The sequence below is a fragment of the Canis lupus genome, chromosome X (assembly GCF_048164855.1).
Source record: "Canis lupus baileyi chromosome X, mCanLup2.hap1, whole genome shotgun sequence".
Lineage (NCBI taxonomy): Eukaryota > Metazoa > Chordata > Mammalia > Carnivora > Canidae > Canis > Canis lupus.
Genome location: NC_132876.1, coordinates 121,446,153 through 121,518,241, shown reverse-complemented (window position 1 = coordinate 121,518,241; position 72,089 = coordinate 121,446,153). Strand labels below are relative to the sequence as shown.

Here is a 72,089-nt window from a genome sequence, read left to right as displayed (position 1 = left end):
AAACTCTTAAGGCTATGGATTGTAGCAGAGAAGTAGTGTTTTCTTTCTAACGCTGGCCACATTATGAAACCCAGTTTTGGTTGGATACATTTCATTCCCGAATTGTCTTCCATTTAAAGGAAGTTGAATCTGCTCTGCACCTCCTTAAGTACATTCCTGTTAAATGGTTCAGTCATCTGCTTTTCTATAAAAGTTCCCTAAATTACCTTCTGTTTTCCCATTATTGCCATCCTGAAACCCTTAGGTAAAGAAAACCCTCCAAGTGAAGGAGAAAAGCCGTCTGCTCCAGTCCTACGGAGTTTACAATGACATTTCTCCAGCTCCAGATTTGGAAACCCACATTGTATCTTTCAAGGCCAGTAGATGTTCTGCGATGAGTTGAGGGATACCAAAAGGCTTTGCTATATTCAGTATCTCCATCAGAGCACTATCTTCATGGGATACCTACATCCGGGCCAAGTTTAGTGGCTACTGAAGGATCTCATGTCATACAATTGCTCATCCCATTTGATTTAAAACAGGTTCCATAATAACCTCATATCAATGTGGAAATAGTACACTCTGTCTTGCCATCATTGTCCATGAGGTTTCCACCTTACAATACATATGTCAGGAAGCCGCGGAAGTCCCTCACGGCCTCACCATCTCCAAAGCCATTCATTCACCCCAAGTGTGTATGTACAGTGCACGTGTGGAAATGTCAGAAATGGGTAGCCTGCCCTACCGCTCAATATTCCTCCTCCAGAACTCAACTTTGAATTTTCTGACTCAAAATTTTGTCAACGTGTAAGTGTTATAAAACCAAGAAAAGTGCCTGGTTGTAAAAATCCTTCAACTTTATCCATGTATTATCTTTGCGGGTTTTCTTTAAAGAATAATAAAGAGAAAACTATCCAAGGGGGTAGTAATTGCATGAAACGGCAGATAGCAAAGTAGATAAAATTTTAATCAAATCTTTTTGGTGCTTAGATAGGAAAAATAAAATGTAAATCACTTAAAGGTTTATTTTAAAAAATTGGATGTAAACTGCTCTCTTCAGAGACCATCCATATTTAATTTTATGTTTTATAAAATAGAGCCATGTTTTAATCAGTCATACAAACACGGATTAAAACAATTTTCTCACATGGCCATTCAAATTCATTTGCCTTGTTTATTTTGCATTGCAGACTCCTAAACCCCTAGTTGTTGGCACTGAGATGAAACACGGACTTTTCTAGAGGAAATTTTCTGGACAAAATGGAAAATTTTATGGACTTTGAGTGAATTCCTACGAGGCAGGCCTTGTAATAGTGAGTATAACGAGATTGTACTCTATTTTCCTTAAGTACCAACATGAAAATGCAGAAGGTTTTACGACTTGGGCAAAATGTCCTTTCCAAAATAAATATACTCAACATACCTAAGCCCCAAATAAATAGTACTATGCAAGTATCCATTTGGGTTATAAAGTGACTAGGTGCTCATCCACCTCACGTTCTCTTCCTGGGAGCACAGTGAGATCACACGCGCCAGAGACCCACTCGGTTGTGTTCATCTCCTTGCTATTCAAAGCCTGGTCCATGGGCTGATATATTTGCACTGTCTGGGAGCTTGCTGAAAAATGCAGAAGTGCAACACGATCCTAAACTTGCTCAATGACAGACGTCATTGTGACAACTCCAACATCTACCCATCGCCACCACCATCATGGTTCATGTGCAGATTTAAAGTATAATTTAAATAAATAAATAAAGTATAAGAAGTCCTTGCAGAGAAAAGTCACCTAGAGCCACTTGACCAGGAATATCTTTGCATAAAGGAGAAGAGTATTCATTGCTCACACTAATACTCAGTGACAGTCGTATTGTCATATGCCTTACCAATCCCATACCTGTAGGTGCACCTATATCCACACCTGTAGACACACATATGCAAAATCCTGTCCCATTCCTCTCAGTATACACACATTTCAGTTTGCCTGGTCTTTTCTCTTGATATGTCATCATTCTTACCCGCCCTTTCTAAAAACACAGAAGAGAAAGGGTTAAACATCCCAAAAGCTCTACAACATGGCATTTGTGTCTCTGAGATTTAAAAATGATGGAGTATTCGAAGCAAAGAAGGGCGGTGGGTCTTCCCCAAGGTCAGGTTAGGGTTCATCATTAGATGGTCAAGTCAACACAAATCAGCTCACTGAGCACGTTTAACCTTTCTGAAATTTTTATTTTAGGGAGCAGGGAGGAGGCAACATGCTCTAACTCAACAGTTTTCAATTTTTAAAAAAAATCTGGGGACCACTGTACCTTTTAAAAAATGATTCAGGACCTCAAAGAACATTTTTAATCTGGGTTACATTTATCATTCTTTAGCAAAGTAGAAATGAAAACCGAGAAACATTTGAAATATTAACTTATTATTATATTAAATTTACATATAATGCAATAAGCCCTTTGCATGCTAATATAAATAACATCTTTCATTAAAAATGACGATATTTAGAAAAAAGATAGTGATTAGGGTCCCATTGTTTTGTATCTGTGCAAATCTCCCTGGTGAGCTTGATAAAAGACAGCTGGATTCTCATATTGGCTTCTGTGTTCAATCTGTTATAATTCCACATGTCACATAGTCTCTGGAAAACTTTACTGCAAACCAGTGAGGGAATGAGAGGGAGAAATAAGGCAACAGTGTCTGAGAATTATTATGAGCAGGATTTTGGCCCAAGGACCTCTTTGAAAGGGTCCTGCCGACCGTGCACGCTTTCCCGAATGGCAGTATGGAAGCCACGCTCTAACTTGTTGAAAGCTGACTCTCACAGACCGAATAATATAGGACAGCATCACCTCCGTCATAACCAGGGATCAGTACAACGTGAAAATGTGGGGCCCTTTGATTAAAAATCACCATGAATTTCACGATGGGGAGAGCAGAGCATAAAACCAACTTGGTTGGGGTGGGCACCATCTTGTAACATGTGGGTTGCTTGCAAAAGAGGCAGGAACTGGTAAAATCTGAAACAAGTTTCATTTCCCCCCTCAGTAATGTTGGCAATGAACGGGGCTGGGTTTGAGCGCTCTTCAGGACAGTACAGGCTTCCCATTTGTCTTGTGCGTGCATGTGGGTGTATGTTGGGAACTAATAGTATGTGCTTAGGGCTGGATCTCAGGGGCTAGAGCATTTTCTCATGGTCTCTGCTTTTGGCTTCCCCTACTCACTTCTCCCCCCCTCAGTGGGCTCCCTCATTTCATTGATGTTGCTTGTTAATCCATGCTAACCTGATGGCAAGGATGGGTGGGCGGGGGTGGGTGGGTGTGTAGAGGGGAAGGGGTGGGTTGTTCTGTCTTCCTGATCTAGTCCCAGAATCGAGGCTCCTCTTGTATTCCCAGGGTTTGGAGGTGAGACTCTCTCAGCATCCTTGGCCTCCCTTCCATGTCAGCCAAATGTGGCTTGGCATCGATGGTTGGTCTTGGGCGGGAGAGAGGGTATGCTCTTTCCTGGAGATAGCAGAGTTCTGCTGGTCATCAGCATAGGATCTTGAGGCCAAAAGGATTTTCTGCTCCTCCCCTTGGATTAGGTTTGTCTGCTACCTTTGACCCAGTTGCAAGGCATCTGTGCCCGGACCCTGGGGGTGATGTCATCTGCTGTACCTTTGGTCAGAGGTTTAGGATTTTGTTTCTTAGTTTTTTTTTTTTTTAATTTTTATTTATTTATGATAGTCACAGAGAGAGAGAGGCGCAGAGACACAAGCAGAGGGAGAAGCAGGCTCCATGCACCGGGAGCCCGACGTGGGATTCGATCCCGGGTCTCCAGGATCGCGCCCTGGGCCAAAGGCAGGCGCCAAACCGCTGCGCCACCCAGGGATCCCGGATTTTGTTTCTTATGAAAGGAGAATTTCGGGGAAGCCTGTGAGTCCCCATGCTTTTCCCCAGGCAGGCAATGGTCATCTCACCAATGAAGTGCCTGCATCTCTGAGGTGGGCTCTGTCTCACGTCCCATTCTGCTTCCAACCTCTCTCATGAGAAACAACAAGACCACCTGAGAGTTTACGAATAAGTGTGGACTCCCCTGTGTCTGGGGTCCTAAGCATAGATGGAAAATAAAACAGTAAATCCATGATGCTCGAAGCTATAAAATAAGCAAGTGCCAAATATTTTATCTAACTTATTAAATAATGAGGGAATCGGTAAGATATATATTTGGTTTGCACATCTGCTATCCAATACGAACTGCTGAAATCAATTTACAAACGGACATAAAATTGTCCAACGCTTGTACTGGTTTCCCATTTTGCTGCCTAGCACAGTTGACACATCAAAAGGACATCACACTGGCAAAACATGACAAGGTGAAAACTGGTCACATTCCACTGGACTGACTTTGCATTGCTTGGGACGGGAATCATTTGCACCTGCTATCAGGCTATTGTAGTTGAGGGAGTTGTAGATAGTCTGGTGAAGGTCAACGAAGGAAGAGATTACCCGAATGGATGAGCTAGCTCGGACATCCATTAAATTTCAAAGTCTTTCAAGAACTTTCCTTAGAGGCCTTGGAGTTATTCCAGATTGGCACAGTAGCCCTCAGTGGAGCTATAAAAGTTGGCTAATATTTTAGCAGATTTTTGTCTTGCTTATTGTAGGGGCCAATGGCAGGCTGCCTCAAGATGGGCCACTTTGGCATGAACATTATTTAGAGTTAAAAGCCATCAAAACTGAGCAGACTCAGGAAAAGCCCTTTACCTCTCCCTTGCCTACGTAAATTTACATTGGAAAGGAGAGCCTGTACCAAGGAGAGAGGTCTTACTGAGAGATGCTTCTTTACCTAAGAAACTTAGGGCAAGCTTTGTTTTCCAAACACCTCCTATCACCTTCCTGCTAACGTCTTGCTCTCCTTTGTATCCCCAGGCCCCCATCCCTCTGCTCAGCTCATATAGGCCTCCAGTTGCCTGTCTTTGGAATTTCCAAATCTGTGTGGATTCCTTGTACATACAAAAGTAAATTTGATTTTCTCCTGTTGACGTGTCTCACGTCAATTTGATTTTTAGTTCTGCTGTAAGGACCTTAAGGGGCAGAGGAAATTGTTCCTCCCCAACATTATGAAGGGGAGCAGAATACGACACTGCAAAACATGCCTCTTTGGCATAAAGATGATTTTGAGTCGATTATTTTTTGAGAAGCTGCAGGCATAGGAAAAAGTCTGAAAACCTAGTAGAATTTACCTTTTTACACGTCTAAGGGAGATTTCCCGTTGTAAGGGTGTCTCTTTCTCTGTACCAGAGAGGGGAGGATGGCTGAAATTATGGAAACTCTTAACACTGGTGAAGACACCGACTCAAATCTGCATAACAACCCTACCTTTGCCCTGTTCCTTCTGCCTTTCACGCAGAGAGTTCTCAGACAAGAACCTTCAAAGGTAGAGGGAAAATGATTTTTCTCCGCCTACACTTGCAAGGGTTGAAGGATGGCTCTCCTCATGCTGAGACAGCTGACAGAGCTGGAGTTATCACTTCGCTCGTTGGAGGGTCTTGCCCATGCTGGAGGGCTCTAGGCAACTTCAGTTTTCTGTAGGTTATCCATCATTTTTCTCCTTCTAAGGGTGGAAGCGACATTCTTCACAGCTTTCAACAACCTCAGTAGATGTGATGCAAAAAAAAAAACGTTGTTCGGTATTTTGATGGGATGCTACAGGTGCCAGCTTTGTTGGGAGGTGTGGGGAGCAAAGGAGAGTGGGCTTTGTTCCCTCAACATTTCAAGCAGTGAGTAAAGAAGATGGGGGATGAGATTTCCCTGGAGGACACAGCCATAGGCAGGGAGACGGAAGCTAGTACTGGAGGGTGAGAAGCGCCTGCAATCCCTATGGTCAGTTTGCAACTTCCTAATTAAATGCATCTCCCTCTGCTTGGTGAATTTTATATTGTTATTAACCTCCTTAGACAGAGCCTTCCCAGGTTTTTGTTTGTTTTTAAGTGATTACCAATGGCTTGGAACAGGCCTTCACTGTGCTTGAGGAGTCTCAGTGAGTACCTTCAGCACAAAAATAATAAAATCTGTTGTTCTTTAAGGAATAAGGTCAATTAAGGGGATCCCTGGGTGGCTCACTGGTTTCGCACCTGCTTTCAGCCCAGGGCGTGATACTGGGGTCCTGGGATCAAGTCCCACATCGGGCTTCCTACATGGAACCTGCTTCTCCCTCTGCCTCTCTATCTCTGTCTCTCATGAATAAATAAATAAAATCTTAAAAAAAGAGGAATAGGGTCAATTAAAATAACCTGCATAAAGTGGAATAAGACCTATCATTGCATGGTGCTCTATACTACCAAAGACTTGCACCGAAAAGATTATTATTGTTATATTTTTTTCTTCTTAAAAGATTTTTTTAATTCATCTGACAGAGAGAGAGAGTGTGAGAGAACACAAGCCAGGGGAGCTGCAGAGGGAGGGGGGGAAGCAGGGAGCCCGACACGGGGCTCCATCGCAGGACTCTGAGATCATGACCCGAGCCAAAGGCAGACACTCAACTAGCTGAACCAGCCAGGTGCCCCAAGAAGATCATTTTACACACTAAATATCTCAGATAGGAACCACAATAATAGTGCAGGCATCGGATATGCAACACAGACACACACCTTTTCTTCTTCTACCATGAAATGGTTGTACTTTGATTTATTACTTATAGCTAGCTTTTATATGGCACTTATTAATTGAAGTCACCTTAAATCTATTATTTAAATATTTTAGGGGCACCTGGGTGGTCAGTGGTTGAGCGTCTGCCTTCGGCTCAGGGCGTGATCCCAGGGTTCCGGGATCGAGTCCCCCATTGGGCTCCCCACGGGGATCCTGCTTCTCCCTCTGCCTGTGTCTCTGCCTCTCTCTCTCTGTCTCATGAATAAATACATAAAATCTTAAAGAAATAAAAGGGAAATAATGAAAGATTTTATTTTTTGGAACGGTATTAGGTTGCTAGTGAGATTGAGAAGGAAGTGCAGAGATTTTCGATATACTCCCCCCCCCACACCCGCCCCCACACAGCTTTCCCTGTTATCCACCCACCAGAGTGGGACATTTGTTATAATTGACGAACCTACGCTGGCACACCGTTATGGCTCAGGGTCCACGGTTTGCATTAGGGTTCACTCTTGGTGGTGCACGTTGTTTGGTTTTGGACAAATGTGTAGCGACGTGTATCCAGCATTGTAAAATCATACAGAGCATCTCACTGCCCCCCAAAACCCTCTGTGCTCTGCCTGCTCATCCCTCCTCCTATCTCATGGCAACCACTGATCTTTTTCTGGTCTCCATAGTTCTGCTTTTTCCAGAATGTCATAGAGTGGGAATCAGAGACCATGCACGTAGCCTTTACAGATGGACTTCTTTTGCTTAGTAATATGCATTTAAGTTCTCTTCAGGTCTCTTCATGACTTGAGAGCTCATTTCTTTTTTTTTTTTATTTTTTTTGTTTTTGTTTTTGTTGTTTGTTTTTTGTTTTGTTTTGTTTTGTTTTTTTGTTTTTTTTGTAGTGTGAATAATATTGTATTATCTGGAGGGGCCACGGTTCATGTGTCCATTCACTTATTGAAGGAGACCTTCATTACGTCCAAGTTTGTGCACTTCTGCAAAGGCTGCTATGCACATCCATGTGCAGAGTTTTCTGTGGATCGAAGTTTTCAGCTCTTAGTGATAAATACCGAGGACTATCATTCCTGGATCCTAGCGGAAGACTAGGTTTGACTTTTGAAGAAACCGCCAAAGTGGCCACACTATCTTGTGTTCCCACCAGCAGGGAAAGAGAGTGTGTGTTGCTCGACGTCCTCCCCAGCATTTGGTGTTGCCAGCGTTTGGGGCCTTTGGCCATTCTGGTGCATGTGTAGTGATACCTCACTGTTGTGTTAATTTGCATCTCTCTGACACTTTTTCTTTAAATTCTTTTTCTGTTTTATTGCAAGCGGGCAGGTTAGCAGTACCAAAGCCAATGTTGTTTTTCAGATGCTGTTACAGAGACGATTGGAGTCAGAGTGCTTATTAAGCTCTCTCAAGCTTGCACTTTTGTAAGCGATAGACAAGGTATTAGAACAGAGATGTTTTCTCAACTTCCTGCTCTTTATCATTGCAGAACCTTGACTTTGCATGAAAGAAAACATTTAACAATGGATCCAAGTCACACGTAGAAGACAACTCCACCACTGTGTGCTTTATTTTCCTTAATGCGAGATAAAACATGTCACAGTCAGAATGTGAAGTTGCTATTACTAGGAAGCGTTCTGGTTTCATCTGAATTACTGGCATAATTTTCTCCGGTTTCCTACAGCATATGTGAGCACTGGGTTTAATTTTCAAGTGATTAGCCTTGTTCTCGTACTTGGAAAACTCAATCCCATTCCATTTACCTATTTTCACCAATTTTTGGTCAGGTTGTTCACTGACATTTTCTCCAGTGGATGATACACACCTAAAGTAGTACTTTGTGTTGCTTGGATTTATTCTTTGTTTTAGTTTTATCATGACCTTATCGGGCATGGCCTTACTTATTGGAAAGGTCAAGATAATATGGTGGTAGGCCAGCCACGTGTGCTTACAGTACACATGACCCTTTTGAGAACACAAAAGGGAGTGGACGGCGAGATGGAGAGGAATTTCTGCCCACGTCAATGGGCCTCGTTAATTAATGCTCCGCCCACAGCTATAATTCACAATTAGGCTCTACGGTGAGTCTCTGTCTCTGCAGTAGACACAAGTCATTCAGATCTAGGAAGGGCACCAGCAAATTCATTGCCTGTTATCAGGAGTGCACAGAAAGTTGAGGAGAGTTGAGTTTGTGCCTGTGTCTGATACTGATGTGTGTGTGGTATGTGCCACGATGCATTATAATGGGGAAGGCACGGCGGGGCCATGCTTTGGAAGTTAACCAAACCTGACTTCCAGCCCTGACTTGGTCATGAATTAATAATAATATGAGTCTCCAAAGATTGTTAGTTATTAAATGAGTGCTAAGCACATGGCACATGACTCAGGAAAGAGTATGATTATAGTTATTTTCAGCAATTCATGAATTTAATAAACATGTGCTTTAAAAAAAGGGGGGGGCCAGGGCTACAAGGAATAAAACAAGGTGGCTGAAAAGAACTGGGTGTGCTTCGAAGCAAGGATTTGCTTTCATCCCCCTCAGCACCGTCTCTTAGACAGTGGCAGGGTGATTCATGCCGAGTACTAGCAATTAACTAAATGTCTATGATTGAAATGGTCAATGGTTTTATCTATTGATTTTCAATTACAGTGACTGCCTTGTTCCGCTGCCCTGGTTATGTCCCCTGCTGAAGGAGTGTTTGTGGAGAGTCTTATTTTCATGCCCTGAATACTGTGGACTGGACCGGTGCAGAGCATGTGACCCAGGAGGAGAGAGTGGACACGTCCGGTGTGGGCTGGGGCACACAGGGATCAAACAGGCTAGTAAGATGCTCCTTCCAGAAATCTCAGCTAGAGGAGTCTTAGATGGTGAAGTCTCAAAGCGAGCACGTGGACTCTGCAGGAATGCAGAAGGACGGTGAGGAGGGGAGGTGAAAGCAGAGCCATCGCAGCACGCGACAGCAGGAGGAAGCCTTGGAGTGGGCAGCAGAAGACAGGCAGGAGAGGGAAGGCGGGGGGAGGAGGGAGGTGGAATAAAGGAGCTGGTACCCTGAGAAGCAAGGCACAGACTCTGCGTAGAAGAGAGCACAGCGCAGTAAAAGTGAGGCAGGAGCAGCCTGACCTGCGTGCACTTAGCCTGCTGACAGCCTGACCTCCAGGTCTAGTTTCCCTTCTGGTCTCTGAGCACCTTGAAAGGAAATCATCTTTACTCCTAAGATAATTTGAGTCAATATCTGTTAACTGCAGATGAATCAAATGTAAAAACAAAACAAAACAAAACAAAACAAAAAACAAAACAAAACAAAATATTAAAATTTGGTGTTTCTGCATTATATGAAACCCAGGACGAATATAGGAAGCTTTATGTTTCAGATAATCAGGAGACAAAATAGAATCATAGCGAAGCCCCCGAAACATAACTGCTATCACTTGTCTACATTTCATCCCACCTTTTTTCCAAGTATATTTTTCATTTTGTGATGTTTATATCCAATTTATTTGATACTTAATATAGTATACGACATTTTCTAATATACGGTTTTCACAACACTTCTTTTTGATCCATAATAATCCATTGACTTGATGTAATGTGATTTATTTAAACATTTGCCAACGGGAGGTATTTACACTGTTGATCCTTTTCCACTATAACTGGCTTTGTCTTATTTTCACAAATGAGCTAAGACTACAAATGTGGTCCCTGGACTGTTTTTGTTAAAGGCGCTGCATTATTTTTAAATCATCTTACGGCATTCGTTGTGGAAAAAAAACCCTGAGGATAAACTATTCTTTCCTTCCATTTTTCAGGTCACTTACATTTGCTGCTCGAATGCCTGGATGCAATTCTTATCTTTTCCACAAAGTTCTTGGCAGGCCCTTGGGGTCACCAAACTCAAAATTACTTCCTCGGCTTGGGAAAATTTTTTTTGTACGATGGTTTCTGTACTGGCCTCCCCTCCAGTGGTCTTTATTTCCCCAAGTTCCAACTTGTATTTGGAGTTCAAAGTAAGTTCTGGAGGTCCCTTAAGCTTGAGAAATCTAATACATTCTCCCATCATCAAAAAAAAAAAAAAATCACTTGTGAAAAAACAATTTGTGTGTCCCCTTCCTTTGCATTCATTCCACCATTTCAAATTGGCTTCCATGCTACTGGGTTGATTTCTCCACGCTTCGCTCTTTGTTTCTTCGGACTACAAAGCAGATCTTCTTCTTGGGGTAGCATTTCGGAACGCCACACAATCTTTCCCAGCTCTGCCTGTTGTTCACTCAGCCTACTCCTTCCTTGCCTGCCACTTTCTTTTTTTTTTCCGCATAAGCAATCTAAACTAGATTTAATAGCTTGGAGCTCTTCTAACGGTGTCTCTTTCTGCCACTCGGCTGCATCGTGCTTCTCAGCATCCCTCTGAGAACTGCAGCCCTTAATATTGCACAATGTTATCATAATGTCAGTGTTATTCTCTGATCCCAACCGTTGACTTATTCACCTGCTTGTCTCCCCTGTAGTCCTTTGTCCCTCATTCCACACTATTATTATTATTTTTTTGTCCTAAGGAATGTTTCTAGCCCCCCGGGGTTAGCTATTCCTCCAATGTATTTCTGAGGACTCTCTAGATCACCTGCCAAAGTGCCTCCACTCTATTTTAAGCTATAAAAAAGGCAGGGCAAATGTGTCTTGCTCACCAGTCTGTTTTCATTGCACAAGACATTATCTCAGAGCATTCTAAACAATAACCATTCAGCAAATCTCTTCCACAATTAATTATTTAAGAACTTCCCCTTTGAGTGGGGGAAGAGCTTGAGTGAGGTAAGATCTATAAAAGCCTGATGTTGGCAGAGAGTGTATAGAGTCAGAGCCTCGTCATTGGAAGGGTTGGTTTCAAAATCCAATTAGTGTTCCAAAATTATGTGATATCACCTCTAAGAATAGCTCTGAAGAAAATCAGCATCTTTTTGAACCAAGATATCAGCAGAGGGAGGCACCCCTACTTCTGGAGCTGTTGGTGTGCAGCGGAAGCTTTTCAAGGGTTGCCACGAGTGCTTTGAAAACTAGACATGAGTGGTCCTGCTTTGAAAGTGAAGAGAGTGACAGGTGGGAGGGCTTGCACCACTACCAGTGATCGGCACCGGGATTCTACTCCAAGGTGCTCTGGATCTGGTTTCATGATATAGGTTTGATAGGCAGACTTCATTACGCTGCCATGTGAAGCTTGGGCTGCAGCCTTGAGGGCATCTGAAAGCTTTCCTTGATTTTGAGAGCTGTGCTCCATCCCTCTCACACCCACCTCACATTGCCCCTCCCAGCTCTGTGTCCCACCACATGTTACAGGTCTGAGGACACGGGCCAAGTGTCGGCTCTAGTGGCACAGCATGCACGGCAAGGCCCATGCAGAGCAGAGGAAATCTGATTCTCTCTTCCCTCACTACTGAGAATCATGCTCCTTCCCAAGCTTGCTCTTCCACATGGATTGCTGCCCGTCTCGCTTCCAACACCACCCCCTCTACGAATCATGCTGTGCAAACTGAGAAGTCGTCTACTTTGCCATGAACATTTTAAATTCGCATGGAGTAAATTACAATCTTTCCAGTAAGTGGTTATTATGCCACAAACAGCAAGAACACTATAGATTTTTTTTTAACATTCCTTAGATTTTTACACTACAGTCCCATGTTTATAATTACTAAATAGACACAGGGAGAACACGTATTGTGAAAATGTTAAGATTGTTTTCTTGTTGAACCCATTGCTCATATGCAGGTCTGGAAACAAAGCTTGTGATGACGTAGGTGAGGGATCAGCAGCCATGTGGGCAAGGAGGCTGGAGCCATGGTCAACCAGGTGAACCCGAGCTGGCCCTGCGGGAGTAATGCATTTGTGGGGGTGACATCCGGGACCCTCTATCGCTCATGGGAGAGATGCTGTCCCACTCATATCAGCTTAGGCGTGACCTCAGTGAACTGTCTTTCTTCTCCCTGTTGTTCATCTTTCTTCATTTTCTCTTGACCTCCGGCCAGACCCTTACTTTTTCCATGTTGACATAGCAAATGGCAAAGTCTGGTTATGCCAGAGTGTCAAATTCAGCTTAAAATGTATGGGAGGTTTTGCCACTCTAGTTTTTTGTTGTTGTTGTTTTTTGTTTTTGTTTTTTTTGCTTTGCTTTTTTTTTTTTAACTTGATCAGCTAGAAAGAGCTACAGATAGAAATTGGTGTGCCAGGTATCATCCCTTTAACGTTAGGAAAAGGAAATATTTACCAAGAGACACCAAAGGACTTAGAATAAAGCAAATTTGAGCACAATGTCCATTAATCCTTTTCTCCAGGATAGTGAAGCTCTCAAGATACTGTAGAGTAGTCGGTAAATATGGTCACTGTCATGATTTACATTTTTTTGCTTTTTAAAATTTACGCATTTGACACCATCTAGATGATGCTGGTTTAGCAGCCCACGCGTTGGAAGCTGCATCGGCAAGAAAATGGACAAGGTCATATGAGTTATCATCCTTATCACTCAACCCTGAGATTCTTTCCAATAAACAAGTGGGCGGAAGCTACCAGAAATGTGGCTTGTGCCAGGAATCTCTGATTCTGATAGTTTTGTTTTTAATGAGTCCTTGGGTTTGTGCAAAATGAATTTGTTTATGCATTTTTGCCATTGGACATTTATTGAAGTTCCTGGCCAAAGATGGTTGCGTGAAGACATGTTTATTACACTGCTCTTTCTTACTGGCCACCACCATAAATCGTGACATAATCAAAATTAGAGGGGGAAAAAAACAACCACTATCTTTAATAATATAAGAAAATTTCCACAGGCCTGATCACATTGAGTCATATCTGCTTGTTGAACATGGCTTAAAAAAAGATAATCTCCCTTTTCTTGAAGGAGGAAACATGGCAAAGCTGAAGTAGTAGTGAAGGTAATTGCATTCACACGCACATGAATAGAATAAGGTTGTTCCCTTGATAGTATCATGCGTGTTCCAAATGTAGTGCCCATATGTTAATCTCCATTTGAACCGTGCTACGTCCTGTCTGGCAGAAACTGGTTAACTGCCACGTCTCTTTTTTCTTTCCTTGGACATGTTGTGAGCACGCGTCCAGAGCTTGCCTTGCAGTGAGATCCTGACTTCTAGGAGGTGAACATAATTCGTGGAGGCTTTCAATCCTGCTGCATAAAAATCCTATGATATGGTTCCTTGTCTTTCATTCCTCAGGATGAAGACAAGCCTGAGAATTTGGCTATGGAAAATTATGGCACCAAACCGAGGACAGGAACTGATGCCTGAACCATTCCTTCGACAAGAGTCATTTGTGACTCAAGATACCCTGTTTTGGACATCAGGCAAGAAAGGTTGCTCTAGTGTTTGGACCATTACACAGTTTTGGGTTTATTTCATCAGTCAGGGTTCCTTTATCTAATGCAATGCGTGATTGTTCCTTTGCTGTGGAAAATAGAATTAACTATTTTCTTCACAGGCAAGCCCAGCCTTAGACAAGCATGGAATTTGACCACAGGCTCTTCTCTCTCCTTTCTTAATTGATTCATCCTAAATCCACAGACTATGGCTGAGAACAATAGATGTTTATGCCAGGGCAGGGAGAGAGCCTCAGCGGTCCAGACCAGGATGTCAGAGCCGACGTGAGAAGTGGCCACATAGGAAAGCTTCCTGGTGTGGGATGTTGGAAATCCAAAGGAGGAGAGGTGGCACTGGTGTTGGGGGTGGAAGTAGGATCAGCTATGGGAGATTGCATCCAAAAAAGGGAAATGAACAAATAAGCATGTACATTAGTCACAATGGGAGCCAAGGTTCCCATGGTCAGATAAGGGAGTTAAAATTAGGAATGGAAAAAGCTTCAGTGAAGACTGTTGTGGGAATAGGATCGGAGGCTATCTGTGTGAATGAATGGTTTTTGATACCATGAGAGACATAAAGAATGAATACAGATATAAATGTGTGCATTTATTCCCTGGTTCTGTTTAGTAAGGGATCTGGGAACAGGGACAGTCCAATGGCAATGAGTACACCAAAGACCTAGATTTTGGCTTCTAGCTACCATTCTCTATTAAGAAATATGAGGGCTCCCTCACATCTGGGACTGGATCAGGAAATGTACAAGCTGAGTTAGGAATATCTTGTGTCAGAAAGTGCCCAAATCATGAGATCACATCAAAAACACTGAAGCTAATTTGGAGGAGCTAGGACTGGTCACACTTGGGATAGTTTGAAAGGATTAGAAGCCATTGAATGAAATGACAAATCATGAGGCCATATTGACCTAAATAAATGAATAGCAAGTTTGATGAGGAATAGAATATCCAGTGATACATAATTACAAAGGGCAAGTGAGTGACTTTACACTGACTTTACAGACTTTAAAATGACTTTACACTTTAATGGAATGATCAAGTGACCATCATTAGGTCATCATTGATTAACGGCACTAAGAAAATGTTGTTCACCACAAGATAGTATCAAAAGGAACGTTATTTCTGGGATATTCCTGCCAAAGACACATAGCTTGAATGGAGTCAGAGAATCAGAGAAACACAACATGAGGAGCATTCTGCAAAATAACTGGCCTGTGAACTTCAAAATCATCAAGGTTATAAAAGTCAAGGAGAAATCTGAGGAACTGCTCCAGATTGAAAGATATGATCAAATGCCTCATGTGATTCTGGAATGTAGTTTTTGACTCTAAAGGACGTGATAATTGGCAAACTTAAATGAGGTCTGATGATTAGGTTGTCTGATGTAATGGATCCAGGATAATTTCTTTATTTTGATGCATGACTTTCCCCATTTGTAGGACACATGTAATGCATTTTTGGGATTAATGATGCATCAAAGTCACCACATTTACTCAGAAATGTTTCCGGAAAATAAAAAATAGTTCTTTACACTACATTTAGAACATTCTACATATTTGAGGGGTTTTTCCTAAGTATTAAGGAGATGGACTATGAGCTTATTCTTTCAAGACTTCAGATAAGGAGGAAGACCTGTTTTTCCCGCCGCAAGTTGATAGCCTTTATGAGGAGTGGGGATCCCATGCAGGTGGGGTAGTTGAGGGAGGAACAGAAAAAAAATTCTTAGTCATAGAAGTTAACTGTGAACCAGCATCTCCTTTCCTGCAGAGGGGAGGCTGATGTCTTCCACTGAGGAATGAGGGGGCTGTGCCCTCCCAAAGCTGCCTCTCTGCAATTCTGATCCAGGGTGAGTTCATGCCACCAGAGAGGCCCTCCAGATGACTGGGTCAATGTGCTACTGTGCTGTGAGTCATCAGATGCAGGCACAGCTCCCTGGGGAGTCATCAAGGGTTTGTTCAAATCAGGTTGATTCACTCCCATGAGATCCCCAGAGAGCAGTGAAGGGTCAAAATTCTCTTTTGTGTAGAACCCCTGGCCCTCCTTCTTCCATTTCTTTCTGGATCTTCACCGATTACCTGATGTTTCCATCTCTGTTACCTTTTCTGCCTTGAACTTTCAAGATTTTCTTTTTTTGCCTTCATGGCGACCCAGAATATCAATGCTTGATGTTATTCTAGAATTACTATCTAATGCAACACATAGGAAAAATAAGTAAAAAATATACTTAGTATATATCTATTATCTTCAGAAAGTTTAGTTTTATAACTAAACCCTACAATTATGATTCCAGAAGAATAAAAATGGAGACATTAAGATGTTAAAGTAAAATGTCTATTTATGGAATTGACTCACAAATTCAATAATTGCCTCACATATGAGTAATAATATGTTAGAGAATAAGATGACATAAAGATAACTCACATTACCAAATAAGCAAGAAATAAAGTGCCTCAAAATTAACTTAAAAAGCCAAGTACAAACATATTTAGAGAAAATGTTGAAACATCATTGACATATATTAAGTAAGAATTAAATAAGTGGAAAAACATGTTATTTTTTTTTCTTGGCGACGGAGACTTAGTATTGTAAAGATGTCAATCTCCCTAAATTAATTGGAAAATTGAAAGCAATCTCAATATAAATGCCAGCAGGATTTCTCTGAGTATGAGAAAAGCTGGTTCTCAGAGCAGTGAGGAAGCACCAGCCCCCTCAGATGCACAGATGTGTTATAAAGCTACATGTATTACAGCCACTTGGTATTGGTAGAGCAATAATCAGAGAGCAATCAACAGGACAAGGAGTCCATAAATAGATTGACATGAAAAGGGGAATCTAGTGTATGACAAAGAGAATATCCTGAATCAGTGAGGAAGAGAGAGCATGTTTCACAAGTAACCATGAGATGGTGATGTGGCCATGGGAGGGAAAAACAGCTACACATGTACACTCACAGATAGGTGTGTAGTCACTATAATTCTAAATAGTATCTACTTGTTTATAGAGATGATAGATGATAGATCAGATAGTACAGATGGACAAATGGATGGATAGATAGGATGGATGGATAGACTGACCAGATGGATGGATAGATAGATTGATAGGATGGATAGAGAGATAGGTAGACAGGATGATTAGATAATAGATTGATCAGATGGATGGATAGATAGATAGATAGATAGATAGATAGATAGATAGATGATAGATAGATAGATAAGATGGATAGATAGTAGATTGACCAGATGGATAAATAGATGATAGGATGTATGGATAGACAGACTGACAGGATGGATAGATGGATGGATAGATATTCCTAGGATGGATAGATATTCCTATTTATGTAGCTATGGCTTATTGTATTCTTTATATATTTTTAAATATGAGGGTAGAGACTCTAGAAGGGAAGAGGAAATATGGTGTTGAACTGGAGATAACTTTTGAAGCAAGATGAAAAACCCCAGGCACTGCACAGATGTAATGATTTGGCCACACACGAATTTGTAATTTCTGCAATCAACTATATACCAGAAATGAAATTAAAACACAAATTTAAAAAGTGTATTTCTTGGCCTAGGCCATCTTGGGCTTGAAGACAGGGATGCTTTGGTTTGTGCATTTAAATATTTGGTATCATCAAAAGTCCTTGGCATAGCACGTGGCATTAACAGTTGCTCCAGATACATTGGATTGATGATCAGTTTATTGTGTTTATTAGAACTCCATACTTTGAAATAGGAAATTTTCCTCTACATCCAGGCAGGAATTAATTCACTTATCCTCAGGAAGTAAAAGAAATCCAAGTTCCCAGAATCCAGCTAAGCATGACCTTTGGGATATAAGAGGAACCATAGATCAACAACGTGAGAACTCACTCCAGTGATAAGAGGTGGTCCAAACTATAGAACTCTTTGATTTCCACAAGTTTTTTTGGTTTCTTGTAACAGCTTTTGTGAGATATAATTCACATGCGATGCAATTCACCCATTTAAAAGCGTACAATTCAATGGTCTCTCTTCTGTTCACAGAATTGTGCAACCATCACCATGAATTTTAGAATATTTTCATCAGCTCAGAAAGACAGCCCATGCATTTTGCATACCTTTGCATACATACATTTGCACCCACTCCTTCTCTCCAGCCTTTGGAACCACTAACGTACTTACTGTCTCTAAAGACTCGCCTACTCTAGACGTTTCATATAAATGGAGTCCCCCCAAAAACGTGGTCCTTTATGACTGGCTTCTTCTCATGGCATACCATTGTCAAAGGCCATCAATGTTGTAGCACATGTCAGCACATCTTTCTTTTTTTTCTGACAGTCCATTCTAGGGATGGACCGCCTGTGTTTATATATCCACCCATGCATGGAAATGTGAGTCCTCCAATTTGTTTTTCAGGAATGCTTCGTATATCACCATCCTTTGCAATAGCGTGTGAATTTTAGAGTCTTTTCCATTTCTGGAATCATGAGCCATGAGGGTTTTGACGAATTTGCAGTGAATCTGTAGACCGCTTTGGTGAATATTAACCTGAGCAAAGATGAAGTGTTCCAAATCATGGACATAGGATGTCTTTGTACTTTGCACAACATGTTCTAGTTTTCAGAGTATAGGTTGTACTTCTTTCATAGGATTTATTCCTAAGCATTTTGTTGTTTTCAAGGCTTTTATAAATGGAATTGTTTTCTTTTTTTTATTTTTGGATTATTTGCTGCAAGCATATAGAAATTCAATTGATTTTTTCTTTAAAGATTTTATTTATTTATTCATGAGAGACAGAGAGAGAGAGAGGCACGGACACAGGCAGAGGGAGAAAGCAGGCTCCATGCAGGGAGCCTGACATGGGACTCGATCCTGGGTCTCCAGGATCACGCCCTAGGCTGAAGGCGGCGGTAAACCGCTGAGCCACCCTGGCTGCCCAATTGATTTTTTTTAATATACTGAGCTTGTATCCTTAGAATTTTCCATATGTGAGATCATGACATCTGCAAATAAAAATTGCCTTCTTTTCCTATCTGCATACCTTTTAAAAAATTGTTGAATTTATAAAATGAACTGACTACTGGGTATCCCTGGGTGGCTCAGCGGTTTGGCGCCTGCCTTTGGCCCAGGGCGTGATCCCGGAGACCCAGGATCGAGTCCCATGTCAGGCTCCCTGCATGGAGCCTGCTTCTCCCTCTCCCTGGATCTCTGCCTCTCTCTCTCTCTCTCTGTGTCTCTCATTAATAAATAAAATCTTAAAATAAAATAAAATGAACTGACTACCAAATTTTTTTTCTATCTGCATGACTTTGTATTTTCTTCCCTATCTTGCCTAGAATTTCTACAACAATATGGAATAGAAGTGGTAAGAGCAGTAATCTTTGTCCTTGTCATGCTCCTGATCTTCGGGGAAGGCATCCAACCTTAACCATTAAGTAAGATGCTAACTCTTGGTGTTTTGCAGATGTCCTCCGGGCATTTTTCTCAGTTTTCTGTCTATGCAGGAAAAGTACCACAACTGATTTAATGATCTGTGTTCAAAGTCTGACCCACATACTTCCACTCACTCTAAAAAATATATAGCCATGTGACATGTGCTACATAATGAGTGGTCTTACACTTGTGTTAATAGTAAAGGATGGATTCCCAAATACTTTTGGTAGAATGTAATATTCACCAAAATTCCAATTCAATTTTAATGCTTCCTCCAAAATACACACACACATATACATACACAAAAACCAGACATAAGACTGGTCCCATGACATTCAAATACAAATTTTAAGTATGACGCAGTGATACGTACTAAAGTATCTTAGAAATGATCGAAAATATATTAAGAGAAATGTGTTTTTAAATTGTGCTGAGAAGCTTAAGGAATCATCAGCTTCAGTTTACAAACAATAATGTTCTCTGGCAACTGTAAAGCGCTTTTTAAGTTTGCAAGAACTTCTACAATCTCTCAATTTTGAGACTTGGTAAAAATGCATATTCTTTTGAGGGATGAGAAATCTGTGTTTCAAAGACATCTATCAGCTTATGTAGATGCATACAGAGGTTAAGGGTGATGCTTGTACTAAACACTGTTTCCTCATCCACGTTCCAGAGCTTTTACCTCCAATTGGCAAGAAGTTTGCAGAACTGATTGTCATTTTTATCACCACCTGTAGTTTCCGGCAGAGGGCAAAAACCAGGAAAGCTTGATTTGGTTAAAAAAAAATAATAATTAAAGCTCAGGAACTGAAGAGCATTCAAATGTCCCATGACATTGAGATGGAAAATAAAAGCTATATTTAAGAATATGATTATGGGCTGTTGGCACTAATTAATGTTAATTTATTTTTGCTATTCAGGTGCTTAACTGAGGTGAGTTAATTGATGTGTGATGCAAATTCAAAACTTTTCTAAATACATATTTCAGGTAAAAACGCTCCAATTTCCAGGATGGCATTCTATTTTCTCAACACTTGGAAATCAGCATTCCGCAATTAAAGCAATTTAAAAATATTTAAAGAGATGGCAATCATCTCTAGTCTGGGTTAGCCGGATTTCAGCATATTGCCCCGTGCGCTCATTTTCAAGATATGTAGATTAAAGGAACGAATTCTAAGGTACTAAAGAGAGAGAGAAGAGTTTTTGAGAATTTTCTTTGTACTGCGGGGGTGGTGGTGGTGGGGATTTCATGAGTTACAGTGAGCTACGAAGCAAAAACTATCTGCCAGGTCAATAAAAAAGGGCTTGAAAATGAATTGCTATTCATGTATGATGGAAGAACTTCCGGACTTTGGTCAAGGAAGCATTTTTCAAAGCTACTTGGCATGTTGGCTGAACATAAGGACATGTGTTTATTAATGGAAAGGTAAATCACGGCCCTGCAAACACCCTGACGGTCCTTTAAATATGAGTTGCAATACCATGCGCCTAAATGCACTTGCTTATGCCTCTGGAATAACAACAGAACATCTTCCTGCCACTCAGCCATGTGCCCAGAGCCAATTCTTACATCGGGCACAGAATGTAGCAGCCCTCTGGGAAACCTGTACTGTAATCGTAAGAAGCATCAGTGGTAGCCAATGGGCTCACGCTTACCTGAAACTGTTCACACAATGTGCATTGTAAACATTTGTCATCACATGTGTGCCAACAAAATAGAACCAAGAGCATGTGAGTATGTGCATAGCATATATATTAACATTCGGTATTGGTTGGCTCCCAAGGGTTTCTGATGCGTTACAAACTTTCCGGGAGGAAATACGTCAATATATAGCAAAGAAAACAAATGAACATCCTTTGACGATCAATTCCATTCCTAGAAATACAGTGTCAGTGAAGAATCATCGGCGTATGCAAAAATTTAATTGTAGGTTCTTCCAAGTTCTGTTTATTAACAGTGAAGAGATGGCAGGAGCTTAAGGCCCCAAGTGGAGAGTGGATCAAATAAAAAGGAGCTGAAGTTCAATGCAGTTATTTAAAGATGGTGTTCCAGGATAGGTAACGACAAGGGCCAAGAGTGCAATATATAAATTAACAAACAAGTTAAAATGATTGGGTAGATATAAATATAGCTATATATAGGCACAGGTGTATAGTTACATAAATAATTAAAAGGATATATACCTCATAGGAAATGATGGTATAATTATAGGTAATTTGCATTTCCTGCTTTGCACGTTTCTGTACGTATAAAATATACCAGTAAACAACAAAAAGGTAACTTTCCAGTGGAAAATCCCAACAAATACCACCCCTGTTGGGCAATCAAGGTCCACACCAGCTATGCCATCACGTTAACAGAATGTACCCTTGCTAGGATGTGACCAAAATGACCCTTTGCCTCTGTCTTTCTTCTAAAACCCTATAACCCAGTCTACGCGTGAAAAAAGCATCACACAAACCCCGACCGAGGGACATTCTACAGAAGACCCGAGCACTCTTTTTCCAAACCCGTCCAGCTCATTGAAAACAAGGGAAGTCTGGGAAGACCATCATAGGCGAGAGGGACCTAGGAAAACATGAGGAGTGGCCGTAACGTGGGACCCCACGTGGGGTCCTGCCTACAACAGAAAAGGGATGTTAGGAGCTGTGTAATATGGAATGAGGACATGAGTGAAGTATGCCTCTGAGTTAATAATGTACCATACATTTCCGTGTGGAGATGGGCTTCGTGAAGGAGAGGAGGAGTCTGTTTCCTGGAGGTGAAGAATGTTTTCCTGTTTCTTCATCCACATCTGTCCATTTCTGCACTGAGAAGGATGCATGAAGGGTGGTCTCATTCGACGTGAAGATCTTTCTTGGAGCTCAATATGGGCATTTTTGATGAGCATCCAGGCTAGACCATCAAATCTTAGACCCCTCCTCCATCCATACACGGAGTTTTCTGTGCCTCCACAAATCTCTTCCACTGGCAATGGGTGGAGGAGTGGAGTATGCTTGTGGGATCCCATAATGATCATTTCTTTAGAACATACCCTAGAGCAGGGAAGCTGGCACCTTCCTGACCTCCCTCTGGGTTAGACAGCACTGTGGCTCACACCCACCTCTCACCAGTCAACTAAGCTAAGTCCCAGCTCTCGATGACATCACAAGAGGCATGTTTGTGACATCACTGGTTTCCAGGAGATGGGCCATGCTGCTCACAAACATGATGACCAGTCCATGCTATGAACACCTAGAGAGAGTTTCTAAAGCAATTAGCTGGAAGGCTTTTCTCCAAAATGGTTCCAATTTCTACCCCAACTGGCGAGAAGTAAGGGTGTTGGTTTTGCCTTAAACTGTGTTTCTTAAAACTGCCTGTTAGCATATATTGATCATTTCTTTCTTGGTTGGAAGGTGTGAGTGCTGCCTTGTTTTTCCCCCTGACAGGGTTTTTCTGGTTTGCCTCATACAGTGGGGCCATGGTGTAGCCAACCCAGCAGCCGTGGACTGCTGGCAGCTCATGTTCAGGGGAGCAGGAATCAATGACAGAGCAAAGGTGTGTAATGGGAAGTGTGAGGCAATCAGATATTGGGAAATGGAGAAAATACTGGGTTTGTTTCAGGGGCATGGACTTCAGGCCTCTGTGTGCACCTTCATGACGTCTTCACACTAGTACCTGCAGGGCTGAGCTTTGCCTCCTTGTGATGTGGGGACTTGGAAGCCTCAAACACGAGTTTGGTTCTGATATTTTATGCCTACCGCTCTGACAAAATTCGCAAAGATTAGCCCTGCCCTGGGGGGGGGGGGAGTTAAATTATTACTGAGGTAAAAAGGCTGTGGAATGGTGTGATCATGAGATTTGGATTATCTACTCATTATCTGTACCTTGAGGGACGAATATGTGAGACATGAGTGGGTCTGAAATTGTGTCAAAAGAGGAAGAAAACCATGAAACGTGATGGCGTGAGGTAGGCAATCATACGCTTTTGATCACTCAGCGAAAATGGATCGTCATCTTCTCTGTGTTAGGCATCGGGGTGACATTGACGGGAGGGAAGGGAAGGGAATGGAAATGATCAGAAAGGAAGAGAAGGAATGAAAGCACAGTGTGGAAAGGTGGGCCGGAAATTTTGTGGTTTTGTGATTTCCAAAGAATCAAATTTGTTTCCTATAGTCTTGATGGTAGGATTCATGCAGAAGGTGGAGGGCTCCAAGGTCAACCAGTAGGACACGTCAGATCGGAAAGGACAGAGGACACGATCCTACAAAATTGAAAGGATGTTTTGCACGTCATGGAGAATTTTAGTGTATGAGCCATGATGATTAGAACGTGGTTAAGGTTTCTGGCAGAAATGTGGAGGATAAGGAGGAGGTGAGGCTGAAGGGAACATTAAACATTAAATATTAATATTAAAATTGCATCACCAGATCAAAAGTCAACAGTGTGAGAAGTTTATCTTCAGCTTAGAGCATGCTGGCCATGTTGGGCTCCAGGGAAATAGCATAGCCTTAAACTAATGCATTGCTAAAAATAAATGAAGACAGGCAACTTAGCCTTCATTTAAGAACTTTAAAGACAGACCGGAACAAATGCAAATGAAGTAATCTAAATAATAGTGGAATTGAATGGATTAGAGGAAAGTGTATTTTTATAAAATCACGCTAGATAGGATTTTCCACAAAACAAAATGTAATGTCAAGTGTATAGCCATGAACAGCATTTAAAAATCTTACAGAGATCCAAAATGAGTGAAAAATTATACATAATCAAATATAGAGAAATTAATACCTTTGAAAGATATATATTTGTATATAGAATATGAAGAAAATCCTATTCTTTATTGTTTCATATCCATGTTTTATGCATATGTAAAATAGATGATATGGATGTAATGTGAATATACCTTGACATATATATAATATATATTATCATATCTATAACTTAGAAATGAGGATGCACTATTCTTGAAAAAACATAAATTGTCAAAACAGGCTCAAAAAGAGGTAAAAATCTTAGACCAACGGTTCCAAAAATTTTTGAGAAAGTTGCCAGAGGATGATGCCATAAGTGCAATGAGTTGTTTTAAGTTCTGACGAAGCACAAGATTCCTGTGCATTTATTATTTTCCAAGAACAAAGAAATTAGGACAATAGCAGAGCAGTATGTCATTAACAAATAAGGTTCCTTTCAGGAACGCAAGGCAGGTCAACATGACATCCAAGGATATAACTCATTGTGTCAGTGGACACCAAAGAAAGAGTAAGCAGTTTTCTCCATAAATTAGAAAACATTAGTGAATTTGATAAAATTCAATATCCACACCTACTAAACATTGTTACTAAAACAGCAAGAGAAAGACATTTCCTCCCACGATTAAAAAAATCATTACTGCAAAAGTCGAGTCATGCTAACGGTGAAGCCCTAGACATTTTCCCTTAACCTCAATCCAGGCGATGATAAGAATTCTCACCCCAGTTTTCTTTATAGTTTTCCATCAAAAAAGATAATGGGACACATTTGATAGGAGGAAGCAAATCGTTGATATCTGAAGATGGCCTGATAGCAGACCACAAGGGCCAGCTTAAAATCCAAATAATATCCAAAATTATGCAACTTCATTATGAAACCCAGGGAGGCAACAGTAAGCGTTTTAAAAAATGGTTACTGTTGACCGGATTGAAACAGAAAGTCAATATGGCTTTCAGGTTTAAACCATAACCAGGTAGGAAGCATAATGCTGCAGTGTTGTTTGCACAATAGTGACAAACATCAAGAAAGAGAGGAATAAAATCAATGAGAAAGTCTATACCTATAGGAAGAAAGATATCTTTTTTTTTTAAGATTTTATTTATTTATTCATGAGAGACACAGAGAGAGAGGCAGAGACACAGGCAGAGGGAGAAGCAGGCTCCCTGCGGGGATCCTGATGTGAGACTTGATCCTGGGACCCCAGGGTCACGACCTGAGCCAAAGGCAGACGCTCAACAGCTGAGCCACCCAGGCGCCCCAAGAAAGATAGATTTCTTAAACTCAGTGGAAGGACATTAAAAACAAAATAGATGTGATTTAATAGAAAGCACTGACTAAATAGACACAGAGCATGCTGGTCCAGAAAGACTTAAATCGTAAAGATAAATTCCACTGCAAACACGTTAATGCAAATTCATTCAGAATATCCAAGTATTAACTTGAAGAAATGCTTGAAAGTTCTTTCGGACAAACCCGGTAGGTTTTGCAAGTGAGTTTTGAGACATAAAGGAGACAACTTTTTTTTTTTTCCTAAAAATATGAAGATATTTTATGGAGTTAAAATAGTATGTCGAGAACTCCTTGAGAGTCATGGAAGAGGGCCTACGTACTCAGTATATACAGGTGCACAGACATATAACAGGATATCCTGAACCCATTCTAATAGCGACAGAGATCTAAACTGACAAGAAGGAAACTTGGAAGGTATTAAGTGAAGAAAACAGTTAAAAAGCACAGTTGGTGATTAATAATGCATATATACCCGAAAGCATGTTTCCCCAGGAGTAATTGGAAGGTTCTACGGGAACGTGTTAACTAACCATGATTATATCTGAGGAACGTCAAATAAGCTAAATCTCAAAGGCTCACTATTTGTGCATCTGTGTCGCATTTTCCCGTTTTCTCGGATTATCATGGTGAGAACTTTTAGAGAAAGATTGAAAATAGGAGTGAAGAGAATTCTGTGCTGTTGTTTCTCAGCAGCATCCCAACCAGAAAGAAATCCAATAAAGTGAAAAGTGAGAAGCGGCCTCTAATTTTGCCAATTTGCTCCTTAATGGATTTATGGAGCACCATTTACGAGGTGGAAAAGCAGGCAAAACGTGAGCGGATGAGATAAAGTGGCACAAACAAATCCACGGGCTATTTTCAAGTCTGTCAAAACCGCCTAGAATCTGCTGGGAAACATAGGGGCTTGAATACCCCAGAATATCTGATCCTACCAATATCTTGGTTTTAGCCCAGGGAGACCCCACGGTGGAATCTTGACCTCCAGAAATGACAACAAACCTCCAGAAAGATGACAAAATTCGTGTTGTTTCCATCCAAGTAGTTTCACGGCAACTGGATACGGGAGCAATAGGAGACTAGGAGAGTTTCCTTCCCTGATGAACTATTCCTGTCCCCATCTGGGAAACGTCCCATTGCTGTAAAAGAGCAAAACTCTAGCAAATCTGTCTTGATAAGGACAAGCCATTTCCACAGCCCCAGATGAATGGCATCGGGCTTTTCCTGAACAATGATGCTCCGGTGGGCAATTTCTTGGATATAAGCCCTGATTAGGATTCTCTGGGGCCAACAGGTGTAGAAATTGTTCTTGCCGAGGCCTGGAGTCACACCAGACGGCTTTATTAAACATGAAACACTTTCATACCAAAAGTGGGAATGTGAGAAGAGGCAACATCGAGTCCCTTTAACACGTAACCAAATCTTCACTATTGTCTTTCTTAAATGGTGACAAGAACCTCTGGGAATTTTTCCACATGCTCTTTCTTTGACAGGTAGGCTCAACTCCATGTATTTCTAAAGCAAATACGACTTTCTGAATGAATTTTCTAAATTCAGGAACACACATTTGTAAAGCAATGCGCACAAGAGCAATGGCACAAGACGAGAAAAACTGAGACCTTCCAACTGGGAATTAATTCCTGCACAGAGGATAGGAAATTGGAAGCAATGAGTCGGGAGAGGTTAGGATCTAAAGCAGCGGTTCTCAGACTGTGGTCTCTAGACCGGCAACGTGACATGTCCCGGAAACTTGCTTAAAAAAAAAAACAAAACAAAAACGTGAAGTCTCAGGTCCCATCCCAGACTTCTTGAGTAGAAACCATTATAGAAGGGACCTGGGGTATTAAGCAGGACATTACAATTGAAGGATACAGCCTCAAACTCACCCGTGGTTTGGGTGAGGTCATCCCAGGAAAGCGACAATTCCCACCACGTCTACAATCCTCAAGTCTTACCCTCACACCCACATCCTAAAAATGGATGTCATCCTGGAGTCTTTTCTCTGTTTGTCCTTAAAAAAGAAAAAAAAAATATATATGTATATACTTATATTTACACATCTCAGATGATTTACTCTTTCTGTTAATGAAGAATAAAGGAGAATCAATTAATAACATCCTCAATTCAATGACTATAGATTTGAATACTGTCTCCCTTTAAAAAAAAAAAAATCATTTTTGTCAGTCTCGTGGCTACTACAAGCTGCTTCCAAAGTATTAGAGAGAACACAGGCCTCCCATCAGCATTATTATATTTTCAAAGGAAAAAAAAAAAGGTGAACGTCCATCTACATAAAACCATTTGGGGAATTCATGAGGGTTTTATTTTTAAATGTAAACCAACAGATTATGGAAGCAGCCTGGACTTGATACATTTTTTTTTATTCTTAATCTGTTATCTTATTTCTAAATGTCAGCCTTGGTTTTGAATTTGTTTTGTCTCCTGTCTTTTGTAAACACATTACTTTTCTTCCCCTTTGCTTTTCTACGGCCAATCTGTTGGGAGCTTTTTAGGCTTCAGCTGTTAATTTGTTCCGTGTCAAAATAGCCTTACTATGTAATTCAGGACGCCACGTGGTCTGGGCTTTGAATTCATAAGATTATTGCTAAATTTCCATTTCACTTCGGAGTGTCAGGGCATAACCAAAGAGTGTCTTGAAATCAAGCACGTTTTGTGACCATTCCTTTTATCACCTCGTCTTGAATATTCCTTATGTGATAGGTAGATAAATTGGCTCCTTCATTGGAGAATACAGGTACACATTTTACCATCAATTACAAATAAAGCCGTGCAATGCACATCTAAGTCAGTAATTGGAAGAAGTAAAAAAAAAAAAAAAAAAGAAAGAAAGAAAGAAAGAAAAGCAACCATCCAGGCGATTCATCATGTATCCTTTATTGCAAAGTCGGTGAGAAAAATTAAAAAACATTCATAAAGGCGGTGACACCTCACATGAGCAGATAAATACATCGTGTAGATGCTAAGGTCTTTATAATTTAGTCACCATGTGCCCCTCGCTTCAAAAGACACGTAGCTGAGGAATTTATGGATCTTTCATTCTTTATGGCCTTTAATGTGTGGTCATCAAGGCCTTGCTCTGGGAGGTGTCATTCTTGGACCAGTCGAGTTCTCATATCCCGGGAGCTTGCAGGAGATGAGGCATTTCAGGACCAAATGCATGCCGGGCACAGAATCTACACCTGGACACGTGTCCGGGGTGACTCGTGCGTCCATTAGGATTCGAGAACCACCGCTTCAAGGGAAACTATTTCCTGAAACCTGGACAGTTTGGGAATCCCATTTGTACACATCCTAGTAGCTGTGCCGCTCGTCAGGCGAGTGTGGTGCATATCAAACCCTCCACCTGTGTTTGGAGGTAAGAGGCATGGCTAGCGAGTCAGGGAGGGGTGAGCAACTTTGGAACAACCAGAAAGCAAGGGATCTGCCTTTCTGAATCCCAGCCGGGTGCGGCTCCCTGTGGGCAATGTGGACTCCCGTGAGGGCAATGTGGTGCCTTCTACTCTCGGCCACTTGATCGAAAAACTGGCACTGCTATTTATTTTTTATCTCTTTTCAGGGGTTCAGAAAGAGAGAAATCTTTAAAGGGATTCGTTCTCACTAATCTCTATCTCTTAAAAAACATGCAAACGCCATGGTTGCATTCGTGTTATGCCTACTTTCAAAAGAAGTGGGAAGAAAAGTCCTATTCTTCACTATCTCGTACCTAAAAAAAATGACCTAGGATGTAAAAACAAAACAACATTCCGCAGATACTGAAAAGCATTTTTCCTTATGTTCATCATTGAGCTAGAGCATCCCAGCTGATACGTCACTGGTGATCATTTGTCTCCACAAATCCTGGAAGGAAAAAGATCCACGCTGATAAAACACCTTTATTTGATTTCTGTGGTTCACAGAAGGCCCAGTTCCCACACATTGCAAGGAAGGTGTTTATCGTCAGTGCTCGGGCCTCACACGTATTCATGGTATTTATGCGTTTGCTGCGCCGCCTGCTTACCTTTTCCCCCAGATCCTGCAAATCACCCTGGGTGCTATCATGGAAGCACAATCCCTGGGGGACGTGTTTGTATTTGTTACAGATATTTGACCTTACACAGCTGTGGAAGTGGTCCAGGCACACTTGCTCAGGCTGCCATCCTCGTGCCTGAAGCCAGAGCTTGAAGACCACAGAGCAGGTGGTCATGGAGGGACAAGCGATGTGAAGGGGAAGAGATCCCGGCAGGCTGCAGGTCACAAGCATGAGGGAAGACGCACAGACACTTGTGTGCATTACTGTTGCTTCTAACCTTGTGGCAAAGCATCCTGCAGAACCCAGGGCTCCTCATCGTGGAGCTGCACATGCATCACAAGCCTGTGCACTGCAGAGGCTGGAGGAGGAGCCTGGGACAGTGAGACACACAGCGTGGCTTCACACCAATGAGGTGAGTCAGTAAGTCAGAGGTGACACGCATGGTCTGCAAAATGATGGCTCCTACCCTCCTAATCCCTCTGCAGACTCATACGGGATGAGGGAAACACATAGGAAAGGGATTTCTGGAATATGTACATCCACAAAGCCAAGGGAAACACTTCCAAAGGCATACCTGCCTTCCTCCCTCCCTGACTTAACTCATGTCGCATTTAATGACCAGGGTCTTGAGACAGGCGAATCAGAACTTAATTCAGCCCAGAATTGGGTTCCTGGCTCCAAGTCAAGCGGCCTTGCAGAAAGCAAACAACATGAAATGTGCAAATACGTGTCCTATCATAGGACTATGCTTTCCTAACTCATGTGCCCAGTTCTGATCATCTGATCTAAGGCAAAAAAACTAATGTTTCCCCTAAATCCATATGCCTTCTGAATTAGGATGATGTTGTATTATAAACATTGAGCGAGGATTATAAAGAAGCAAAGGATGTGGTGAAGCTTCATATGAGAAAGGGTTCAAGACGAAAAATGATTGGGTAATCAAAAGGCAACCCCTACCTCTTCCCACATTTGGATTGTGCCATCACAGTTGGGGAAACTAGTCACTCTGTCTTACCTTCCTGGGGGAAAAAAAAAAAAAAAAACATGTGACGTAGATCCAATTTCAAAGAGAGACTCCTAAGATGCTCTCTTGAATCCACTCAAATTTGAGTTTCTGGGCGCTAACCTAATTCTTCCATCACATCATTTAACATTTCCCTTTTAAACACATGTTTATCCATTTCCTCTAAAAAAGAAAAGAAAAAAACCTTTTTTTTTTTTTGTTAGTAGCTGCAGGGCTGATAATTACTTTATGTATTTAGTAGCAAGTATCATTAGAATTCTGAATTAAAAATAAGATTAATGATTTAATTTCAATCTTGTCAGGATGACCCATTTAAAAAAATACTGATGTGATATAGTGCTATAAAAGATTTAAGCATAATTTATTGATAAAACCATTACAACTGGAATGAGAGAGCTATTTGTCTACATAATGGTTCCTGAAATCACAGATAGTACTTTCCCATTATTTCACTGCAACATTTATAATTCCTTTTTGGAGTTACCATTTACTTTTTGTTGTTGTTGTTTTGTTTTAACAACCACATATGGTGCTTCTGTGCCAACCACCATTCCAAGTGTCTTACAAATATTAGCTCATTTGGTTCTTACCACAGTCCCATAAAGGCAGCATTATTGTCATCCTTACATTATGCATAAGAAAATGGAGGCATGGAAAGTTTTGGTAACTTCCCCAGTGGAACAGAGCAGGTGAATTTTGCAGCCATGATACAAACTGATCGATTCTGGCTCTAAAATGTAGCCTTTTAACCACCGAGCTGCATTGCTTCTCCATTACCGAAAAGTCAGTGTGAACTTGTTTCACTTGGGCTGAAGACGATAGCAGATATATACCTTTGCATTTGGGAAAGTAGCCAGGCAACTAAATTACTGGTATAAAAAAAAAAATGCTCTCAATGTCGCTCATAAGCACGTATTACAGATTTTCTCATAAGAAGAAATCACCTGACTTTGGATGTAGGAAGTTGACCTAAGACTTGTACATCTGATTAAGAAGGAGTAACAAATAGGAAATCACCCTCTTGACAGAAGAAAACAAACCAAAACAAAACAATATGTAAAACAAGGGTTTTCAAGACATTGGATATCAGTGGATGACATTTATTCCAGAAAGATAGGTAAGAAATGAACATCTGCTGCACCGAGAGAGATTCTAGGTAGTGGTGCAAGAAGGGGAACCTAAGAAGAACCAGAAGACTCCTGGTTTGAGGTGATGGATCTCAGAGTGGAAGGAACAAGGCTGTTAGAATTTTCAGGACAGAGTTTGCAGAAAAAACAGCTGCATAGAGAACCCAAAAGAACGGCAGAGTGCCTTCCTTGAGTAATTAGCAAATTACTAATCAATGCATTTATGTAACAAATACAGTGCATACATATTACCTAAGGATGGGACCCAACCATCCAAAGAATTAGAACACTGCTCAGTGTTTACAGAGGAGTGTAAACAGTGCCTGATTCTGCCACCCAGAAGGAAAAAAAAAATCTCATGTATTTAAAACATTACATAAAGTACTGAGGAAGTTTCTACCTTAGTAAGGGGGAAATCATTCTCTGCAGCCTGAGCACTGTTCAGGTCTTGCTACCAAACCTGATAAACAAGACTAGAAGAGATAAATCTCCTTCCAAATAACTAAATCCCAAAAAAGAAACCCTTTGAATTTTTTAAAAAAGGTTTTATTTATTTAATTGAGAGAGAGCAAAAGGGAGAGGAGGAGTGGCAGGAGGAGAGCAAAAAGCAGACCCAATGTGGGTCTTGATACCAGGACCCCAAGGTCACAACCTGAGCCAAAGGCAAAAGGCCCAATTGACTGAGCCAGCCAGGCACCTCAGGAAAGCCTATGAATTTTTATAGGAATAAAAATACCCAACTCCAAAGTGGTAAAATTCACAACTTTCTACATTGAAATATCAGAGTTTTTGGAGCATAGCAACAGAAACTACCCAAAAATGAAATATATAGATAAAAAGGGAATACAAAATGAAAATAAGTGAACTGTAATACAACACCAAGTATCCTAATAAGTGGGTGGTTAGAACACTCAAAGGAGGAAAAAAAGAAGTCAGAAAAAAATTTGATTATTGGCTAGAAATTCCCAAAACTTAAAAAGAACTGTAAGACTATAGATCCAAGAATTTCAACAAACTCCAAGTGCAAGAAGTACAAGAAAAAAATTTACCAAGGCCCATATAATTGGAATCTAATTGCTCAAAACCAGTGATAAAGACAAAATCTAAAGAAATATCTAGATGAAAAAAATGTTTTGTATAGATCAGCAAACAGTAAGTTTAGAATTTTTTTTTGTCAGTACCAATTTAAGAAAGATGGGGAAGAAACACATTTAAGGTACTAAAAAAAGTCACTTAGACTTCTATACCCAGCAAAAATATATTTAAAGTAGATATAGGTGAAGAAAATATATTTTCAGACATATAAAACCCTGAAGAATTCATGACCAGCACACCTGCACCATAATAAATGTCCAGGGGTGCTTGAGTGGCTCAGTCATTTAAGCATCTAACTCTTGATTTCATTTCAGGTCTTGTTCTCAGAGTCATGAGTTCAGGCCCCACACTGGAGAACCCACTTACAAGAAAACGTCCAAAAAATTCCTTTAGCCAGAAGGAAAAGAATATTGGATGGATATCTGGATTAACACAAGAGTGTAGAGAAGTTCCTTCAGAAACCTGTATGATTTTTTAATTAACTATCTTTAAAATGATGGCATAAATAAAAATGACATGAATTTCTGTGGGATTTATTATATCCATAAAACTAAAATGCATGCCATCAACAGTATATGCTGGTGGGGAGGGATGGTGGATATACTGTTGCATAAAAATGGAGAAAGAGCACAAAACCCAAAAACTATGGAAGATTGTTTTTCATTAACAGTCAAACATTCTAAATGCATGTTTATCAAAGTATATAAAAAATTCATTAAAAAAATTCATTAAAAGGGTACTGTGTCATGGCCAAAGGGGGATCATTCCAAATACATAAGGTTGTCTTAACACCCAAACTCAATGTCCTATGAACCAATTAAAAAAAGAAAAAACCCTAATTATCTCCATATTTGCAGAAAACAATTTGTTGAAATTCAATGTGTATTCCTGGTTTCAAAACCATATTCTCAAAAAAAAAAAATAAATAAAAAAACAATATTCTCCAAAATAAGAAATTATCCATTTGATAAAATGCATCTACACAAACCCTACAACTAATAGCATTCTTAATAACAAACTCTTCCACCTAAAATAAGAACAAAACAAACATGTCTATTTGCACAACTTTTTTCAACATTGTACCATAGATTCTGGCCAATGCAATGAAGAGAAAAAAAACCAAAATTCCAGATTTAGAAAAGGAGAATTAGAACTGCATTTGAATATGGCATGATCATCCATGTAGGAAACCCAATGGAATATACAAAACAACTACCAGAACTATTAAGTGTATTTAGCAGGGTTGCAAAATAAAAGATCAATATACAAAAAGAAATAATATTTCTATATACCAGCAATGAACATTCAAAACCTAAAATTGCCAAAGCAACATCAATAACAAGAACATTAAAGTATGAAATATTTGGGGATAACTCTGACATAGAATGTGCAAGACCAATACACTGAAAACTGGAAACCACTGCGGAGAGAATTTGAAGATCAAAATAAGTGGAAAGGGTTGGAAAACTATGTAGGTTTCAACATCTCAGTTCTACCCAATTCAATCCCAGTCAAAATCTCAGCAGGCTTCTTTTGTTAAAATTGGTAAATCTACTCTAAAATTCACATGTAGAATAGACAAAGGGGGAAAAAAGTTTGGAAAAAAGAGAAACAAATTTGGAGGTCTCATACTATCTATATTAGAGATATTTTCATGCTGTAGTAACCAAGACAGTGTAATATTGGCATCAAGACAAATAGATCGGTGGAACAGAGTAGGAACCCGAGGCATAGACCACACGTACAAGGTAAACTTCATTTCTATGCAAAGAGGGATCCCTGGGTGGCGCAGCGGTTTGGCGCCTGCCTTTGGCCCAGGGCGCGATCCTGGAGACCCGGGATCGAATCCCACGTCGGGCTCCCAGTGCATGGAGCCTGCTTCTCCCTCTGCCTTTGTCTCTGCCTCTCTCTCTCTCTCTGTGACTATCATAAATAAATAAAAAAATTAAAAAAAAAAAAAAAAAAAAAGACCATTTCTATGCAAAGAGCTTGACATTTGAGGGACATCCGGAGCAGGTATTTGGGACACATGCCTCTAGATTATTTTGCAGCTTCTGTGCAGACTACATGATCAATATTGTTTCTAGATATGCCTTCATTCCTTCTTATCAAAGACTATCATGTAGCTCTTTTCTAGCTAATGAAAACTCCAGTCTGCTCTTTTGGATGTTGACCAACCCACATCTTTCTTTATAGGTGAGAAAACCAAGCATTGGCAATTCCAGGGTAATTAGAGACTGATTCAGAACCAGAAGCCCATTGCTCAATTCCAATCCAGAACTTTCTGTATGGCAGTCCAAAGGACAGAATAAGGGAGTTGAAAAAGATATGAAATGGGTATAGGATACAATACAACTAAAAATAAGAAGCTAAAAAAATAAAAAAATATAAAAACAATGAAAATAAGGGGATCCCTGGGTGGCGCAGCAGTTTGGCACCTACCTTTGGCCCAGGGCGCGATCCTGGAGACCTGGGATCGAATCCCACATCGGGCTCCCGGTGCATGGAGCCTGCTTCTCCCTCTGCCTGTGTCTCTGCCTCTCTCTCTCTCTCTGTGACTATCATAAATAAATAAAAATTAAAAAAAAATGAAAATAAGAAGCCAAATTGTCTATATTAGACTCGTACCATAAGATACTTGGTTTTGATCTATCTTTAAATCTGTTGACTTATGATAATTTATGATCTAATAGCTTCATTAGCCAGATTTTATCTAAAAAGATACATAATTGAAAATGTGGTCTCTTTTATAGTCTTATTGACTTATGATACCATATAAATGATTTTCCAATTTTATGAGACATAGGCTTAAGAAGATTAACTTGTTTTTATAAATGTATTTTTCCTGATTAGACTACATGTCACAACTACATTTTAAAATGATATGTCTAGATCAAATACACTACCATTTTAAAAAATTAAGGTATATTTATAAAATAAAGATATGTTGTGGCAATTTCATATGCACTGACAATTATTAATTATTTATATTCACTTGATTTTCGTGATATTTTCAGAATAAAATTCAGTTTCAATCTGAGAAGCCTAGGAAATAGGACAAAATGTGTTTGCTTTCTTACAGTGTGATTTTTTTTTGAACCACAAATCATAAAGAAAATATCTTGGGGGGATGATTGAATCATGACAGTCCATGAGTCAGGATTTTACTGCATTTATCCATTCCTAATCATGGTCCACATAAAATTTATCAGAAAGCTTTTTTGAGGCATTGGTTAGTACAATTAACAGTAAAAACTAAAACTTCCTAACTGCAAGGGAATTTTCAAAATGATTTACTGACAATTCGTTGTCAATTATAGCTATGGTAATAACTGATGAGGGCTTTTAAGAGACCATATTTTATAGTGAGAAACATGCTCTAAAAATCCCTTACACATTTAAAAATTCTTATGAAGTATCTGGCCTAGACATATGGGCTACTTGGAGATGCTGTCTGGCTAAAAATGCACTTCATTTTTACAGTTCAGATCAAGTTATTACTTGATACAACAATACATATAAATTGGTAAGAGGATATTATGTGAGGCAGCTTGTCCCTCCTCCTGAGATTAACTGAACATTAAATTACCTTTGTTTGAGACGGAGATACAATATCTGGAAGCCTTATAATTGTCCATTGGGTCTGCATTTGTTTATAAAAGATGATACTGGAGCATTTCAATCTAAAGCCCTAATGTTCATTATGTTCAATTACAGAGGAGATAATTTAACAGCTTGTGTCACCAGTAATGAAAAATCAAGATAGCCCTGTTCATTTTTGCATTGCAAATACAGGACATGTGTGTCTGTAGTGTTCCTATTGGTGCACACACACGCAAAAATGGACTCAAGAGATTATCAGTGGACTCTTTGGATAGCCTGGCATCTCTGACAGATTTTTTTAAAAAGCATTCAAAATCAACAGTAGTATGGGATTGGAGAGGTCCCACCAACTTCTGACTGTTTTCGTAAAAAAAAGCATGTTTTTGTTTGTTTGTTTTTTAAAGATTTTATTTATTTATTCATGAGAGATACAGAGGGAGAGAGAGGCAGAGACACAGGCAGAGGAGAGAAGCAGGCTCCATGCAGGGAGCCTGATGTGGGACTCGATCCCAGGTCTCCAGGATCACACCCTGGGCTGAAGGTGGCACTAAACCACTGAGCCACCTGGGCTGTCCCCTCAAAAAAGCATGTTTTATACTGAAAAGTAAGGTCTATTAGAAGAATTTAATCACACTGTGTGTTTTAAATATAGAGCAAATATATACAAAATATACAGCAAAGTCTTTATAACAAAGACTATGTTGAACTGGCCCAAGAAAGAAAAAGTAATGAAATAGAGACAGGAAAGAAGAGAAACAGACCCAAGGAGCCATAGAAATCTAGTGTAGGATAAAGTTAGATCTCAAATCAGTTGGAGATAATAGGTTTTTTTCTTGAGAGAGCTCAGAGCTGAGCAGGGAGCCCAATGCAGGACTTGATTCCAAGGTCCTGAGATCATGATCCAACCTGAAGGCAGATGCTTAATGCACTGAGCCACCCAGGTGCCCAGGAAATAGCTTTCTAAGAGTCACATCTAGATGTAATAAAACCAAAATTTGTAAAAGAAAAGATGGAAACATTTGGCTACATTAAAAAAAAAAGTGGTATAAAATTTCATAAATAAAACTAAAAAACAAAGACAAATGAAGAGAAAATATTTGGAATATATTACAGGCTACTATCTCTAATTTCATAAATAAAACTAAAAAACAAAGACAAATGAGGAGAAAATATTTGGAATATATTACAGGCTACTATCTCTAATACCCAAAGGCTTAAAAAATGGGAAAAGGCACAGATTTTTAAAAATTAGGCAAAGACGCAAATTGACGACTCACATGGAAAATATTTTTTTTCTTTGAATGACCCTTCTGTGAAAAGATGCTGAATTTCACTTTCAGTGAGAAACACAGGCTAACACAGCATGGGGATACCTTTCCTGTTTCACTGGCAAATGTTAACACCTTGATAATATGACCTATTGGGCAGGCACTGTCGGTCATGGTAAATACCAGAAGGTCTTTAAATGCCCAGATAGGGGCAAGTGGTTGAACTAACCATGGTGCGCACAAGTGGAGTACTATGCAGCTGTGAAAATGAGGATAATCTTTATGGATAATATGAAAATTATCCATAAAATAATATGAAAATACTATGAAAATATTATGAAAATAATATGAAATTATTTTCTGGATATATTATTGTCTTAAAGGATCAACATGCACATTCCCATATATGGTACGTGGCATAACAGCAAAATAAACATCCCAAATACACATATCATTGCTTATCACTAGGAAACAAAGATATCTTGGGACACTAGAGAATGAAAAATCATCAAGAATCCATGAGTCCCCTACCAATAATAAAAAGATAAGTGAATGTGGAAGAAAGGAGGGATGTTGTTTCCAGTGAAATGTGAGACAGTGCTGAAGGCAGGATGACTTAGGAAAACCAACGTTTTGCTGTCATCAATGCCAAGATTAATTTGAGCAGGAATCCCCGATGAATGTCCCATCTGTGGTGGAGGGGATTCCATGAGTAGTATGATAATTGGATGGTCTGAGAGTGTTTCCACATGTATTAATTATTTGTGGTAAAGGTAAAAATACAGAGATTATTGTGGAGAAATTGAACACTACCTGGCCAGGTCATTGCCATTAGCATCGCCAGCCACAGATGGACATACATCATACACTGGGGGGCTTTGGACATACCCTGAAAAAGACACATCGCTTAGGAAATATTCCAGCTCGGCGCGTACAATGAGGGCTGAGAGAGGGCAGAGGAGCAGCAGACTCACAATGACAGTTTATTACAAAGGGTCCTGTAGTCACTGAAATGTCAGTGTTACCAGAGCCCAAGCAGAGTTGAGATACTCTTCCAGATGAAAGGGGTGAAGCTGATGTGACAATGTGACCCGAGATCCTAGGCTGGACCCTCCACTGGAGGGGAAAAAATGTGGAAAAGACATTATATGACTGAATTAAAAACCTGGAATTCAGACGGTTTGATAGATAATATTAATTGTGAAATATACTGAGGTTGAGAAGTGTTCTGTAGTTAGACAGGGATGGTCTTTTTTTTTAGGAAATAGTGAAACACAAAGGGGTAAAAGGCCAGCATACTTACTTTTAAACAGGCCATAAAAATTGTCTATCATCTATTTATATCTATCAATCATCTATCTGTGAATTTATCTATTTCTACTTGCTATCTATCTCTCCACCATATCTATCTTCTATCTATGTATCTATCTATCTATCTTTTCATCTGTCTTGACATCCATCTAGCTACCTATCCATCCGCCATATCTATCCCTACATCTATCCATCCATCTATCCATCCCTCTATCATATCTATCCATGTATTCCTATATCTATCATCTATCGATTTATCTATATCTGCATCTGTCTCTATCATATCGATCCATCTAGTTATCCACCCATCATATCTTTATCCATCCATCTATCTACCCCTCTATCATATCCATCTATTCCTACATCTATCATCTACGTATTTATCTATATCTGTATCTATATATCTATATCTATCATATCTATCCATCCATCTGTCCCTACATCCATCTACCTGTCTCTCTATCCATCCATCATATCTACCCATCATATCTATCTATCTACATCTATCATCTCTCATCTATCTATCATCTATCTATCATCTATCTATCTATCTATCTATCTATCTATCTATCTATCTATCTATCTATCATCTATATCTGTTTATTTATATCTGCTTCTATCTATCAATAAAGCAAAAATAAAACAAATGGAGTAAACAACATTAGATAAATCTGGATGAAATTTATGCTGTCTGGAGTAGTCTTGCAACATTTTGGTAAGTTTGCACTTTCATACAAAAAGTTAGTTTTAAAAAACCTTATGCTACAAAAAAGGAAGCCTTTAAAAAAAAGATTAAAAGAAATATCATGGGATATTTCCCTAGGGATAGCTTGTTCTCAGCACAGAGTAGATGCTCAATAAGTGTTTCTCCAGTAATTTAATATTTTACAACTAATAAAATTTATAGGGAATTTCAACTTACATTTAAATTCATTTGAAATATGCATATCTTAAAATAAACTTGTCTCCAATAGTAAGTTACCGTTTCCCTTTTTTAAACCATGTGTTTCTAGGGGAGCCTCTATTTGCATATTATCATACCCTTAAGAATCAAAGCCATGAATACCCGGCGTGTCCTCTAGTTAACTTCAGGTAAGCGCCTTTGGAATTCCATGAATTGTGACAAGTGGGTACACTGAGTTCTGAATTCCCTCCAGGGAATGGGTCCAGCCATGGTTGGAGTTCCTTTTACCCCATGCTATGCTCCTGAGTTTTGTGTCAGACCTGCCATTTGGGGTACAATCAGGAGCACATGAGCATCACACACAGACTACTCCAGACGACCATCGTCACGAAATGGGAATGTTTGCTGGTGATCATTGGAGGCTTTGCATATCGTGCAGCCAGCCTTGGTCTGGGTTCGCTTTCCCTGTAGCCACCATCACGTGGTAAAATACAGCGTGGAGACACCATGATTAAACATGACCCAGCAAGTAGCTTCTAAATGGTTGGTGGAGCTGGAGATGAACGGTCCAAGCATAGGAGTGTCAGGGGGTGATGCCAGCCTTTCTAAAATGAAAGGGGGAGAAGGAGGGAAGAGACAGACTAGAATGAGCCACCTGGAAAATTTCCGCAACTGTCAGATATCACCCAGTGTCCATTTAGAGATATATGGGGACGGAAACAAGGTAAGTCCTTAAACTCTCTTATCAAACATGATTTTGAAAATGCCTGGCATCTCCTGCCCATGACTCCTACAGCTGCTCATTGCCTTCTGTGCTAAGTATCAGGGGAAGGAGCAAGATTGCTGGTTATCCAGTTTTACACTTTCTAGCCAAAACCACAGGAGACACTGTGAGTTTTACATATTTGGATTTTTGCCCCAAATGCTGGACGTGATTTATGTTTGGAGAAGCGCCATCTTTCAAAACTTTTTTTAAAAAATTGAAGAGGTTAAGAGGTCAACCAATGAAACTGTGAGCACCTGGAATTCTGGTTGCCTGCAGGTGCATCCCCGCTGCTAGATGTTGTTACAAGAAAACCAGAAAACTGGGACTCTGGGGCAGTGTTTGCCAGAGGCTGCTGTAGGTCAGGCATCACATTTGGGTTCTGTACAAGTATTGTCTCCGTGTTTCAGGAGACTAGGATGAGCCAAAGAGTGCTGCTACTTTTGTTTTTCTGCTTGGACTGAGAATTGTCATCAGCTGCATTTATTATTTTCTGCTTTGAGATCTATTCCCTCCATCAGCTTTTGTGAGCCACCAAGATTCATGCAGATTTTTAAATGTCTATGTGCAATCTTTATAAATTACATACTGTGCATATGAAATGTATTTTTCATAATTGATATTTAAATGTTGATAAGTACACAGTGGGGTTGTATGGTGAAGAATCCCTATTATATGGTGAAGAAGTAGAAGCAAAGCACTTTTTGTTTTTTTCACTTGTTTTTTTATTTTTTTTTAAGATTTTTAAAATTTATTTATTCATGAGAGACACAGAGAGAGAGGCAGCGACACAAACAGAGGGAAAAGCAAGCTTCCTGCAGGGAGCCCCATGCAGGACTCTATCCCAGGACCCCAGGGTCACACCCTAAGCCAAAGGCAGACGCCCAACCACTGAGCCACCCAGACATTCCAATCATTTGAAGGTTTTTTTTTTAAGAGATGGGGGGAATCCTAAGCAGGCTCCATATCCAATGTGGAACCCAATGGAGGCCCAATCTAACAACCCCAAGATCTTGACCCAAGCTGAAATCAAGAGTTGGATGCTCAACCAACTGAGTAAACACTTTAAAATACCAAATTCTTTCATCGCAAAGTTGTAAGACTTTTCTTTTTTTCAAGTGTCAACAAGAAGGTCTCAGCTTTTAATGAACATGGTAGATCGCAACATTTGGATCAATGAAATTCATTTTTGATTCAAAATTGAAATAAAAGATCAGTGAATTCGATTGGCACGAAAGAATTAGTATGCTATGCAATGGCTCCGTGAGGAATGGCAAGAAAGGAGTCAAATCAATGATTTGTTATCACCGACTCTTTGGGAAAAGTGTAGAAGACAGAAACTTAATAAAAATAGAGCAAGTGTTGTCATGATACATTGCTCAAATTTTACATGTATTTTTCCACGGATGAGAAATACGTCTTGGTATTTTCTGGACGGACAGCCCAACGTTCACCAACCCTATAGTTGACCACATGTTATGTTAAGGAACCAAATTACAGCGATGCTACAATGAGTATCGATCTTGGAAATAGAAAGTGTAACCAACGCAGCTCTTTGCCTTCAAGTCTCTGGCTCATCAAATGAATAATGCGCAAATCAATGCTTCTGCGTTATCATGTCCACCTCATAAGCTTTCCATACTGATTCTTCCTGCCTTCATCTACCCTCCCCCCTCAAACTGGAATCTGGGATATTTGAATTCCAAAACGTAATCTTAGTTCCCATGTCCAGGGTGTTCTATAATAAAATCGATAACTCCTGAAATGCACATCCATCCGTATTAAATATCATACCCAGCCCAGCCAATCTGTAGCCCCTTGATAAATAACAAGTACCAGCTTAGTATTCAAGGGGGAAAGGTAAGTTCTATCATCACATCTCTTTCTTTATATAAAACCTTTTGACTATAAAATATGATCGAATGGATGCATCTCTAACCTATTAGAAAAAAATTTCTATTTCTATTTTGTTTGCAGCAGGAGGACCAAATTCAGAGGCATCTCCCCGTGGCTGTACCTGTTGATGGACTATTCAGAGTTTTTAGGAAAATAAATATGGCAGATTGAGACGTGGGAGAAATGACCAAGAGTTACCTTGAGTTGCAACTGCTCTCATGTTGCAAGACGTAGCTTATGTGAAAGAGCCTTTGTAATTTTTCAGTGTACCCAGAAATTATTGTTTGCTGACAACTGTCTGAAACAGACGTTGGAGAACTCACTCTTCCGTGATACCTTTCTCCCTGCGCATTCAGCACCTCAACAAAATAATCTGTACAGGGCACATAAAATATTCTCTCAGCTTACGTGAACTAATGCTCATTATATTTTAAGATGATTTAAATAATTTGTAAGGTCTTTGGGGTTATGTGGTCATGGCCAGCTATGTTTTAGAAATGGGGGTTGAAAAGGAGTTTGGAAGGGGTGGGGGAATGGAGTTGTCTCCAACCAGTGTCTTGAAATAATATCAAGTCTAGTGTTCCTGAGGGACAGAAGAAGGTATTTTTCTCCAAGTAGTCATTGGTCCAATCACGCCTGCAGATGGGGAAAAAGACATTTAACTCAGTGATTCTCTTTGCTCACGACAAGAATGAGGAGGGTGACTAGAACCTTGTGTAAGGTGTAAGTGGAAGAAAGCAGATGTCATGAGGATGAGAGGCTCGTGTCAGTATACACGTGACCCTTCTAGTCCTACTTCTGTGTCTCATTCAGGAAAAAATAAATCTTGTTTTCTGAGTAAGCCAACTCATTTTGTCACTGCACACCCTCCTCCTTTTCCATCTCTGTCATTCTAGGGGTGTGTGCATATTAGGAAGATAAATCTATGCAGCAACACTAGGTACAAAGAGGAAACCAGAAAATGATGAACACAGGATTTGGGGTAACAGCTTGGGGGACTCTTTTTCTAGCATGTTATCCCCTGGGGACCGGGTGGGTCTATTCAGATTTCAGCCAGCTGTGACTTTCAGAGCACCTGCCTCAGTGGGGGCTTGGGAACGCAGCGGGGCCCAGTGGAGAAACATGTGAATCCCTGTGTGGAATCCCCTCTTGCCTCTTAGGACCTGTGTTAATGTGGGCTAGCCCTGCATTTCCTCCTTTGTCAAATGGACATAAAAGTAGTATTAATTTCATAGGCATGTTGTAAGGATTACATATGTTTGTACAGGGGAAGGTTCTAGAGAAGAACCTAACACATGGTGGATGCTGAAGAAATGTTAGCTCTTATTAATGTGATTAATAAATGAACTGTTTTTGGTCTCATTTGTAAAAGGAGAGGTGCTTACTTTGGCTCAGTGGTTCAGACAGGTCAAGGCTACAATTGGTTCCATTCTCTTGCACTTGCTTTCCTTGATGGTAACAAGATGAGAGCTGTAGCTCCAGCCAACATGTGTCCCTTCCAGGCAAGAAGGAAAGAGGAGAGAGTAAAAGAGATCAGCCAGCCAATTCTAGTTTATGCCAGAATTGTGGAAGCCAAAGCAATGATTTCCATTTAAATTCTACGGCCTAGACCCATGTCACAGGACATGACCCAGCTTCAAGACAGGACGGACCATGGAGTCTTCTCCTGGTGGGATACATCGCCACTCAGAGCAAAGCATGAGGACCACTCAAGTATGAAAGAAAGTATGATGAACACTGGGCAGGCAATGTCCTAGACCTCCCAGTCGCCCATTCCTACCCAACCATGCCTGTATCCTTTCCAGCCTAGCCATCAGTCCCATGGAAGGGAAGCAGAAGACCAATACATCATCGGCCTGAAAGCAGTGGGCACATCCAAAGTGCCTCCTTCAATGACTCTGAAGGGCTCTTCAAAGACTGTTTGATTTGTACTCACCTTCAAAATGTTACTGTCTCAACTAATTCCATCTCGGTAAGAGTTATGTCCTGAGTAGTGGATTTCTACTAGAAAATCAAGGATTAATAATTTAATCTACATCTTTCCTACCTTTACAAACCACTTAGATTTCACTTAATGTTAAAATGAGTAAGACTCTCTGATAATTCAAAAACTCAAGATAATATAAAATGTATGCATTGTAATACCTCTGCTCCCCTTTCATCTTTTTTTCCAAATTGTTTATTAGATTTTTATGTATCCTTCCAGTGTCTCTTTTATGAAAATAAAATGAGTAGGTAATCTTTTTAAACATGTTCCAATATAAGATTTACCTTTCTATATACATTATTTTGCGAGGTATTTTTTTTTCATGTAACAAAAAGAATCTTCATGTATTTAGCAGAATTCTATTTGATAGCTCTCAAACTCTTTTACCATTCGAGTTCTTCTCTGCTAAAAATCATCTGCCTCCCACTCCAACTTCTATAGCATTTCCTCTCTTGGGAATTTACTCTGCATTTCTCTCACCTAAAACAGATTCCATTACCCTTAACGTTGCCTCTTACTACCTTCAGCAAGTTTTGCAAGAGATAAACGTCCAAAAATCTCCATAAGCCCAGCAACCTTCAACATCACCTGATAGTAGTCTCAAAGATAAAATATATGGCAAACAACCAAAACAATAATAGTAAGTCTCTTTGTATATGAAAGAATGACAAACCAAAATTAATATCTGCAGCTTTCGGGATGTGAAACCAATGACTTCAAGAACGTCCAAGTGCCTTTGTATGAATTTCTGCCTGGGAACAGTGATAGGATACTGAAGACTGATTTTCTTGTACCGATTCAGTATAAAATTTAAAAAGTAAAGGTCATTAGGGAGCTATAGGTCAAGTATTAATTGTTCTAGAAAATATAAGGAAGCAAGTAGTCACAACTGACACTTATGTGTCATGGCATATGTGCCATAAAATCATGGCATATGTAGACACCTATATTTTCTTTCACATAATTCCAGAACACCAGAATCAGGATACATTCCTGGAAGTCAGAACACGATCATTTTATGATACATAGAAGTATTCTTTACCTGCCAGGTAAGAAGGATGTAGCACTCGTTTCTGGAAGGGACTAGAAGAGATGCAGAGTGAAAGTAGGTACAAAAGGACCTCGATAAAGTCTGAGATGATGAATCCACATAGGAAATAGAAAAAAATAGTGACATCTGATTTCTATTTCTCCTTTGAGGAAGATGTGGATGTGACACTACATAGGGCAATTACTTCACTTAGAGAAGTCTTGACACAATTGTCAAAGATGGAGCATCAGATGTCCTGTGGAGTTGGTCTGCACCAGGACCATATAGGCCAGGTTCTCATCCAAGGTATGACCTCCCTCCAAGGCTCTGGATGCCCCTCTGTTCCAATCCTTGAATCATCCAGGGCTGTGGTTTTGTTCGGATTCTTGAGGATTGCCTGATAAATAGGTCATCACTGTATTGGCCAAACTTGGTGTTCCAAGTTAAGAATGGCTAGACCAAGGTAATGCAATGGGGTTGCAGGAGATGCCCCAGTCATGCAGTCATCTCTAGGAGAAATAGTTTACTGGGGATTGGATGATGGAATTTGGTATAAATAGTTTATTGGAAAAAGATAATGGAAGATGTTTTTAGAGATTTTATTTATTTGACAGAAAGAGCACAAGTGGGGGGAAAGGCAGAGGTGGAGGGAGAAGCGGATTCCCTGTTGAGCCAACCCCAGGACCCGGATATCATGACCTGAGCTGAAGACAGACACTTAATCCAGTGAGTCACCTAGGGGCCCTGATAATGGAAGATGTTTGATATAAACAATTTATGGGCAACGGGATGATGAAAGTTGGTGTCAATACTCCATGTGTGAAAGGATAAAGGAAGTTGGTGTAAATAGTCTATTGGGAATAGGATGAAGGCAGTTGATACAGTTTACTGGGGAGAGGATGACGGACATGGGGTAAAGATTTATTCCTTAAAGTTCTAACCTGCTGTTTGTTCCCATAAGTCACTCTAGTTCTCAGTGGTTTGTCATTTGTTGCCTTGTGTATTTTGTCACTTGGGTTCATGTATGGACCTTACCATGTGCTTTTTCTGTGAGAATCCTGATATTTTTGAGGGTGCATTGCTCCAAGGAAGAACACCCTTCGAGGTGCCAGGCACATTTACGTGCTAGTAGCCCTGGTGCATTTTAAGGTGATCATGTATCGTGTGGGCTTAAATCATGCACCAAATATAAGGTCGAATTCCCAAACCTTCACAACAGTAGTGCTGTACAAACTCTCAAAGGAGACATTTTTTCCAATCTGGATTTCAGGTCTAAAGAGTACATATTTTTGTTATTTCCTTGTATTAACAGGTAGGTATTTCTTCTAGTGCAAATTTTGCTGGCGCAAGAGACATTTGAGTTCTTGGCTGCAGGAAGAGGTCTCAATTTCAACTCCATCCTTGGTATCAGACCAAGGTCTTGTGTACTCTCTGTCCTGGAAATGGCTACTCCCCTCAGAGAAATTTTGATCCTTCTGGACACTCTTATTTCTTCTGCTGTTCGATTTCTACCCCTAAAACGTAACTATTACTACTTTCTTATAATGAACTCTGTATTTAAAAGAATGCTCGCTACACTTTATCTGGGATTGCTATGTGTTTTCTGGGGGCAATGTTGGTTTTATGTCACTAGTCTGTCATACTTGTGCCGGCGAGAAAATCCTACACACCTGTTTGAATCCATCCAATCCTCTCCCACTCACCTTCTTGACTGAGGATGCCGGCACCCTCCCAGTGAACTTCATTACTGAGACTCTCCTATTTCTGTCTACTGGTAATGGCTTCTATGAGCTTCGTCTCATTTAAGTATTATTTGTAGCCCATTTCCCTGCTCCAAACCTTGCTATGTTCTTCCTTTGTTCATAGAGGTAAGTGTTTGGATTCCTAGGACTCTCTGGTTTTTCCCTCTTTACCTATACAAACTCATGTTGAGCATCCTCCGATGAGCAAAGTCTACTTACATCAGTTTGATTTACACAAAGTCTCTCAAAACACTCCCTTCTAGCCCCTCAGTGCCTTTGCTCATTTTATCCTTTTCTCCTAGAATCACTTCTCGCCCTCCTTCTTTTGGGGGAAGTCCTAATCATTCTGCAAGTCCCATCTGGTTTATGAGGCTTTTTACTAAGCAAGTTACCTCTGACCCTAGTAAAACCCTGCAGTAGTAACTATAATTGCTTCAAAGTAACAGGTAAATACACTCAGACTTTTATTGTTCATTATTTTACGCATTTGCTTTGTCTTTCTAGCTCTAATTGTAACAAAGATTTTAAAAGATGATCCATTAATCCTAGACAGAGTGGCCACATAAGAAATGCTTCAAGAATGGCCTATTTAAAGCAAATGTCAACTAGTGATCATTTAATTATTTTCTGAGAATGGAGAGCATGGCATCATTCTTTCAATTAATTAGGATATTGTTTCTGCTGAGATTTGGTGGTCATTGGGTTCATAGTAGATCTATTGCTCAACATGCAGCACAGCGAGGGTAGGGCATTCTTCATGGGCCCAGGTCTCTGTCTGTAATTCTCTCCGAGACCATGAGCTCATCCAGCAGATATACACCATGTCCCATTTCTCTCGCGTTCCTTGCTATTTGGCATTGTCTGAAGCTTTAGTCAGAACTTGATAAATATTCATTGAGCATATGATATGTTGGGATCCTTACAGCATGGACCCCTAACATACAATCAGAATCCATCCTCATGTTGCTCTTCTGCCCCTGTGAACATCTTCGATGAGAGTGGGATCTCGCTTTCAACTGGTTTTAATCACCCAATCCACTGTCAATTCAGTAGTTTAAATTATCTAATTATAGACAAAAAAAAGAAAAAAAAGTTTAAATCCTAACTTTAAATTAGAACCTTTCTTTTTACCCAGCTGGAGTCTGCTGTAGACTGGCCAATTAGAGTATACAGGGGTGATGGTACTTCTGTTTTTCTGCCTCACCTTCTCCCCTACACAGGGGCTGACTTTTTTTGCTTCTGTTTTTGTTTTACACTACGGTCCATAGGGAAAGGGAAGTTGGTAAGCATCCCAGGACATTGTTCTTGGCAGCCACTAATCATACTCTGTTTTCTTGCCCTCTGTAATTAGCTGATTTCAAAGCTAATGTCTTGTCTCATGGATGAATTTGTGGTTTCTTTGCTAGTTCCCTTCTCTCATGACAAAGTCAAGTGTGTGTCTCTCTTTAGAATGGAAATGGAAATCTCCTTAGCTCCTGCTCCTGGAGGTAAGGGGGAGGGAGGCTGGCCCTGCAGGCTTCTGTCTCAGGTAGCAATTGCTTTAAAATGATCCCAAGCCAACATGGGGGGTGTGAGGCTCTCACTGGTCCTCACATGGGTATCAGCATGGCTTTGCTCTGATGGTGGAAGGAAGATAAATTTCCAGACATGGCCCTTTTCGTGCACCACAGAGCATTTCAACCACCTCAGGAGAGGATTAAGACATTCCAACTTCAGGGTCATGTGCATAGAATCAAGGAAAATGCTACAGAGGAGACACACAGACACACCCAAAGCAATTTATGGATTCGGTGCAATCCCCTATTTTAACACTAATAGCATTTGTCATAGAACTAGAATAAATAGTCCTAAAATTAGTATGGAGCCACAAAAGACCACAAATAGCCAAAGTAATCTTGAGAAAGAAGAACAAAATTGGAACTATCATAATCTCAGATTTCAAGATATGTTACAAAGCTCTAATCACCAAAACAGTATGACAATGGCACAAAAGTAGACTGGAATAGGGAGCCCAGAAATAAATGCACACTATATGAGCCATTAATCTCTAACAAAGGAGGCAAGTGTATACAATGGGGAGAAGACAGTCTTAACAACAAATGATGTTGGGAAAGTTAGAAGGTACACGCACACGAATGACATTGGACCACTTTCTTACACCATACACAAAACTAAATTTAATGGACTAAAACCTAAATATGAGACCTGAAACCATGAAATTCCAAGAAGAAAACATAGGTAGTTCTCTCTTTGACATCAGTCATAGAAACATTTTTTTTTTTTTAGACATTTTAGACATTTTTTTTTTTTTTTTTGTCTTCTGAGGCCAAGGAAACAAAAGCAAAAATAAATGATTTGGACTACACCAAAAAGAAAGCTTTTTCACAATGAAGGGAACCATCAACAAAACAAAAAGACGACCTACTGTGTGGGAGAAGATATTTGTAAATGATATATCCAATAAGGGTTGAATATCCAGAATATACAAGAACTTACAAAACTCAACACCATAAAAAGCCAAATAACCCAAATAAAAAAAAAAAAAAGAAAAATGGGCAGAGGACCTGAATGGACATTTCCAAAGAAGACATCCAAAGGGCCAATAAGCATAGGAAAAGATGTTCACTGTCACTAATCATGAGGGAAATGCAAATCAAAAATCACAATGAAGTATCACTCTACCCCAATCTGAATGCCTAATATCAAAAACAATTACAAGTGTTGACAAGCATGTGGAGAACAAGTACCCTCATGCATTGTTGGTGGGGATGAAAACTGGTACAGGCACTGTGGGAAACAGTATGGAGGGTCCTTGAAAAATTAAAAATAAGATTGTCATGTGATCCAGTAGTTCCGCTTTTGGGTATTTACCCAAAAAAAATGAAAACACCAATTCAAAAAGATATATGTAGCCCTATGTTTATTGCAGCATTAGTGCCAGGAGCTAACATATGGAAGTAGCCCAACTGTCCATGGAGAGGTGAGTGGATACAGAGATGTGGCATATGTGTGCGTGTGTGATGGAATATTTTGCGGCCTTACAAAATGAGATCTTGCCATTTGCAGTAACTCGGGTGGACCTAGAGGGTATTATGCAAAAAGGAAATAAACCAGACAGAGAAAGACAAATACCATATGATTTCACTTAAACATGGAATCTCAAAAACAAAACAAATGAGCTGAAACAGACTCATAAATACAGAGAATCAACTGATGGTTGCCAGAGGGGAGTGGGTTGGGGATGGGCGACATGGGAAAAGAGATATTTCCTACACATGTTATAATACATACGATAAAATGTAAAAACACATGTCTGCAATTCTAATAAAATGTAGAAGAGAAAAAAAAATAATCTAGGCCGTAAAGTTAATAGAAGTGAACTCAACATTTGACGTTGCATTAAAAACAATGGAGTCAATGGATTCATCAGGAGAAGCAAACATTGTTCAGCAACATGAAGCTGTAATTTTTTTTTTTAGATGGGCTTTAATATGGTGAGGTTAAAAGATGATGAAGTGGTCAACACTGACCACAGCATCTTCACTACCACTGAGATGGTAAGCTGTAAGGACATTTTTGTGCCGCGTCTCAACCCAAGCAGATGCTAGAGCATCTAAACGCTGTTTTAGAGAGTTAGACTGCAAGTGGGCTACTTCTCCTTCAACCAATCCTCATTAATTGAATCCTTCAGATAAGGTTTTTTGATAACTTAGATAGGAGGTACTGCAGAATTTTTTTTTTCTAATAAGTCATAGCAGCTTGTTCTCCCCTGATACGGAAAGACAGTGGATCTATTCGCTTTATGGATCATGAACCAAAAAGCAGTATCCACATCCTACGTTGTAAGACTTTAAGGAGTAATTTTGGGGGTGGGTGGAGGACAAATGGGTATTAGTTAAGCTGGAGAGATGCAGAGAATGAGGGGAAAAAATGTAAGCAATCATATTTTTTCAGGAAGATGAATATGTACAACTAGCAATAGTCCCTGGTTCTGCTCCCTAAAACAGAGCCAAGAAAATCATGCATGATTTGACTTGTATTACAAGAAGTCATGAAACCCATGCCATTTCTCAGAATCTCTTTGGTCTTATGGCTGCCAATGTTTACCAGCAGAAATCAAATATATTTGCACCTCAGCACGACAGCCTCAGCAGCACCAAGACGCACAAGTATCAGCACTGGTGGTGTTGAATGCCCCCCTGGGGCCACGAGGAGGGCACAGAGCGAGAAATTGGTTAATTGTGAGAAGTTTTGACGGGTGAGGTTGCAGTCTCAGTGGGATGGACGTTGAGCAGCCATGGCAACCAAAGACTTCCTAAATAGCCAGACGCAGGAAGGTGGCATGGCCATGGTCTGCACTGGGACTCCATGATGGTGCTTTTGCTGGAGCAAAAATGTAACTCGGTTCTAGAGATGGAAGGCATCTCTGTAAATTGCAAACCTTTCAATCAATACTTGGAAAATGTGCAGCGAATGCACTCTAGTACTGAGTGACAGACTAATGTATTTACAGTTCCAAGCATAATTAGGCTTTCTTCTCTGGGTCGGAGGAACCTTTCAATGATGCCAACGACGGGATAAATTTCAGCAAAGAGTAAAGCATGCCTATTTTTTAAAAGGTAGAACTTAAAATCTTGTCTCTGAAGGCAACTTTCATGCTCTCTCTCACCTGGGTTACCTAAATTCCTGCAGACGTAAATCTCTCACTTATATGGTCATATTTTATAGATTTATATAATTTATTTAAAATTTTATTTAAAATTTAAAATATATTTATATATATTATATATTTTTATATATTTAAATGGTCATATGTTTTATATATTTTAAAATATACCCCTGGTGCTCACACATGTATATTAATAACTAAAAATGACAATGTTAATGATAGCTAACTTTATATGCTGTATACTGTCAGGCACAAGCCCTTTTCGGACAAGGTGGTAACTCACTTAATTCTCAAGCTTTGCGAAGTGAGTCCTTTTTATCACCAATCTAGGTAGAGAGAAGTGGACAATTTGATGGAGTCTGCAAAGCTGATAAAGGGTGAGGTCTTACCCATTATGCTATAACTTACCTACACTAATAATTTAATGATATTAATGACTATGAGGATGAATCCTGTAACTGCCATTCACGTAAGAAATAAATGGGAAAGAAAACGCAATAATATAATGTGTATCTTCCCTAATGACATAATGAAGTAGCCCAAAGCTCTGGTGGGTGAGCTGCTCGTGTCAGTGACTCAAACACCATGAGCAGTGTTGGAATTTTTCTGAAATTGTTAACAACTCTTGGTACGTTTCCAAACAAATAAATGACAATTTTCCCTCTAATTACTTGGCAGCTGTGTTCCTGGAAAATTCGGTGCCTATTAAAACTATGTAAAAAAAAAAAAAAAAAAAGGACTCCTTGAGTTTAGATATAAAATGGAGTTAGGTTCTAGATTTAGATAGGTATTGAGAGATTTAAAAAAAAAAAGAATTGTAAATGAATATGTGGTGGGGTATTTCAAAGTTGTGCGGGAAACAGTATGATTTTTGTTGTTCTTTTTTTGTTTCTTTCCAACATACACTACTGACGTTTTTATCATTCCTGGCTCCTGTCCACTAAATGACAATAGTGATGGTAAATTATTATAATAATGGTCACTATAACTAAATCCATAACCACCATTGAAGGGTTGGTTTCGGGAATCTATGGATACAATCAGGATCTCCTTGGACTCTGATGAAATTCTAGGCAAAATGTTAAGTATAGATGGATTCTCCTGGGGAGGCAGTTGATAAGTTACAGCAAATTCTCAAATCATGAGGATCATCTCTTCCTCCAGAAGTTAAAGACCACTGATGCTGGGTATTCCATGACCTTCAAGATTTTTTTTTTCCCCAATTCTTTCTACATCTGGTAACCACACTTTCTGGTTTGCCTGGGGCATTTCTTGCAAGTCAAAAATGTGCATGATTTTATCTGCATCCTCAGCATCCTTTTAAATCCAGTATTCGTGGTGGGTTTTCAATTTGTGGTGACTTGTGTCATTGCTCATCATTGCATTAAAATAAGCTATGATAGGTAGGGTATCATTCTCCGGGGGGTATGTGCAATGAACAGATGGTTTTGAGAGTCACCACTGAAACATGTGGTTCTATCTGAAGCTCAAGCACCCTTTCTAGGTGCTAAGTCATTAACACTAAATATGCAGGTGCTCACAGGTAGTGCACATGGTGTTGGAACAGAAGAAGCTGAGTACTCTGATGACAGTGGCCATTGCTATTGGTGTACCAGTCTGCTGAGTCATAGCTGTTTCCACCCAAAATGTATGTGAAGCCATCAGGGCAAGGTTCAGTGTGGCAACAGGACATCATTGGTTAGGCATATAGCAAATATGTGCTGGAGAAGAAGGCTCAGTAGTCCTGCCTTAGGGTGTATATATAGTCATCTGAATATTTTGTCATAGTAGCTGCATTGTTAACATCACGGTATAAAGCTACAGTTATTTATGTTTTGGATCAAACATGAAAACATTTTGTGATAAACCCTCTTGACAAGAATGAACTCTAAAACAGACCACGATTAAGGACAAATTAAGAGTTCATTTTCCATTTCTCAAGAAACTTGATGCTGAAGCAACCTGCACGAAGAATCTGTAAACATTTTTAATTCACAAATGCTGTTGGGATCGCACAATTTACAAGAAAGCAGAGGACACAAATCTGTAGAAGTAACAGCATTTAAAAAAATATCTAGTAGTATTTTGTGAGTTCTTTTGTATTTGTTATATTGTGATATGACACAACACACGGAGCTGCAGAAAGTGAATCTACATGCCATTTTGGGAAGCATGACCTTTCATTTAGATCAAGCGACTGACTATTCAAAATTATCCGTCTCTTCTACAACTTTTCCTGTACATGTACTAAAAGTAATATAAAGATCATAAGCAGGTTGGCTCTAGTGGCAGAGCTTCATCTTCCTGAGCAGATGAACGACATCAGTTGTATATTCACAACTTGAGAATATTGAAATATCCATGCAACTAATTCTAACGGTGGTTCCACTTTTCAACCAAGGACTAAAAGTAGAGATTTTCCAAGTTCATTGTGTCTTCGTTGAAACACCTGGTGTATTATGAACACTTGTTCAATGTCGAAGGTGAACTTACTGTTTTGCAGCCATAAAACGAAGACCATTTTTAGCGAAGTACATGCACATCTTTATAAACTGACGTTCTTAGTAAATTGAGGAAGCAATGGAGCAGACATGTTCTTGGCAGTGGGGGAAAGACAGCTTCATTTAAGAGTCACCCTTAGGAAACAATAAGTGAACAAAGTGAGCTTTTGGCTTCAAAGGAAAAAAATCTAATTTTTATCTGCTACGGAGAGCTTCCTATACCTAACATCATTTCAGATTGGATTGATGATATTAGCAAATGTGGTTTTGACAATTACGAATCAATCTGCTGTCAGCATCCATGCGGACATCAGTTTTCAGTATCTTTGGATGAATACCAAGGAGCAGGATTACTGGATTGCATGGTGAGAGGATGTTTCGTTTTGTAAGAAACTAACCAACTGTCTTCCAGTGTGGCTGCCGCTCATACAGGAATGCATGAGAGTCTCTTTTCTCCACACCCTTGCCAGCATTCGATGTTGGATTTGGGCCATTCTAATGGGCATGTAGTGGCCATGTAGTTTTTAGTCTCCAAATAGCTATTCTGTGCATCCTGTCCAAGGAGAGTCCGCATACCATGCACTGTCCCCATTTTACACATGGAGTTGTAGCTCCTCAAACTTCATGTGTTGAAACCCAACCCCCAGTATATCTATACTTGGGGGTACTGTATAAAGAGGTAATTCAGGTCCAATGAGGTCATAAAGGTGGGGCCCTAATGGGACTGGTATCCACATAAGAGGAAGAGATACCAGGGATGAGCACGTGCAGAGAAAGGGCCACGCGAGGACATGGGAAGGCAGCCACCAACAAGGTGAGGAGAGAAGCCTCAGAAGGTACCAATCCCACTAATACCTTGATCTTGCACTTCCAGCCTCCAGAACCATTAGAAAATAAATCTTTGTTATTTAAGCCAACCATTCAGTGGTATCATGTTAAGGTAGCCCAAGCAGACTAATATACCATCTTATCCAGAACAAGGATGCAAGAAATATGTATTTTTTAAACACTTTATTTATTTATTTGAGAGAGGGAGACAGAGAATCCAAAGCAGACTTTGCAAGGAGCACAGAGCCCCGTGGGGGGCTCGATCCCCCAATTGCGAGATCATGACCTGAGCTGAAACCAAGAGTCAGATACTTAACTGACTGAGCCACTTATATGCCCCAAGAGATAATTGTGTATATATGTAAACAAACAAACAAAAAAATTTTATTTTAATTTTTAAAAATTTATTCATCCCAAAGCAGGGCTTGAACTCATGACCCTCAGATCAAGACCTGAGCTGAGATCAAGAATCAAATGCTTACCAACTGAGTCACCGAGGTGCCCCTAAAGAAATACTTTTAAATAGGACTGCTCCATAGCTCCAACAATTTGATAAAACTTTTTTTTTCAGTTAATATTTTTACAATTAATTATAAAAGTTATAAAACTGTAAAATTTCCCTGTCCCTATTTCTCTCTAGTCCTGCGTGAATTAAAAAATTATATATTCACCTTGTTCCACATCCTCCTGAGCTAGTCACTCCCAAATTCCAATTCCTCCCATATTTCATCTTTTTAAATTGGTCAGTCATTTATCTAGAATCCTGAACACATTTTCTGTGACAGTCCCCTTGCAAACAGCTTTCCCGTAATGACATTAATCATTGATTAAAATTTTAAAACATTACCTTCATGTTTAATAATATTAACAAAGTATTTAATCCCTTATTGAAAATTAAATCCATATTTCTTTCTTTTGTGACAGTAGGACAGCTACCGGAGCAGCTCCCCAGCTGCAAGGCTAATGGAATTTCTCTATGGGCATAACAGTTAGTCTGTGTCAACCATAGTGGATGAGCCCTGGCCAGTGTCCTCTGGCAACTGGCAATGCATGTAAGGCTGAGGCGGTAAGTTGTAATAACAATTATAAAGGCGATTTGTGTGGACGGTGAGTTGCCCCCATGTTGTCCTCTCCCATGATGGTGGAGGAAGGTGTAAAGCAATGAGCTTTCCAAGTTCCAACCTTTTGCAAGATCCTTGGAGTATAGAGACTTTGAGGAAAAGAGAGGAGAGTCCCAATAGAGAGTGCTTCCCTCTTGGGATTAGCATTTGTGTCCATGATAAAGCACATGGGGGTGAGTCTGAGGGCAGCTGGACGCCAAGACCCAGAGTGAGGAGCCATGATGTCCAGACTATGTCACTGATGTTCAGAAATGCACGGAATGTCTGAGGCTCGGTTTCATCCACTGGTGCCAGCAGACATTTCCTATTTCCTCGTGTCAGAAGAAAACAAAGACGGAGGCATAAAAGTGTTAAGTCAATCATAAAGCATCCTCCACTTACAAAGTTGCATTAATAGCACATAATCATCACTGAATGGTGCCGTTTTGAGAATGGAAATGGAGATATTTCAAATTCTGCTTTATCCTTTACTTATGGGACTCAATATTATTGTTGTACATTTTTCACTCATTCTCTCGGTGACGGCATTTCTTATCCCCGGTAACTGTTAATATGCAGGCAGGCTTCCAAACTCCTCCAAATGCATGCATTTAGGATCACCATAAATCGACAGATATTTACTGAAATAATGAGTTCTAATTATGAATATGAATTGGATTAAAAGGCATGAGGTATTTACCCAGCAATTGACCGGATTAACACAAAAACAGTGGGACTCTGTGGATACTTAGTCTCATGATTTATTGCAAGGAAACATAAATCTGTGCTTCTAGAAGTTTAAACTATATATTTTGCACTTGATTTATAAAACCTGCTAATAAATCCAGTTCAGCTTCTCATTGAGAAACCATTATTGTAAGCATCAGCTCTAGCTAAGTATATGGATTTATAAGCCAAGAAAACCCGTGTGCAAAACGAACCACAGATTTTGAAATCATGCCAATACATCTTATAAAACAACAAAACAACATCCTGTTATTTACAAATCCTTACCTTATACTGAGATGTAAGTAAAGATTTAGAAACCACGGACTTAAATTATGTACAGTTTTGGCCAGCTTAAGAATCATGATCTAATCTGAATTCAGGGCATTGGAATTTCTGAGGGCAGGAAGAGACATATTATGGTAAATGAATGCTTACGGAGATTTGCACTTGCAGGTAGTGGAAATGGTGGGTGTGATAGACGCTGTTTTGGCACCTTGCCCAAGCCCCCCTCACAGGGCCAACGCACTTGTCCTTCAGCTGTCCGATTTAGGCCCTAATGGCTCACAGGTGGTCTCCCTCCCTCTAGAGCATGGCCTTTGGTTGACAACGAGGTCCCCTGCCTGCCAAGTGACCCCCTACCTCTCCACCCTGGGGGACCATGACATCGAGCCCGCCATGATGTCAGACCGAGGCTGCCTCGTGCAGTGGCTGCCCCTTTGTCATGTCTTTCCTCTTCCCGGCATATCCCCCTGTCACCTTCTTTGTTGGTTTTTCCTTCCATGAATCAAATGCACCCATATTCTTGTCTCGGATTCTGTTTCTAGAGAACCCAACCCATTTCTAACATGGCTTCACACAGAGCTTGCCATTCCAATTCATCTGGATTACCAACTCTAATTTATGGTAAGCGTAAAGTAAGATCTGCTCTAAAGCTGCAGCGGATTATTTTATGGTGAAGCTCCTTGGTCATAGTCTCAACGCCTGAATGCATTAGGAGTATCTTCTCATCTTTCCATTTTGTGCTTGTTTGTACAAAAACCAGAGGTGACTTTATATGTGCAATGATTACCTTAAAAAGGATATTGATATTTCATTTGGTTTCAGTAAGTGAAGTCTTGGCAATCTGAGCTCTGTGTACTGGTGTCTGTTGTGAGATGGGCAGGGTTGTCTCCACCTGAAGAAGAGGCTGCAACGAGATACTGGCTTTTTGACTTCCAAAACCCCTGCTCCCCATCACAATTTGGAACCATCATTAAGAAATGCATTAAGAGCAAAGGACGTTCTGAAATGAGCACACAGCGCTTTGGGAGTTAGCAAAACATTTTCCATTACTCGCGGATGATGATGAAGTAGCTGTAGATGATAATGATGATAATGGGGTTTAAAATATTCAGTACATAGAGAACGTTCCATGCACGAGCTACTTAGATCCAAGGCTATTCGTGATTCTCTTTGGTGATTAACGTAGATGCGTCTACAACTTTCCCTTTGCAACATCTGTATCCCCAGCAAGAGAAACGTGATTCACAAAGGATCTTTCATCTCCCTCTTTTGGTGTGGAGGTGGAAATGCACTTGTTACATGGAGATGCGGTCCAGTACTTCTAATAGGGACAATGATGGTGAATTCATACAGTGAGGGTTAATCCTGAGGCTGTTAATGTTAAATTCAGTATGGTAGATTTCTGGTTATTGCTCATTCATATCCTCGGAGGCGCCTTCATGCACTTGGGCAAAAGCGTAAACCAATGGCGACTTCCAACAATTGGGAAATTCTAGTTGGAAAGGGGTCTCTCTGGACCCCACAGCATGGAATCAAATCACTGCTCATATTCAGTGCTTCTTGTCATGGGATTCCATGTAACTTGCCTCTTGGGGTATCGGTATTCTGTGTAAAATGGGTATGATAATACCTTCTAGCTCATGGCTGTTGTGAAGATTAGATTGTAAAAGCAAAGGGGGCATATTTAGAACTGAACCTGACATAAAACACTCTAAATTATTGTGCACATAGTATGTATATGTTATAAATACTATATTATATAAATACTATATTAATATAAATATGATATCAATAAACTATTAATATCATAAGTGATAATGGATTCTATAAATACTATATTAATATAAATATAATATCAGTAAAGTATTAATATCATAAGTGATAATGGATTCTATAAATACTATATTAATATAAATATAATATCAATAAAGTATTAATATCATAAGTGATAATGGATAATGTGAATATCATAGTTTATACATTATACTATCTATTATAAATGGTTATATTAATATATGATGATATATAATGTAACATATTATTACATAATGCACATGCTGTTAATTAACATAAAACTCATTTGCATGGTTACAAATATTAATGTATTAGTGTTAATACATACATTCATTAATATTTACACTAATATAGTAGCATATAGCATAACATAAGGTATAATTACTTAATGTAACAACTAATTGTGTGTATACAAAGGGACACGGCGGGAGATATAGGTAGGGCGTATATAGAGACTTATTTGTTCATGTGAGTGTGTCACATATCATTTTATGGAAATGATGTATTTGGTTAAGAACATTGGCCACAAGTCTAACATTCTTCCCTTTCAAGCAATGGTGACCTGACCGGGGTCCATACCAGTTGGCAGCAGTACTCGGTTCCTCCTCGCCAGAGGTATGGTGCTGTCCTCCCAGACTTGCTTCCCTCAACGTCGACTTGCGTACTACTGGATGCTGTATGACACATTGTAGATTTCAGGGACAGCACGGTCAGGATTGCCCCACTCACGGAAAGGAATACAAAGTCCAGACCAGAAAGTCCGATCATGGAAACGAAAGAGACAACAAGGACAGGAAGACACCAGGGACAGGGCTTAGGTTTGCTTCATTTGGGGGAGATTGGTACTTGCACTCCTGCCACTGAGGCTAGCGATAAAACACATGCGAGCTAATTGCCATGACTGACTCTCTTTATGAGGCGAGCATATGCCCATGAGTTTTAACATATGCCCAAGACTCCCAGAGGCCTTATTCCTTAAAAAAAAAAAAAAAATCATATTTTTAAACTGGAAGATCTCAACTATTTGTTGCTTGATAATGTTCACTGATATATAAAAACAATCACATTTAAACAGGGGAAAAATACGAAATGAATGAGTGAGGAAAATAAACATATCAATTATTAATTGCTTATTTCATTTGAAAATTACTTATGACACTTGAGACTTATGAGCCAGCATTTCTCTCTAAGAAAATAATGTAATTTTCCTCTTATCCTAGAAATATGTTTTTGAAGAGATAATGCTAGTGGGCTTGATATTATGGGATGCAAACATGCAGCTGGAGGGAGGGCATTGAAAAGAGGCTGGGGTGAGGGACGAAGTAGAGGACAGAGTGGTGGTAAGAGGTTTGCCATTTTTCCTTTATGCCTTCTCTATGATGAGTTTTAAAACATGTGAGAGAAATAGTTTTAAATCCCCTATGCACCTGTCCTCAATTTCATTTTCCTCGCTGTCTTCCCAGCAGACCTTAATCAGTTTGGTTTGAACAGTCTCTCGGGTCTCTGGGTTTTCTTATCATTCTAATACATATGCATCTGTCCATCTATCTATATCTATCCACCATATGTATCTACCTGTATCTACAACCATCTATCTATCATCTATCTATCATCTATCTATCTATCTATCTATCTATCTATCTATCTATCTATCTATCTATCTATCGGCCTATCTATCCATCTATCCATCCATCCATAATCATCTAGATCTATCTATCTATCTATCTATCTATCTATCTATCTATCTATCATCTATCGACCTATCTATCCATCTATCCATCCATCCATCCATCCATCCATCCATCATCATCTAGATCTATCTATCTATCTATCTATCTATCTATCTATCTATCTATCCATCCATCCGTCATATCTATTCATCCAACCATCCATCCATCCATCTATAATCATCTAGATCTATCTATCTAATCTATCTATATCTGTATATATATTAACATGTATATATTATTTCATTCATAATTAATTTTCACTCATGGATTGGACTGATACCTGTAACCACAGTTTACATAAATTTGATTATTATAGTGTGACTGATTTCTAATTTTTCATTATTGCAAGCAGTTACCAGGAACATTCTTGTCCATAATTCTGTGCACATAAGCTTCTTGGGAGTAGACAGCTGGCTGGAAGGCTGAGTGCATGTTCAGCTCTCTAGAAGCTTCCAGAAGGCTTCCCAAAGTGGTGTACCAATCCATGCTCCTTCTAATAGTAAAAGGATCCTTTTTAGCTTCATGTTTTCCTTAGCACTTTATACAGTTTGACTCAATTCTTTCCCTAACTTAAGGGAGTTTTATTCATGTTTTAACTTGAATTTCTCTGTCCATGAGTAAAAGATGGCTACTCATGTGTTATTGGCCATTTACCATCTGCCTTCGGCTCAGATCGTGATTCCAGGGTCCTGGGATCAAGCCTCACATTGGGCTCCCTGCTCTGAGGAGAGTCGGCTTCTCCCTTTCCCCTCGCCTGCAGCTCCCCCTGCTTGTGCTTTCTTTCTGTCAAATAAAATCCTTAAAAAAATAAAAAATAAAAAGATTTAAGTAATCTCAACTCCAACATGGAGCTTGAACTCACAACCCCAAGATCAAGAGACACACACTCCACTGACTGAGCCAGCCAGGTGCCTTTTTCCCCACTTTTCTTACTGATTTATCAGAATCTGTGTATGTGTGCACTTTATATATTCTTATATACACAGATATTCATTTATTCTTATGTATATATTAAAGTATTATGATACCTTATATTCTTGATATTCTTATATTCTTGATATTCTTATATTCTTGATATTAATCATAAACATTTGGGGTAAAAAAATAAAAAATAAACATTTGGGGTAAAATATGTTTTAAATAGTCTTTATGCATTCGTGGCTTTTCTCTTTCTTGGTGATACAATAATATACATATATTTTTATGCATAATACATCACGTCATCATATTCTTGATATTCATTATAAACAGTTGGGATAAAATGTGTTCCAAAAAAGTCTTTATACATTCTTGACTTTTCTCTTTGTTGATGGTATCTTTCATTTTTAGAAATAGTCATCATCTGTGTTCAAATTAATTTACATTGTTTTCATATAATGGTCTTTTATTTTGTGTGTGTGTTTTACAGCTGAGCAGGGTGGCCCTTTACAGTCTAACTGGCCCAGTAATTTTCAAGGTATGTTTGGACGTCCAGAGGGTAGTACTGAGCCTCCCCCACCCCCAGGAGTGAGGAGGGGAAGTTATGAGGAGGGGCAGACAGACTTTCTGGTTGTTTTATGGATTGCTCACTTTCTGGCTTCTGTTGTCTCATTTTTTTGTTTGTTTTTTAAAGGGTTGCAGTCTCAGCTACCATTCCCTTTGAAGACTCACGATCTACCCAAGTGCTTCATTTCACGTTACGGGTGAAAGCCACACATGTCGCCTGAGATAACAGAATCGTTGAAGAAACTCTAAGTGAAATTCAGGTGTCATATGGTGTGTCACACATCAGCGGCCTTTACACTTATGTGCAAGTTTACCCTACTGCATAAAGGCAAAACCAACACATGACTCTTCCTAATGCCCTATGTGTGGGATGCATTATTGCTTTTTAAAATCAATAATCAGATAAGAAGCCAGGAAGCAAGAAGATGTAAAAACACGTGAGAAAGAATATTCCCGCACGATGCCGCTAAACCATAGCCGTTTCATCTTTCTTAAGCAGAGTGCCAAATAACGCTTTTCTTATTACATAACCACAAAATGAGATGACCATTTAAGACAATCGCAATATTAGAAGCAGGTTACGTTGTTTCTCAGAATTGAGCACATTTGGCTATTATTGGAAACGATTGCCCATAAACACCGAAATCATCATTATCACTTTGCACGGATACATCAGGGTCTCTTTCCAACTGACTTTTAAATCATTTTTACTCATTATTACCCCGTGTCCTGGTTTTTTAGGTGGAAGATATTCCCTCTCAGTACAAAGTTTCTAATTAAATCCTAGACTAAAGTATGAACCTGCCCCCATGTTTTTATAGGAAGTGGACACCATGGGAAGGAGGAATACATGCATTTTCATGATGTTGTTCATCTTTGCACACGTAGAAACCAATCGGTGTATTCTGGAAACATTAATTCTACCCAAGCTTGTTGTAAAGGATCCTAAATTGGGGTTATTGTGTCCCACAATTTTGTGCCTTGTGAAACAAGCTTTTAAAAACTCCCTTTGCTAAGCTTGAGGACATTACACTGGAGTGTAATAAGACAGTCACAAAAGGACACATTTGTATGATTCCACTTATAGGAAGTACTTTAACATCATTAAATTAATAGAGACAAATTCACAGTGGGTGCCGGGGGGCTGGGAGGAGGGGCGAATGGGAGGGGAGTGTTTAACAGGCATAGAGGTTCAGTTCAACAACAAAGTGTTCTGGACGGTGGCGGTGATTGCCCAACCATATGAGTGTACTCAATGCCCCTGACCTGTTCACTTAAAAATACTTAAGATGACCAATTTTCTGTGTATTCCACAAGTAATTTTTAAAAGTCTTTTTATTTTAATACTAAGAAAGATTTTATTGATTTATTTGAGAGAGAGAGTGCACAAGGGGCAGGGAGGGGTAGAGAGAGAGGGAGAAGCAGACTCCCCGCTGAGCAGGGAGCCTGACCTGGGTCTCCATCCCAGAACCCCAGGCTCATGACCTAAACCGAAGGCAGCATCTTAACCAACTGAGCCACCCAGTCGCCCCTATTTTAATACTAATAAATGCATCTTCATTCTACAAATATCATGTATGTGAGCAAAGGAAGAAATGATACAGCTTGAAGTAGCGATTTCCATTGGCGGGTCTGTCATCCTTGTGGCTGATACTGCTCTGGGTTTATGTGAATCACTGAAAAAATATGGTCATTGCCAATATATTTTCTGAGGTTTTTAAAAAATTTAAATGTATTTGACATAGAACATGCTTCGTGTACACTGAGGGTGTGTGATGCTGCTTGGATACCTTTATATACTATAATACGATTGCCGTCGTAGCTTTGGTTGGCAGCTCTAGTATGTCCTGTATGTCCTCTATCATTCATTTCCAAGATACTTTTTTGTGCCGTAGTTATCGTGACGGTATTCCAAGAAACAAAGGACAGGTGATTAAGAATCAAGGAGCATTTGAGCCAAAAGCATGGGTTGGAAAAAACGGGTAGGCATTCTAGAAATGTCTGTGGTTGGCGGGAATGTGAGAATTCCTCAGCCGAATGTCAAATTCCTGTGGTTGGGGATGGGGAACAGGTTAATAAGCACAAGATGATGGGTGGTCACTGATAGAGCTGGAAAGCTGGATGCCCTGACCCTGGGGTTATAGTTTACTTCATTGTCAAGAAGCAAGTCAGGCGTCTTCTGCCACGATTTTTACTTATTTCCCGTCTCCTGGCACGGTGTTGAGATGACGTTGGACATCTTGCCCACAATTTTTCCTTCAAATGAGGGTGAGCAGGACAAGCATTTTCCAGTTTATTTTTCTGACACCCCTACCTAATATGGCAATGTCTACTGTCTCACATGTAGGATGACGTCTGCAAGACTGAGCTGGGATAACTTGCACCGGGGCTTCCAAAATATATTTGGAAATGTCAACAGTGGAAATTTTATTTCTTCAGCAATGGTTGGAACAGGCTAGTCAGCAGAGGACCATACGTGCAAGTAGGTAAAAGTCCGAAGTTCTCCTCCTGGAAACGGAACCACTCGTCTGTTATCCTTGTAAAGTCCTTCTGAGGATTCAGTGGTATTGTGCATTTCCTATTGTTTTCCTTGAAATCCTGTCCCGTTGAGGGCAATGTCAATAAAACAGCATGCAGAGCCGCTGAGCCATCATTCACATGCCAGCTGATGCCACACCTCATGTCCCTTTTATGAACATTTCCCAAAAGACAGTTCTGTCCTCATTGCATTAAATCAAACTGGTTCCCTCAAAACTCCTAATGGGAATATCACTTGAAGCGATGGTAGGGGAGTAGCAACCATGACAGCCAAACAAGGTAAAATCTGTGAAACAATCCAGAAGCTCTTACCTGTAGATTTCATTGACCGTATTCATACTTTTATTGCTACTAACATCTCTGTACTTATAATTTTGACCATTTTTGATGCTTTAGATCAAGGCTTGGCACATGATGACCCTGTGGGCCAAATCGGACCAGCCGTCTATGTTCGTTTTCATAGTTGGTGAGTTAAGAGTGGCCTTTACGATTTCTCAATGGTTCAATTTTATTTATTTTTATTTTTTTTAAATTTTATTTTTGAAACAATAGAAGCAATGGAGGGGCAGAGGGAGAGAAAGAATCACAAGCAGGTTCCACAGCCAGCGTGGAGCCCGGTTTGCGGCTTGAACTCACGACCCTGAGATCATGCCCTGAGCCGAAATTGAGAGTCGGGTGCTGAAACCGTTCAATTTTAAATGGTCGTATAGTATATGTACCTACATAACCTCTTTAGTGTTGCATCTTGGTTTGTAAAAGTTGAAATTCTAAAGTATTTTCTAACTGGCCCTTTAAGAAGGAATTCGAAGAACCCTGCCTCACAATTTTGGTTTAGGATACCTATATATTTAATTCAAAAAAGAGGTCTCAGTGGATTTCATAAAAAGGCCCAGACGGTGGGGTGGATGTTGCCCCCAGGTCAAAAATCATTTCAAAATGCATTTGAGCATTCATGAGCCAATGCCATCGGATGACTTACTAAAGAAACCCGCACGAATGCGAATGTGCTTTTTTTTGTCCCCCCCTAGGGTCTATAAAAAAAAAAAATCTTGTAACTTAAAGAATTTCACTTTTGTTCTGCTCCGGTGAAAATTTTCCTCTTAAATAATTACTAGTAAAGTGGTCTAGTTACACAGGGGTTAGTCTTTGGAAGAAAACGATTTAAGTCCTTCTCCTAAATGCTATTTACACCGTTCTTGCTAAGGAATCACCTAGTAAGTTTCTAAAGAGGGTGCTGGGTCACGGCAGGACGATTTCTAATTACTCGGGAGCACTTTTCAGCGCGCACGGATGCATCGTAGCAGGTGGCTGTGCAGACATGTCCCTTCATTTCGGGAGATCGGATTTTCAAAGACTCCCGTCTATCTGTTGATGGGCCTGTTGGGTCACTCTGCAGTCTACCCCCCGCTGCCCCATATGGGTGCACGTGCATGTGCACACACACACAATCACGAAAGGAGTTAAGCAAGAAACGGACTTCTGGAGAAAGCACACAGGCCTGGCAATTGTCGAGGAGACCTTCTAGACCATGACCGCGAATGCGCGTCCAGCCTGCAATGAGGTCTGCATGAAGGCGGCCTCCAGGAAATTCAGAAATTCTTCTTCTATTCGTTTCCAAAGAACGGCTCTCTTACTCCACGGCGGCAGCGGTTGGATCGGAACTGCTAATTGTTACCATAACAACTGGTCATGCAGGGCGGCCGCTGTCCGGGCGCCGCGCTGTAAATGGACATCCGTGATCGAAGAGGAGAAAGAGAGGGCTCTCCGGAGCTCTCCGGTGCAAGTGTGGCATCATCGGGAGAAGGGGTCAGAATGGGGAGCTCGCCTTCTGGTTTTGTGCCCTCCTGGGTGTGCCTCTATGAGTTGCCTTTTCCCGTTTGTGGAGGAGAGAACAGGAGAGCAGTGACCCCCGGGCACCGAGTTTAGACTTCAGTTGCGTCTTTTAAGAAGACGCTGCAGGGTTGTATATGACGGGTCGACGCTGGACTAAGTACAAAGTGTACAAGGTGAGCGGATCCGGGGCATGCGGGGGTTCTGAGACTATACAGCCCAAGCGGGTGTTAGGAAGTAGGTGCTGGCATCACTCACACGGCCCAGTGGGTGCGGACCCCGGCGGCAGGTGGGTGGCTCAGGCTGTGTGTCCACCTGAAGGGTCCCGAGCTCAGCCCAGCGAGCTGGTCAAGCGTTACTTCTGGGTGTGTGCGTGTAGGGTACTTGTGGGTGACGTTAGCCTTCCACTCGGTGCCCCCGGTAGACACACGGCCCTCCCCGACGTGGTTGGGGCTCATCCGACCTGTCGAGGGTCTGCCTACACCAAAGGGCACAGGAAGGTTGACTTTGCCCTGTGCCTGACGGATGCTCTCCTGCCCTCCCACCGCGAGCTGTCCCCGCAGTGCTGCTGTCCCCAGGGCCGTGCAGACTCCTACATCTCTGCCTTCTCGGGACTCGCTCATGCGGCCAAGTCCTACTCTGTGATGCCCGAGTCACCTCCCCTCTATTTATCCCCATCTCAGGAGGGCACACGCCTCCCCCCTCCCTCCTGCAGTGAGAGCCGCCTGCCTCCAGAGCCCGACAGGGCTGTCATCCATCACAGTCGTCATATGCGCTTGTAAATAATGGCTCGGGCATTTTATGGGCAGCATCCAATACTGGGGTTGAGCGTTCACAGGCATTTTTCTTGGGCCTTTGTGTGTGTGCTGGGAGCACTCCCACCTGCACGTGTGAAGACAGCAGGGCAGGGCGGGCCTGCGCTTTTTCCTGGGATTCTCTGCTTCCTACAGCATTTTCCGTGGCCCAGTGGGGCCGGATGCATGTTTGCTGGTGGCATCTGAGTCGAGGGATAAGGGACAAGATCCACACTTTTCAGCAGAGCCTGTACTCCGTGCTGTTGCCACCGCTCCCGCAGGACCCGGGAGGGACCTACCTTGGGTGAGACCGTGATTTCCAGTTTAGGGTGGGAAGCTGAGGCAAGGACAAGGTGATTTCCTGAATTCATGCTCTTGTAAGAATTACGGACTGATGGCTACTCAGCACCACCCTCCCCTGGGTGCTGGCTGGAGCAATACCAGCCTACCTAGTGCCCAGCAAATGGGTCAGATCCTCTCTCTGTCCTGCCCTTGAACCTGCATGTCCATCTGTTTGCAGCATCATCCACTTGGCTCCTCTCAGCTTTGCATCCTTGTCCACCAGGCTTGAACTCAGACCCACTTACGGCGTGGATCCCACAGACACTGAGCAGGGGCTGCCCGTAGAGCTCGTCACCCGTCCCTGTCGCCTGCTCAACCTGGAATTACGTGAGAACCATGCACCTTGGAAGCGCCTGAAATGTGACGACGTTGGTTTAGCAGTGGGACGTTTCTGCTGCGAGCCTCACCTGCTGGCCATGTGCTTCTCTGAAGAATGACTTTCTTCCTCTTCAGCATTTTCACACTTAGGAAAAATCAGAATAGTTTGATGGCATCGTGAGCTATTGAGTGCTTGTCCAAACGTACCCATTTGTTCTGAAAATAATGTCTTCCATAGCCCTCCTCCTCCTCTTTCTCCTCCTCCTCCTCCTCCTCTTTCTCCTCCGCAGGATCCAGTTAGGATTCACAAATTGCATCTTGTCATCTCTCTGGAGACCTCTTCATGCTACTACATTCTTCCATTTTTGTGGCTCCTTTCCTTTCTCTTTAGTGACACAAACTGTGTTGTTTCGGAGAGACCCCGTCGGCATGTTGGGCACTACACATGGCAACACGGTGGGTTCTGTACACCCACCGGTCGGTTCCTGAGTCTGGTTGACCTTCAGCAACCGGCCCAGTCACTGAACAGTCTGCAATGTGGATGACTCTATGCCCTGTCTTTATTTGCCTATTTTATTTTTAACAATTCCAATTTTTAGTGATGGCCCATTAGCCTTTCTAGAAAACGGAAGTTGTGACAGAGATAACTAACGGCTTGTCACCGAACACAGAGGTTACGAGATGTCCTTTCTTCATACCCCCACCAGGCATATTTGGGGTCTAGGCAGTTACTCCTTCACGTTTCCCTTCGTTCCATCTTCCAAAGAAACACCTATTGGAAGCAGAAATGATGACAGAGCAGAAATATTGTTTAAAATATTAGGGGGCACGCCTGGGTGGCTCAGTCTGAGTCTTGGTTTTGGCTCAGGTCATGTTCTCAGGGTTGCGAGATCGAGCCCAGAGTGGGTGCCTACTTAAGATTCTCTCTTTCCCTCTCCTTCTGTTTGCGCCCATCACCACCCACTCGTGTGTTCTTTCTTTAAAAAAAATTTTTTTTAATAATATATATATTGGCATTTCCCCAAATACCCAGAGACTGGGTTTGATCTAAAATAAACTCTGTTGTATTTCCTTCTGTCCTTTGGAGACCCCATCATTCCGTGATCCTGGAGCTACTTTCACCAATAACAAGAGGAACATTCTTTTCCGGGCCACGTTGTGCTTTGTTTAAATCACTCCCGATTGGATGAACGTTGCCCAAATGATGCAGTGTCGGAAGACAGCGACGTTATGGAAGGCACAGTGTTTGTTAAAAAGGAAGCAACGGCTCACCCCTGCTCCTCACAGCGACCTTTCCTTATCTGATCTTTTTTCTTGGCACCGTTAACAAAACAGGCTTTCTGCACTTAATTACTCTGGGCTTTCTGGAAAAAACCAGCTGGCCAGGACCAAGCCTGATGAGCTCACAGGCTGCTAAGGAAGCACAGGGTAGTGTGGTCTTCAGGCGCCGTGTTCACAGCTCTTGCGATGTGCGGGCATGTACAGACACGCCAAAGGGCTTTTGCTTTTTGTTTTTGTTTTTTTTAAGATTGTATTGGACGGACTGCATGAACGGGGAAGGGGCAGAGGTAGAAGGAGAAGCAGGCTCCCGCTGAGCACAGAGCCCAACATGAGGCTGGATGCGGAGCTCCATCCCGGGACCCTGAGATCATGACCTGAGACGAAGGCAGACCTTAATGGACTGAGCCACCCAGGGGTCCCCCGAGGGGGTTTCCTTAAATGTTAAGTTCGGGTTTTTCTCAAAGCAAACCAAAAACAATGCTTCCGTCAATTTTACTGTAAAAATAAATAAATAAATAAATAAATAAATAAATAAATAAATAGTTCAGGAAAATTAACAGATCATGAGACATTTAGGAAATGATCTTGCGGAGATATTGACCTGTCAGCTGGTCTGGTGGAGAAGCAAGTATTGACCTAGCAGGTGTTTGTTGACTTTATACTTATCTGCCCTGCTCTTAAAAAAAAAAAATACAGGAAGTCTTGCAAATAACTCTACGCCCTAGGCTAAGAACACAGTTGTCAAAGGCTGCCAAAGCGAACTGCTTCCGGGGATTCAAATCCTTCACTTTTGTTCTCCTGTCCCTTGGCTTGCTGTTCCTGAAGGCCAGGTGATTTACCTAGGGGGAAGGCCCCGTATTGAGGGCAGCTGCCCTCTTCTGCAGGTTTAGTTGAGCGCTCACAGAGAATGCAGGAAAACAGAACCGGGAGCTGTCAACCATCCATCCACGGCTCCTCCGCGGGGTCTCCTTGACCTCCGGTTCTCCGAAGTCCACAGAATGCATGTGTGCGGTTCCCACAGATACCAGTCTCACGGGAGCAGAGGAGGCCCTTTTTGGGGAGAAGGAAGTAGCAATTTGGAGTTTTCATAGTGGGGTAGGATTTCAAGTCTGTAGCTGCATTGGGTAGAGCCACTGATCTCAAGTCTCCCAGCATATCTGTTGCAACGACCAATGGCTTTCCCAAAGGCCAAGGGCCTCCCCAATGGCCAATGGCTTCCTGTGGTCGCCTTCCTTAGAACTGAGGCTGCCTGTTGTCCCTGGAAGCCTGTTGGCGTCCAGATACGACAGTGGAGTGCTCTCCTGGCCTGAGGGAGGCTGTCCAGCAGGCAGGACAATTGTCTGGTGCGGATGTGAGGTTTGCAGTTCTCTCCACTGCAACCCCAAAATGCTGCTGTGCACGTGTTGATCGGAATGCACTCACCCAGGCTGAAGGGCAGGACACCTGATGCAATAAAGGAACTTCAGAAGGAAGGGGGGGGGTGGACGGGGCACTTGAATGTGTGGAAACGTTGAGCCCCAGCCAGAGATGTGAGTGTTGCCAACCTGCGGGTTCGGGGATGGGAGGGGTTACAGAAACAAGGTTAGGCAGCAGGATGTGGGGTGCCAGACGTTTCCATCCAGCTCAGAGTAGGGACACGCAGGGGAGGGCACCCAACTCAATTGTCTTCCACAACATCTCCATGGCGCCCAGAGGAGGGAAGGCTTTGGCGTCATCCCCTGTGTTCTTTCCAAGGGAAGGATTGATGACCGCGGAGCTCATTATCTCCAAAAGTGAAAGGAATTCCACACCAAAGACGTAAATCAAAACCCTTTGAACCGCATTCACGGACTGTGTGATGCAAATGATCCAAGCTCCAGGAGAGCTTCCATACCCGGTTCAGTTCAGCGCCAGAGCAGACAGTCAGTGCATAATCCTTGCTTGCTGTATCCCCCCTGAGGCGACCCCGTGGTTTGCGGAGCGCTTGGGTAAACACCCTGATTGTGGAGCGTCTTCGTCTGATGAGCAGACCCAGAAGGGCGGCCTCGACTTCAAAGCTCACGTTTGGCAAAGTGATTTGTTGTGCTGTCTGGCGTTTGAAGGATCCTGAATAGCTTCATTTTATGGGGGAGGAGACAGCGCAGCTTTGCAGGGCTCGCTATTAAGCAGGAGGGTCTCCTCAGGCTTTAGGTCTCTTACCTCCTGGCTTTTCCTGGCAGAGGAATGTCCCCCCTGGAAACCTTTGAAGGCGCTGCCAGCTTCAGAGCACCCTCATTGTGATCACTGCTCTTCAATGAGCTCATTCAGCCAGGCTTTCCCACAGCTCTCTGTGCACAGCACAGCGGAGGCCTACTCTGGGTTCGTGCGCCTCCCTGGCTAGGGCCGGCCTTCCCCGGGGCCGGGTGTTGGGGTCGACGCATCTCCCTCGAGCTCCCCAAAGAGCTCCGGAGCCCACCGTGGACAGGCATCTTCAAAAGTCTCACAGGGTGATGAAAGCAATCATTTCTGAGAGGTAACACTGTTTTTTTTTTTTCCAAAACGTCCTTTACCAGGGAAACGAGTAGCAGCTCGTAGACAGCCTTTCTCTCCGGCAGCTCTAGCTCCCAAAATACTGAAGGAGCGAGTAGGACTTTTTGTGCATAACCGAAGCTACCTAGTAGGAAGTTTTAACGCCTAGTCTTTTTTTTTTTTCCAGATTATCTGTGGGTTCGTA

General features: G+C 40.9%; 1 long non-coding RNA gene across 2 annotated transcripts; it reads left to right on the top strand.

The window, feature by feature from the left end:
- Nucleotides 1-22,558: 22,558 nt before the first annotated feature.
- Nucleotides 22,559-42,824, top strand: LOC140627988 (uncharacterized). Of its 2 annotated transcripts, XR_012026450.1 has the most exons (4): nucleotides 22,562-22,690; nucleotides 32,987-33,136; nucleotides 39,868-39,946; nucleotides 42,499-42,824. It is a non-coding gene; the product is annotated as an uncharacterized lncRNA (long non-coding RNA). The 2 variants fall into 2 exon arrangements; XR_012026451.1 differs by lacking the exon at nucleotides 32,987-33,136 and having other exon boundaries at nucleotides 22,559-22,690.
- Nucleotides 42,825-72,089: the final 29,265 nt, after the last annotated feature.